At 47.3% G+C, this 72089-nt stretch overlaps 1 protein-coding gene across 2 annotated transcripts; it reads left to right on the top strand.

The window, feature by feature from the left end:
- Positions 1-1105: 1105 nt before the first annotated feature.
- Positions 1106-50594, top strand: LOC149348237 (fatty acid synthase-like). Of its 2 annotated transcripts, XM_089585772.1 has the most exons (26): positions 1106-1238; positions 2275-2601; positions 7064-7264; positions 10397-10519; positions 10861-11094; positions 12131-12432; positions 13583-13969; positions 14859-15048; positions 15486-16174; positions 16973-17189; positions 17473-17727; positions 19657-19830; positions 20421-21651; positions 23335-23489; positions 25523-25732; positions 27758-28087; positions 29563-29682; positions 32208-32563; positions 34201-34554; positions 36595-36838; positions 39666-39902; positions 41570-41806; positions 44985-45229; positions 47394-47654; positions 48965-49222; positions 50481-50594. In XM_089585772.1, exons 1-26 carry the CDS (start codon positions 1106-1108, stop codon positions 50592-50594), a joined length of 7584 nt encoding a protein of 2527 aa, XP_089441898.1. The 2 variants fall into 2 exon arrangements, with proteins under 2 accessions (XP_089441898.1, XP_089441897.1); XM_089585771.1 differs by lacking the exons at positions 1106-1238; positions 2275-2601; positions 7064-7264; ... (15 more) ...; positions 34201-34554; positions 36595-36838 and having other exon boundaries at positions 39758-39902; positions 41570-41824.
- Positions 50595-72089: the final 21495 nt, after the last annotated feature.

A 72089-nucleotide genomic window follows, 5' to 3' on the forward strand; every position in this document is an offset into this window, starting at 1 on the left:
CGTGCTCAACTCGCGCCGTCGAGTAGCGAGGCCGCAGCTACCAAGCGCGGCCTAACTCCTGCTCCTGCCGCGCGCGGCGCGCTTAGCGGTCGGTTCGGGTGTCCACCGAGATGACAGAGAATTACTGCGCCATTTTCTTTCCTCAAAAAGCGGTGTGTTCAAAGGGCAAAGCATGGCGCAGTAATTCTCTGTCATCTCAATGGACACCCGAACCACAGGAAGGGAGGAACGCCACCATCTGTTCGGCGCGATGCCTTGTCCTTTGAACGCAACGCTTTTTTGAGGAAAGGAAATCCTCTGTCATCTCGGTGGACCCCCAAACCGCACCGTACAGGAAGGGAGGAAGTGGGAGTGAAAGAAGAGGGAAGCTTCTAGACAATCATCCGTTAGCGTCAGCCACTCGTTTTGGCGACCGAGGCACGCATAAATCTCCCAGCACGTGAGGGCCCTCGTGTGGTGAGTATAATGCCATGTAAAACAAATGGGCAAAACTTTCATAAACATAAGTTTTACTAAGAGCACTACCAAGACACGCCACCAGCCAAACCAGGCGCAGCCAGGGCTATTGCTTTCGCAACTTACCGGGCTTAACCAAGCTAAGCCTCTGCAAATTTTTTTTTGCTTTCCGTCTACTTTATGGGGTCGCAGACGACGCGACAGAAGAAAACCGTTCGTTCTGCAGGAGGACATCGCAACGCATAATTTGGTAAATTGGTTTTTGAGGAAAGGAAACGGCGCAGTATCTGTCTCACATATCTAGGTGGACACCTGAACCGCGCCGTAAGGGAAGGGAGGAAGGTAGGAGTGAAAGAAGAGAGAAAGAGAGAGAGGTGTAGTAGTGGAGGTCTCCGGAATAATTTCGACCACGTGGGGATCTTTAACGTGCACTGGCAACGAACAGCACTGGGCGTCATTTGCTTTTCATCTCCATCGAATTGCGGCCGCCGCGGTCGGGTTCCAACCCGGGTACTACGGATGAGTAGACGAGCGCCTTAACTACTGAGCCACCGCGGCGGGTCAACGCGTACGCCGTTTTTGTTTTTTCGCGATGTATGACCACCTCCCGAACCTCATGCTGGATGTTCTCCGTTCCTTTCAGGTAACCATGACAGAGGAGGACTTTGTCATCACGGGCTTCTCGGCCTATTTTCCACAAGCCGACCACCTGGCAGAGTTCAAGGAAAAACTCTACGGGGGTGTGGACACGGTCACAGACGATGAGGCACGCTGGCCTCGAGGTATCAGCGGCATCTGTGCTCGTCTTGACATTACACTTTCCGTTCTTGGTGCCGTAATGCACCATCTCGATTACGACGATATAATGCGAGTAGACCCGTCACGCGACCCGGAAGACAATGGACTGTTGTTCACTTAGCACATATGCGGTCCTCAGTTGCTTTGTCATTCGTCTGCGGAGTCCAATGTCTCTGGTTAGACTCTTGGTGATGGCAGCCGTACCCTGACAAAAGTTAAGTACAGAACCCTCGTCCGCTGAGGAGCAGGTTGAATAATTTTCAGGAGACCTCCCAGCTTTCCTTATGGTCCAGAGTGTAGCTTGGGCCCCTAAAATTCCGTTATTTGTTGAATATGCTATGACTTTCCCGTCAATTTTTCTCCCTTTGTTCAGCTTTCACGGCTCTATAAATCAATAAAACGAGCCCGCATCATCGGACTTAAATTTCTGTGTAGCCGGACAGAGAGACCATTTTGCCTTCTGCCTACTCCACATTGACTGTCCTGCGTCTCAGTGAGTCTCAGTGACACAAGAGCTCAGTCGCTCACTGTAGTGACTAAAACTGAAACATAAGCTGTGACCAGAAGTGTGTTAGCTCTTTTTCATTCAGCGATTAAACTGGTCACGCAAAGCAACCAGTTGGGAGAACTGCTCAGAATTCCAGGTTGAAGTAAACCAATGAATGATTTCCAGTGGCCGTACAGAAACGAGCCTTATGCATTCCCAGAAAAGAATGACTTGACCGAGACTGCTATAGATGGGCATAGACTGCATACGGTACCGAGGGAAGCAAAACAGCTGAGTGTGAGGCGTATCTTTCCGTCCGTATTCTTCCATCACTATGTCGCGTTAAAGATTCCACCTGTAAGGAAAAACACACCAACGCATGGGCCAAAGAACTTGAACTGCGGGTCTCAAGATTACAGCAGGCGACTGCTAGGGCACGTATCTTCTGTGTGGCAGAAAACGAAGGGGCTTGTTAACGCTGCGTCACGAAATCCTAACGTTCCGCATGTTCACCTTTTCTCTCCCGATTTCAGGTCTGCTGGGCTTGCCCGAGCGTTTGGGCAAGATCCACGACCTGACCCAGTTCGACGCGCAGTTCTTCGGCGTGCACCCCAAGCAAGCGCACGTGATGGACCCCCAGCTGAGGCTGCTCCTGGAGACCTCGTACGAGGCCATCGTGGATGCCGGCTACGACCCGGCGACCTTGCGCGGTCGCAAGATCGGTGTCTTCCTCGGCTCCCCCGATTCCGAGACAGGCGATGCTTTCACAATGGACTCGGAGAAGGTCATCGGCTACTCCGTGATTGGCTGCTGTCGGTCAATGTTCTCCAACCGCATCTCCTACTCGTTCGATTTCAACGGTGAGTGGCACAAGCTGTTTCTCATTATTGGTTTCCACCCTGCGCGGTTCTCTACGGGGATGTTCTTTATGACTGGGTTTTCCCGATGTGGTTGCTCCCGATGAGGTTTCTTACGATGAGGTTCTTTACGACGGGGTTATTCGCATGTGGTTCCCCCTGATGAGGCCCCTTTCGATGAGGTTCCTCATTAAACGGTTTTTCATGGTGCGGTTCCTGGCGATGAGGATTCTCACGATGCGGTTCATCAAGGTGCGACATTCTCTTGGACTGTGGCTCCTTCGGTGAATAATTTGTCTCAAGTTTGCTCAAACGCTCAAGTTTGGACGACTTACCGAACTCGGCGTTAATTAGGGGATGCCTGTGCAGGGCCGCTTCTCCCTGCAATGCAGTTACTTGAAGAAATACTAAGTAAACATAATTCGCGATTAACTCTGGATGATGGCACCGGTGTATGAAATTATGAAGGAAACATGATTAACTGGCTAGTATCGTGATTACGTGTTGAGCACTAAGAAACTTCATTACTGGTCAATAATTTCCGAACTACGAAAGAAAATTTGCGGGGCAACAATTATGTATTCTTTTTATCCTTTTTTTGTGCTTGAGGACTGCATGCGATTACTGCATGTATTTGTAAACAGAATTGTCTCCGCAATACTTTCTTGCTATTCCTTTTATCCTGGTTTTTCTTACTACCTTTAACTTTATCCCCTTTTCCGACCGCCTCCGCGGTGGCTCGGTGGTTACGGTGCTCGTGTGTTAGCGCACAGCAAAGAACACCAGGGGGTCTAAATTTCCGGAACCCTTTACTACGGCGTCCCTCTTAGCCTGAGCCGCTTTAGGACATTAAACGCCATTGAACCGACCGACCGACCGACCGATGATGATGATGATGAAAAGCCTTTATTTAATAAAAGAGGTGAGGCTTTATTAAAGAGCCCCGCAATGGGTGGAGTCCCTATTCCGGGACCCCATTGGTCGAAGCCGCCAGCTTAGCCCTCTTGACCAAAGCCTTTTGGGCCTGAAGGTCCGAGCAGCCAAGCAGGGCCGCCTCCCATTCCTCTCTGGTAGGGTTGGGGTGGGGGGAGAGAGCTGAGTTGCGCTGGCAAGCCCAAACCATGTGGTAGGTGTCAGCCACCTCGCCACAGTGTTTGCACCTGCCAGTGAACGCGGGATCGAAATGTTTTAATACTGCCGGGCACAGCATTGTATTAGTGAATAGTGAACGAAGCAAACGCGTTCGTTTGCTTTCCCCAGTCCCTTTGCAGGGGCTGGGTACACGCGGTGCCTATCCTTATAATAAGATGTTATGTCTTTGAACGAGAGTAAAGAGCCACCTTCAGGTTTCAGGTGCTCAGGAGCCAATGGGAACGCCCGGTGAATGAGTGCTCGGGCCGCCGCGTCTGCAGCTTCGTTTCCTGCTAGGCCCTGATGGCCCGGAGTCCAAACTATGCAGCGGGGAGTAGGATCGGTGTCTCGGCTGCAGTTCCTTAGTGGAGTTATCCAGCCAGTCTCATAATTTTTACACGCCGAACGCGAATCTGTTATGATGTGTTTTGATTTGGTATCAGAAGCAGCTAGGGCGATAGCAACCTCTTCAGCTTGTGTTGTGCCTGGGGCTTGAAAGGACAGACCATCCACCTGTAGTTCTTGATGTATGACCGCGGCAGTGTACCACCCCCCGTGGGTCGGCCCGGCTACATCTACGTAGTAGACACCTTGCTTGTTGCCATAGTGGCGCGCTAAGGCTTCCGCCCTAGCCTGGCGACGACCACTATGGTCTTCCTTATCCATCTTAGTGGGGAGGGGTCGAACTCTGACGGCGCGTCTCCAGAGTTCGGGCACTCGGACCCGCTCCTGAATGTGGAAATCGTGTTGGATGCGAAGCCGGGCTAGCAAGTCCCGGCCCGACTTCGTTTGGGCTAGCCTCGTGTATTGATTTGTGAGATGGGCTTCCTTGAGCTCCTGAAAGGTGTTCACCACTCCCAATGCAAGAAGTCTCGCATTGGAGGTGGAGACAGGAAGGTCAAGTGCCCTCTTCATCATTTTACGGAGTATTACCTCAACTTTGTCTTCGTCGTGCTTCCGCAAGTGTAGATAAGGGACCGAATAGAGAATTCGGCTGATTACGAAAGCATGGGCCAGCCGAACTGCATCCTTGCTTCGCAAACCCCCTCTCTTATTGGAGACGCGACGGACCATACGGCCCACCTGGTCTCCAATTTTGCGGAGCTTGTGCAATGTTGTGTCTACTCTTCTTTGGCTATTGATGAAGAGTCCGAGTATTCGAATTTCTTTGGCCTCATGTATGGGGCCACTTGTTAAGGAGAGATGTATTTTGGTATTGTCCTTAGGTGATGCCCTAAGGTGTACAAATTCAGATTTGCTGGGTGCGTATTGGAGACCACAGTGCCCTGCGTAGCAATCCACTACGTGAGCGGCTGTTTGCAGGCATTCCTCCATGCGCCCTAAGTTTCCCTCTGTGGCCCAGATCGTGATATCATCGGCATACAGCGCATGCCGTATGCCGTCAATACCCTGCAACTGGTCCGGGAGATGGAGCATCGCCAAATTAAAGAGTAGGGGGGATAGCACCGCGCCTTGTGGTGTCCCCCGCGTACCCATTTGATACAGGCCGTATTCTGCCTCTTGGATTTTGATTAATGCTGTTCGATGGGTGAGAAAGTCTTTGATATAGTTGAAAGTGTTGCGGCCACAGTGGGTCTCACTGAGGTGTGTCAGTATGACGCTGTATGACCGTATGTCTGTATGACTGTATGACCGTATGTATGACCGCTGTATGTCAGTATGACCGACCGACCGACAGCTCTTTTTTTCCACCGCATGCGGATCTGGTGGCCAAGGGATGTGTGGCCTTTTACTCTCGTTTTCATTTCTTTTTTTCTGTAAAATACACAACTACGACCGGTCATTAACCTTGTACGATCCTTGTTCTGTAGTGTGTTTTTCAATTTAGTTTTTAATTTAGTTCTATTTTCTGGTTGGTTGTTTGTTACTTGTATAACGATGTTAAAATAACCATGTTCTACTTGATTCTTTTTCCCACCCCAGTTATGTAACCCCCCTCACATAATACTCCAGTCGGAGCCTGTGAGGTATTTGAATAAATAAAAAAATAAATACGATGGCTTAGCAATATGCAATTGAAACAATGCAACTGGTTCAGATCGTAAATGGACAGGTTTAAGTGGGAGAAGGATCTGAATTGTCGCGCTGCCAATGTCCTTGCCTTCTTTCCTCAGAGAGGGAAGCGTGCCTTAAAGGCGCAGTGAGAGCTTTTAATTAATCTTCCAATCCCTAACATAGAAATTGCCCTTATAGGCGCCGATAAATGACAGCGCGAAAGACGGGACAATAAGGAAGAGACACAAGACACGAGCGCTGTCTCTTCCTTATTGTCCCGTCTGTCGCGCAGTTATTTATCTGTGTCATGAACCAACTGGCCCGGCTAATTCCGATCCTGGATCTTATAGGCGCGTTGGTGTAGGCATGGTATAATCAAACGCGTAGTCGAAATGCTTAAAGGGACACTGAGGAGAAATTTATCGTTGGCTTGTATCGACAGAATACCAGCTCCTGATTACAAAAACGCCACTCATACTGACAACAAAGCTCTTGTAACGCAGAAAAGAGCAAGAACCAAAATACAGGTATCGCCGCCGCAGGCCGAAATCGCAAGTACAAGCGTGATGACGTCATAGGGCAAACCAGTGTTGCTAGAACCAATGGCTCTAGCAACACTAGGACACGAGAAGCCGCAAATCACTGAGGCGCAGCCAATGCCACGGCCGTGCTAATGCATGCGCAAATCTTCTTGACGTCGCCAGATGGCGCCACGTACCCGGCAGCTACGCGCGCGCCTGCAGCATCGGGACCAATCAGCGCCTGCTCACCGGCGGTAGGCGGGCTCCCGGTATTCTGCTAACGGTAACAAGGTACACGGTATGCTAAAGGTGTCTATTTGCGAGAACTTCGTTGACGACTTCGAGAACGGGATCCATCGTAACGCTGGCAAAACGCCGGTGCAAACGTAAACGAAGCGACGGTAGCGACGGCCGCAATAGTCGATAGATGCCTTCAACGTGCGGCCGGCGGTAGCTTTCTTTTCGGCTGCTGCTAGTCCGCACAGCTTGGTACCAGAAATCACGGAGTCTGCGTTACGTCATGTGCACGTCATGTTTCACGTCACTTAGTCCTGTGTCGTCATAAGAGAGTTCCAAGTTTGAATCAGAGCGGCGGGAAAAACTTTTTCAACTTCGAATCCAAATTTCTTAGAAATAAATGCACCTTTCATTGCCGGCAAAGGGCCAACAAAACCATGAAATGCCGAACTATCGGATTTTGCTTAAAAAAATATTAATAGAGCTCTCCTCACTGTCCCTTTAATGACGAGAGTTGACTTTTTTTTTACTGTGTTCATCAATTGCCTCTTCCTCGGCAGGTCCGAGCTTCACAGTCGACTCGGCGTGCTCGTCGGCGATGACAGCCCTGAACCAAGCCATGCTGGCACTTCGTTCCGGACAGTGCGAGGCAGCCATTGTAGGTGGCAGCACTGTAGCCCTCAAGCCAAATACATCCCTCAACTTCTTCCGCCTGGGCATGCTGTCACCAGACGGCAAATGCAAGAGCTTCGACGCAGGCGGTGAGTTAATAATTGGCGCTGCACGTCGTAAATCGTCGGGGAAAAAAAATCGAGGGGGCACTTTGGTGACCCAAAGTGCGGTGAGGCGAAAGCCTTTCCCGCAACGCTCTCCAGCGTCCCTACGCTAGACAAGAACTGCATATTCACTGGCAGGAAGTTGGCGTAGCATATTGGTTAGCACGCTGGGCTATGGAACCGAAGAATAGTGGTTCGATTCCTGCCACGTATAAGATTTTAGGTTTTTCTGGTTAATGACTAGTTAGTCTTGACTTGCGATTAGTATGACTTTTACTATGACTTGCAACGGACGGACAGTCATGGCCGTGAGTATGAGCCATTAAAGTATTCCGCCTTGAAACGGTCGAGTGTTTTGTGTACTATCAAAACTCACTGTCCACGTAATTTTTTTATTTATTTATTTGAAATATTGCCAGTCTCTAGTTGAGACCTTACCAGGTGGGCATTACATGTATAATACATGGTAAATACATGGTAATTAATACATGGTAAAAGGATTTGCCCCGCATGGACTAAAAGCCAGGTGAAAAATCGCAGTCTAATTCTGCCTGCCTAATAGCATAGAAGGTGTCTCCTCACTCTAAAAAAAAAGAAACCTAGGTGGCTGGCTTTAAAGTTAGCAAAGTTCTTAACATCAGCGATATTGTGTACCTAGGAAGCGTCTTGTTATGTGTTGCGCTTGGCTGTACGTGCAACAACATATGCAACGGATTCGCAAAAAGAAAGCGAGACATCCATCAAAGATGTGGCACGTTTTTGCGCCAGCCAGAACTTGTTTCGGGCCACCTATCTCCTCTGGCATAGTAACTAGCGATTGTAGTGTGACGTCCCGGTCACGGACCGCTGTGCAATCGGCTGATCCGCTATGCCTCTGCCATATGGCCTCTGCCATATATGCCTCTGCCATATGGAGCCCGCACCAAACTTATTTAATTAATGCATTAGAAGCTGTCCAAAACCGTGCCACTCGATTCATCCACTCTGCATACTCATATGACGTCAGCATTTCTTCATTGAAAGCATTATCAGGACTACCGCCCCTTTCGTTCCGTCGTCGCATTTCAAGTCTCACCCTTTATCACAAATTATTTCATTCTTCCCTCAATCGGTCACCGTATATCACAGCAGCCGCACGCATATCTCACCGCACCAGTCATCACCTACAAGTTGCCCGGCCGCCATCGCATACTGCCACCTTTTCCGCTTCATTTTTATTTCGAGCAGCAACGGACTGGAACGGCCTACCCCCTGACATCGTCAACATCGCTTCATCCTCTACTTTTCAAGAACATGTAACCGATCACCTTCAGTGCTGAATAATATTCGCTGTTTTGTTTGCTCATTTCATTAAAATCCCACCCCTTATGGTTGGTTGGTTTATGGGGTTTAACGTCCCAAAGCGACTAAGGCTATGAGAGACGCCGTAGTGGAGGGCTCCGGAAATTTCGACCACCTGGGGTTCTTTAACGTGCACTGACATCGCACAGTACACGGGCCTCTAGAATTTCTCCTCCAAAGAAATTCAGCCGCCGCGGCCGGGATCGCCCACCCCTTATGTAATACCCCCGATACAAGGGGGCCTTTAAGGTAAATAAACTGAACTGAACTGAACTGAATATAAAGGAGTACAAGGTGTATTTAGCGAGTGTTGTTATAGTGCTTGATCAAGGGGTCGTGTTATGCGTGGGGGACGACCATGTTCGTGTGTAACCCTACAAAAATTCACTGGTACACTTATGGGTACGCCGAATTTTATCAAACCGACCGAGAGATGAAGAGGAAGAGGGAAGGCAGAGATGTTAACAGAAGGCTGTTCCGGTTGGTTACCCTGCACTGTGAAAGAGAGATGAGGGGATGGAAAAGCGAAATAGAGAAAGGGCGAGGAGCACCGTTACAATTTGTTACTGAAGCCAGTTGCTCTCAGGTAGCAAAACAGAGCGGATTCCTTTGATGCCGCAGTGTCCACTCATGTGGAAGTTCTTGGCTGACGAACTCAAATGCAGTCCGAAGGGCTGCTGTTGAGTTGCACCACGAGAACTGGATGTAGCGCGACCAGTACTTGCAGTGCGCAGGCTAGAAAGCAAAACACGTTAATTAATAATGACATTAATCAAGGACGTGGGCATACCCATCATTTGCACATCTTGGCCACGGTCCGGTCGTGGCTTTGGTCTGGGTGATTCGTAGGCTTTGGACTTGTTGAGTGTGGCAACGTCCCTGTGGTGGGCGTACAAGGCTTCGGCAGTGGTGGCAAGTAATATCTGAGATAAATCCGACGTTACCGGCCGATATGTCGTCATGTGCAACACTCTCGGCAAAAAATTTGAAAATCGGAAAATTGTAAGAGAGTGTTTTGGACATATTGAATGTAATGGCGAATTCTTCTGATACACGCAGCAAAATATTTCTTTTAAAATGTTTCCATCAATCGCATGGAATAGTTGAGACTGCCATAAAAAAACAATAAGGATAGCTTTTGACGATAGCAAAAACGTTAATAGTAAAAAAAGATACAAGACTGCCGTTGGTTGATCTGCAGATATATTGATTGTTATAGCGAACTTTTGCATCATATGAAAAAAAAAACGGCTTTCATAAACGTTTTCCTGCTCAAAAATGCTTTGTTCAGAATTGTTTGGTATGAAATCCAGTGCCGTAGAAATAAGTAGCTCGCTATGAATGATTACAGAAGAACGGCGTTTCGAACTAGTTGAAGCGTGATGTCAGGGACTGAGTGACAACGCTGAAAGATAAAACTTAGAAGGAAAAACACATGCCCGTGAAACTAGCAAAGGAATGCTTTCGAAGAGCAGCCAATGAACTTCGCGCTGTCTGCTTCAGATGCGCTCGGTTGTGGCACACGTGCGTGACTCTTCCACCACCACCATCATCATCATCAACCTGACTCCGCCTACTGCAAGGCAAAAACCTCTCCCATGTCTCTCCAATTGACCCTGTCCTTTGCAAGCTGGGGCTACCGTATTCCCGGAAACTTCCTTATCTCATCCGCCCACCTAACTTTCTGGCGCCTCCTGCTACTCCCTTCCACGCCCTGTGTTATAGTGCCATATACAACCTTGTTCCTGGCATGAATGACTTGTTTCCTGGCTGCAGGAAGTGGCTACGTCCGAAGTGAAACCGTGGGTGTCTTCTTCATTCAACGAGCTTCGGAGGCGCGCCGGATCTACGCCAAGCTGATCCACGTGAAGGCCAGTGCAGATGGCCATAAAGCCGAAGGTATGTTGACTGTTGGAGTGAGCTACCCCTGGTTAAATTAGTTTATTTTTATTCTTTATTAACAGTCAAAGGGTGCGGAAGGTTTCGGCCTGTGCGAATGAATGAAAGACGTGCAGAGTTCATGAAAAAAGACCATTATGTCATGCATTCTTCCCCTTAGGACTGTCTCCAACTAATACGGTCCTGTTTGAACAATGTAGCAACAAGAAATGTTAGGTTTATTGCTCTCTGTGTATGCGTGGTTAAATTTTTGATTCGGAATTACGCGCGATGAATTCTGAAAGCGAGTCTGTGTCAAGTGACCCGCAAATAACTGCGTCCGCGATCTGTGCATGTTCCAGGCATCACATTCCCGTCAGGCAAGGCCCAGGAGCAATTGCTTCGCGAGGTGTACGCTGAGGCCAACGTGGACCCTCTCGAAGTCAGCTACGTCGAGGCACACGGCACTGGCACCAAGGCTGGTGACCCCGAAGAGCTGAGTGCCATCAGCAGTGTCTTCTGCCAGCCCGGTCGCGGCAAGCCACTCATGATTGGCTCCGTCAAGAGCAACATGGGACACTCAGAGGGCGCCTCTGGTAAGGGGCACTTCATTATGTGCGCCTTCCCACATGTTAGCTGGAAACATTGGTTATTGTTCATAATGTTCAGTTGCTTGACCTTTCCTCTAGCCGTGAATCGGCTCTTTGCAGAGAACGCACTCTGGCGGAGACAGGCTTCGTGCAAATCTTGTAATTTTAGACCTTGCATCTCTTCTACGGTACGGGGGAAGAGTTTGTTAGTATGACGAGGTTGCCATCTCTCAGCAGATTAAATGTGTTCACTTTTTTATAGCGCTAGACGCACGACCCATTTTCTCATATGCTGTGGGTGCGGCACGCAACTAGATTGCACAACGCTGCAGCAATGCATCTACGCGTCAGAAATGGCCCGAAGAAGAGTACAGAGTGTTTGCGGGTTATTGTCTCAAGGCACTCTGCTTCTAATACCCGAGAATCATAATTTCAACGTGTGTCGTGACAAAAATGCCTGGCTAAAAGGCTTTAGTGCAAAACAGTTTTTACTGTACAAGTATAACGCCGACACAAAACTAAACACTAACAACCGCACAATGTCGGATTTGTTGTTTGGCACGGACCCCTGTACCATTGACTATAAATATATAGCGACATAATTCAGTTATTATAATCCTGTTATGTGTATTAGCAAAGTGCTAATAATGCTGGAGGATGTATTCTGGTAGTGCGGGTATGTAGAATGAGTGTACATCGGAGCCTGCCACCCATAGGCTGCGACCACTGTTCCTCTGCTGGGTAAGGCCTGAAACCGGCAATTTGTTTACTTACTGTGTTCGTTATTGAATATAAGTTCAGGTTTCCTGCGGTTTTCTTTCCACTGCCGCTATAAAGGGAGACAGATTGGGTTTTTAAGTCTCCTATTTTTTTCCGTCGTTTTCTTCTGTCTTCTGTTCTAGCTGTACTGACTGGAAGGCATTGCCGTGAACGTGGCTTTGGTTTCTTTGGAGTGGCTTACTTCCAAAGCTCTACGCTCACTGTCGATTACTGAAACTTGTACCGATCGATTTCGGCACATCCTCTGTCTCACTCTTCTCAGGCGTCTGCTCGATAGCCAAGGTGATCCTGGCCATGGAGACCGGCACCATCGCCGGCAACCTGCACTTCTCGGAGGCCAACCCCAACATCCCTTCGCTGCACGACGGCACCATCGAAGTGGTGGACAAGGCGACGCCCTTTCCCGGCGGCCTGGTCGGCATCAACTCGTTCGGCTTCGGCGGCGCCAACGTGCACACCATTCTGGAGGCCAACCCCGCACCACACGTGGACAGCATTCCACGCGAGAAGCCTGAGCTGCCCAGGCTGGTTCTCATGGCCGGAAGGAACATGGACTCGCTCACTGTGGGTTTTCTCTGCTGCTCTGTGTGAAATAAGCACCTCCTCTTTTCAAATGGCAGTCAGACCAGGTGGTTTCGGTACAGTTCCTGGAATATGCTGGCTAGTATACCGATCTCGAGAGCGCCGAGGAGCAACAAAGAGCAATCACTGCCAGCGGCTGCCGCTCAGGGGCGCTGCCGACTTGGAGTGTGCTGCGCTGGGGCCTTCTTCGTGAGACACGATCACGGATTTGTTTTATTCCTTTATTTTTAGCGTGGGCCATATTTCAATACATATTAGCTTACAATACATGTGACACACTGCGGCGCACACTGTGATGGCACATTGGTACAAAGCACATCCGTTCTTTACAAGGCTGTTTTACCTTGGACATTCTTGTTATGCGACAGTTGGATGAGGTGTCACTCTCACGATACAGACGCGCGAGACAAAAGACAGGCAGCAAAGAATTATGCAATCGCGCAAGCGATGGCATCGGGCTGCACTAAGCGAAATTGTCTGGTGGCGATGCACACTCCCTGCGAGCAGCGCTCTCAATCGGCATCTGTTGGCAGTCATTGGAAACTGCGCCCCCACTTTCCCGTGGCGAACTGCCGGTGCTCGGCATACGAGCAAGCATATTATAGGCACTGTAGTTTCAGAACGTCGAGTACATTCCTGTTATTCTATTATACACTTGCTCGTCCGCTAGCCTCTTTTCCTGTTTCGCATTAGGGGTCTGGGATAAAGCATCGCTTAAATAACGACATGCTATGGGAAACACGCCGTAAAGCTGTGCTTTTTTATTCTTGAGACGGTGCTTTGTAGGGGAGCGTTCGCCAGCCATGCCAGCACCTCAGTGTGGCGTAACCACCAGTCCTCATAAGTAGCGGCACATCGCGGCGAGTGCATGAACAAAAGCACCCAGCGAAACCCTAATGCGAATCGAGCGCTGTGACTGGCATTAATAGTACCCAGGAGGTGCTGGTGTGCACGCAGAGTCATCGTGAACTTGCTTCGATCGGTTATTTTACAGCTTCCACAGCTCTGGCGTAAGTTCCTGTATTCAGGAGTAAAGCAGTCCTGTTGCGACATCAACACCTTTGTCTTTACTTAAAAAGCAGTTAGCGATGTTTGCGTCCATGCATATGCTGTCATCATGCTTCCTCTGCAGCGCACCCTGGACCGGGTAGAAGCCGAGGGACCGTACCCAGACTCGGCCTACGCCCTTCTCAACAAGGTCGGCCAGCCCAGCTTGCAGCAGTTCCCATTCCGGGGCTTCGCCATTGTCCACGTCGACGGTTCCGACAAGGAAGCCGTCAAGGTCGCAGAACAGGCCCCTTTGGAGAAGAGACCCCTCTGGTTCGTCTTCACCGGCATGGGGTGCCAGTGGAGCGGCATGGCCCGGCAGATGATGCAATTCGACGTGTTCGCTCGCTCCATCCACAAATCACACGAGCTGCTCAAGCAGTTCGGCATCGACCTGATAAACCTGGTGACCAGCGACAACAGCGACAACCAAAGCGTGGTGACACCCTTCGTCTCCATCACCGCCATTCAGGTAAGACTTTACCGTGAAGAAGAACGCATTGCCAACGCCGCTTTGGGCAGTAACGCCTGTGTAACTTTATTAATAGATGTGAGTTGGCATTTTTCCTCTAGGTTAAGGCAGCACCACATCAGCACTCCATGTCTGTCTAGTGGAACATCCCGTTTTTGAAACTTGAAATCCAACATGCAGTTCACATGCTTTTGCCCTAAATACGGAAGCCAACGTCGATACCTATGCCGCAGTGGATACCAATGGCCTCGGGGTATAGATGTCTGGGTGTCCCGATGTTCACCCGGGGAGCCGACGCCCTGCGATACTGATGCTCACAGGGGCAGTGATGTCCGTCGAGGTTCCGATGCTCCTAGGGTAGTGATGCCTCCCGGCGTAGCGATGCTTTGCGCTGTAGCGATTCCTTGCGAGCTTGCGAAGCTTGCAAGTGTAACGATGACGGCATGCATGCCACGATGACTCCGCGTGCTCCTGCCGAGCGGTAGCAGGCGTTTCGCTAAATTCTCTTTCCTTTACCGACAGTTTGTTTCGTCAATATTTTGGCTACGTGTGGCGAGGAGTAACCATCATAAAAGTTTAAAACGGATCCAGTGCTCCTCAGATGCCGTCATTTTCCTGCCGGAAGTGTCAATGATAGATGTAGATCATTCTGTGTGGTACTGTAGAAACCTTCAACACGGCAATTATTTACCTTGAGGACTATAGGCGCACGCCCAAGCAATCCTGGATCCCACTATCTACGTTGCTTATTCTAAACGTGCACATGCGAGTTCACTCTGCGTCACATAGTACAGATGCAACTTTCGCGCACTAACGGAGTGTCGAGGCTCTTACGTACGGATGTCAAAATCTGCATATCGTCCACGTTTTCCTCTCCTTCTCCTCACAGGTGGCGCTTGTAGACATGCTCCACGCTATGGGAGTCCAGCCAGACGGCATAGTAGGCCATTCGGTTGGTGAAATCGGGTGCGCCTATGCTGATGGTGGCTTCACCGCCGAGCAGGCCGTTCTGTGCTCTTATTGGCGAGGCCGCTGCGTCGAGCTGGGAAACCTGCCCAAGGGAGCTATGGCCGCCGTCGGTGAGTACTGCTTAGCGCTTTGAGTCTGAAGTTGGTATTCCCCGCTATTGGTGAATTACTGCGGGGCTGCAGCACGCCATTGTTAATCGTATTCTCGGAGGGGGCTGTGAAAATGTCCTGTTGCAGATTTTTCCCAATGTTAGGAAGAGTAATTTATCAACATTGGTTACCATAATTTTTACTACAAATTCGTCTGAAATCGTCGTACAGACCGGCCAGTTTCTGATCAGAGAGAGGTATATAACGTCGCAAATTATTTTTGGTTATATGACAAGGTTTTCCCTCGACCATTTGGCATGCAAGAATTTCTGAAGTAGATGGAAATATTGTCACTGATTTGGGAAATTCGCAAAATTGAGGCTCCTTTAATGGCATGAAAGTTGGCCTGCTCCACGACGACCTAAGTCGTCGCGTGATAGCTATAGTTCTGTTTTCAGGCCTGACGTGGGAAGAGGCGAAGAAGCGTTGCCGCGAAGGAGTGATGCCTGCGTGCCACAACGCCGAGGACTCGGTGACCGTGTCCGGCCCCGCCGATGCTGTGGCCCAGCTGGTCGCCGAGCTGAAGGCCGAGAACGTGTTTGCCCGCGAGGTTAAGTCCCTGAACGTGGCCTTCCACAGCAAGTACATGCAGAGCATCGGGCCCTCGCTCCAGGAGGCCCTTGGAAAGGTCGTTCTGCAGTCGAAGCCCCGCACCGAGCGCTGGATCAGCTCGTCGGTGCCCGAGAGTCGCTGGCACGAGCCCATTGCCAAGCGCTGCTCGGCCGAGTACCACGTCAACAACCTGCTGTCACCCGTACTATTCCGCGAGGCTCTGCAACACGTGCCCAAGGACGCCATCGTGGTCGAGATCGCACCGCACTGCCTCCTGCAGGCCATCCTGAGGCGCGCCCTGGGCTCCGGTGCCAGCTGCCTGGGTCTGATGAAGCGCGATGCGGACAACCCGACCTTCTTCCTCAGCTCTCTGGGAAAGCTGCACACTCTGGGGGTCGAGCTGGACCTGACCCCTCTGTACCCACCGGTGCCGTTCCCTGTGCCTCGTGGGACGCCCAACATCTCGCACCTGGTCAGCTGGGACCACTCGCAGCAGTGGACCGTTGTCGGGTGGACCGATTTCATGTCAGGGCAGGTGCGCAACAGCGGCTCACACGTATGCAACCTCCCGCGTGATGCGTGTAGAGGACTGAGCGATATGAGAGGGAACAGTAGTTCTAACTGAAGAAGCAAATTTATACTTCATTCCGCGCAAGGGACGCGATCTGCTCACAACGAGGGTTTTGCACTTGACGACATAAAAAACAGTTTGTTTGCTCCTCTGGAGTTTAAGTGGGAGTTTAAGCGGGAGTAGGAAGCGGTTTGCTACCTTGTACTGGGGTGGAAGAGAAGAGGGGGTTTAAAAATGAAGAGGAAAAGGGAGTTTAAGGAAATTGAAGTCCGTAAGCAAAAATCAAGGGGCAAAGTCACAGCCTGTCGTGCAAGTCTGACGTTTTCACAAAACGCAGCAATTCTTGTCCGGCCTTCATTGCCGACGATCGCCGGAGCCACTGTCCGAGAATCTTCAGCGTGGATCAAGGTGTTCCAGCGTACGGCATAGAGATTTTCTTTGGTCATGACTTAATGTTAACAGAAAAAACAACAGATAACTGGACAGCCCAGTGACATAAGATTAGCTACACAGTATGCATGCATTCTGCGCAGGGCTTGCCGTTTTTCATTAGGTCAGTGGGACAAAAAGAGACGTAATGCCTCAGAGACGCAAAACTGCGCTGGTAATGAAAGGTGCTTACAGGGCTCCTTTAGTAACTGGGAAGAGAAATGAATGCTTCCATCTCAGATAAGATGGTATTTTTACGAAATAAAATGGTATCATAACTCGCATAAGCGTCATACGCGCTAAGAACCACATGGATGGGTCTTGTGGGGGCAGGTGTCTGAAGAGATCGTGAAAGTGGACCTGGAGGCCAACGAAGACGACGCCTACCTGGCCGGGCACCAACTAGACGGCCGCGTACTCTTTCCCGCTGCCGGTTACATGGTGCTCGCCTGGAAGTCCCTGAGCAAACGAGGCGGCAAGCCGTTCTACCAGACGCCTGTGGTGTTCGAGGACGTCACCCTCCATCGGGCCACCATCCTCCCGCAGAGTGGTGAGCTGTCCGATTACTAGTTTGCGGGAGAAGCGGGGAAATTTTCACGGCTGCTTTTGGGGACTGTGTACCCGCGCTGACGATATGAAACAATCCGTCTGCCGATTTCCTTGGGTGTCATGATGCACTAACTTTCTGAACTCTCTACTCTTCTGAATTGAATGTTCTCACAAGGTGGTGCATAGAATGTTGAGGACAAAAATAAGTGGATATATACTTTGACGGCTTACTTGCCTGAAAAGAGGATCCCTGGCTACGTGCAGTGAACTGAGTCTGTTTGCAGGCCCCGTGAAGTTCCTGGTGAACATCATGCGAGCCTCGGGCGAGTTTGAAGTGTGCGAGGCTGGCACTGTGGCCGCAAGTGGTCGCATCCGCATGGCTGAACCCGGAGAGAAGCTCCTCGATAAGGAGCCTCCGGGCACGCCCACAGAGACGGTGGCCTACGAGCTCGAGACCGAAGACATCTACAAGGAGTTCAGGCTACGGGGCTACCAGTACCATGGCGCCTTCCAGGGCATCCTCAAAGCCGATCTGCATGGCGAGTGTTCTTTCTCTCTCTTTTTTTTTACTCGCTCTTCGTGTTGGGTCTTTTCTTTGTCGCGTTTTAATCGTTATCAGCGTCAGTGAAATTGGGAGGCTTTGTGTCTGAGTTTGCTGTAGGCAGATAATAAGTGCCAAACTCTTTCCTCGAGGGAGGACAGTTGTCGCCGAGCTAAAAGGTGTAACTCCTGTCTTTGAATTCAGTGCGTCACTTTTCTTTTGCACCATTTGAACAGTTCTCTTAATCTCTTCACTGAACTTATGAATGAATGAACAAGTGCTAAGAGCGTCCCTTTTAAACTGGACAGTACCGAATGCCGCTTTGGGCTTAGTGTTTTTCCATTGTTTCTTTTTGTGTGTTCAATTACCCGCCTCTCCCCTCCCGAGGGCTTCCACCCCTAACCCAAGCACTCACCTTCAACGCGCCACCCTCACCACCTAGAAGCCTCCACTCACCCAGAGCCCGCTCACCAGTGGAGTGAATGAGCGATGACAAAATAAAATTCGAAGACGCAAGGGATACACGATCAGCGTAAAAGTGAAATGAACAACATATACTGCTAACCCGTATTTGTGGCACCGCGTATTACGATCGCCTGTGCATATTCCACCATTAATTTCAACCTTAAAGAGTAAACTCGTAAATTTACCTTTCATATACAGATTTCAATGCTTTTTATTCTCTTCCGGCTGAGAATGCTAAACTTCTGTTTAATTCTCTTCTCTGTTTTTAAGCCATTAGTCCTCGAACCGTTTGCTGACGTCTAAGTCGGGTGCATTTACATTACTGTCGTCATCCCTGCATGCCAGGGGCACGGACATGGTAATTGTACCTGCATCAACGAATAGATGGATGCTGCCGCAGTCTAAAGAGATATATGATCAGTTGTTTCTTCAGATTTACTGCAGACGGCTCATGATTAATCATATATTTTTGCTGTAGCTTTGCGTTCTAAGGCTTAAAAAACGCTTTCGAACGTTTAAAAGGCTATAAACAAATTAACGCGCTTTAAAAAACGAAATCGCGATGCGACACGCCACCATACGGCACAGAACATTTTCGAGAGCCGAAGTAGAAGACGCCGCCACATCTCACATCTCAGGCGGAACTTTAAAACGGCACAACGTATTGATTTTAGAGTGTTACGTCCACTTGATACTTTTGTGCGATGAACGTTATTCGTGTCAGCTTCGTTGTATGTTCGCCAGCTCGTAATAATGAACTATTCGGTTAGGTCAGGCAGTTGCAGCTCTCGAAAGTGGTTTCATATGATCCGCCCTAGCTTGGAGCGCACGTTATCATCTTTTGGGCGCGAGGGAGGTTGCGGTGTAGTTAGTACTAAGCCATCATCGTACTAGTACTAGTTTCGAGCATCCAACTTTCTGCTACTAATGCCGAGCCACTGAGTAGCTAGTACTGATGTTGAGCCACGCTAGTGTTGGTGCTGGTACTGAGGGGGGCCACTTATTAGTGCTAGAGTCAAGCCACAGGCGGTAGTAATAGTGGAAGGCCACCCACGCGCTAGTTCTGGCACAAGTGCCGAGGCAGCCACTTGCTCGCGCTAGTGTCAAGCCGCCTGTGTACTAGTGCCAAGCAACTATGATTTTAGTGCTGCACTACTCGCTTACTTGTACTAGGGCCGAGCCACTCATGCGTTAATACTAATGGCAGGCCACCAGCTTACTAGTGCTGGTGCCAGAGCCGATCTACACGCCCACTTACTAATGCTAGTAGAGCCAAGCCACCTATATACTAGTGATAGAGCCAAGCCACCCAAATATTCATGCCGCGACACCCACGGCACAACCCACATGTAGTGGTCATGTGCGAATGTTGCCCGCTAGCGCCGCAATTGTTTCTTGTGCTTTCATATTCTTCACATCAACAATCTACGCAGCCTTCTTACACATGGCCGTTTATTCACAGAGCCATATGGAAAGCTACGTTGGGAGGGCAACTGGGTCACCTTCATCGACACTATGCTCCAGTTCAGCATCCTGGGCAACCCGGTGCGAGGTTTCAACTTACCCGTGAGGATACAGTCGTGCCGCGTCGACCCCGAGATCCAAGCGCGCGTGGCTGAGGAGGCTGGAGACGCCGGTAAGTTTCTCCTCACTTCAGTTCATTTCTGAATGCCACGTTTCTTTTCCTGTGGACGAAGCTTTAGCTTTGATGAAACAGCGCTTTTCCTACAAAAGAAAGTGGCCCCAGCTAAGCAACAGCTAACACCAATCTGACCTAGGATTAGTGCACACGAAATGTTTACAGTGTAGCTGCTAATGAAAGCGGGCTTTGCTGAAGACTGGAATCGCGTACAACAAACTTCTGAATTATCTCTAATTTTAGAAGTAACCGAAACGTCTTGATTTCTACCGTCAATTTAGAAATTAATGATACGGCCATTTTAACAACAGAAAAAGAAAAAAAATACTAGCATACAGGAAGACAGTAAAATTTGGAACTTTGAAAGCTAGAACATCTTCATCAGCCCCACAAAGACGAGCCAGGAATTGCAGTTGATTGCAGTTGAAAGAAATGAGCTCCCCAACTTTTAACTGGACTGTATTAGGGTTAATCTGGGTTATTTTATTCCTTATGCCACAATTGTTCAGCATTGGAAACTGAACAGGTGTTACGCTGCGGAGTTAAAAAAAAACCCTTTTCCATGTTTCGGCAATTCCACCCTACAGGCATTGACGTCGTATACGACCGATACCTCAACACGTGCCGAGCCGGTGGCGTCTCTATGCGAGGCCTCAAGGCCAGCACTGCGCCGCGACGTGCCGTGCAGCAGACCCCATTCCTCGAGGAATACCATTTCGTGCCGTACTTGGACGACGAGGCGGCGCGCAAGAAGCGCGAGGAGTGCGTGCGCGAGTACATTGACGTGTGCTGCAGCGTCGCCCTGCGCATCCTGGAGTCATGCGGCAAGAACAAGGCGCAGATCTCTGACGTCATGAACGGATTCCGCGATGCACCCGAGCAGGTGCTCAACCGGTACCTGGAGAACCCCGCCGAGAACCACGGCCTGCTGCGAGTGCTGGCTTCCATCCAGAAGCAGGCTAACAACCCGGTATCTTCCCTGGTGTCTACTGTCCAGTCGGCGGTGGCGGCCCACAAGGAGGACCTCGAGAGAGACTTACTCAACACAGCCCTCTTCGAAGAAGACCCGCTGCGACACATCCTCGACGTGGTCGTCGAGAACACAAGCGTCAAGAAGATTCGAGTCCTGGAGCTGGCTGGGGAAGTCAGCGACACGTTCCTGGCCCCATGGGTGTCTCAGCTGCTTCTCTTGTCCAACATCCTGCTGAAGATCGAGTACACCGTTGCCCACCCATCCCCGGACAAGCTGGCGTCTGAGAAGCTTCCAGAGGGTACCAAGACTATGGCTTGGGACCCAACTAGTGCCTCCAAGAACGGGCTGCCCGATGCCGACCTGATCGTGTTGCTTGCCGTCGGCGGTCAGGCCTCAGAGAGCCTCGAGGCCCTGGCCGGAGAACTGTCTGTGCGGTGCAGAGAACAGGGCTTTGTGCTTCTTGCTTTGCGCACGGCACTGACCTCGGCCGAGATGTTCCTGTCGACCGTCGGCAATGTTTCGCCCAGGGTGCATGCCATTGACGCCGTGGAGGCAGCGTTCTGTGCCCACGGCTTCCGCCTGGTAGGCCTGAAGTCAAACAACATCTCAACTCTGTTTCTGCTGAGGAAGACCTCGGCGGCGCCCTTCGACCTTGCGAAGAACGAAGTGATCACGGTGAAGAAGTTCGGCTTTGAGTGGGTCGAGTCCCTAAAGACTAAAGCGATTGAGTACGATAACAAGCCCGCCGGAGAGAACATCTGGCTGCTCGCTGAAGATGCTGGCGTCAGCGGCATTGTGGGCTTGACTAACTGCTTGCGTCAGGAGACTGGCGGAAACCACATCAGGTGAAGACACTACGCGGAGTTTACATAGCTCATGTCGATATGAATTGCTAGCGTGCTGCTGATCAACAATCGAACATGTGTGCCCTCATTGCCAGCCTGGTCATTACAATGAGCACAGTGAGCATAATGTTTATAATGAATGCAAAACAACAGTGTTTATTATCAATACCTCAAATGACCCAGGGATGGGGTATTACATGAAGGATGGGCTGAATGTTTCACTAATGAGAGATTGGATGGCAGCCTTGAAGTGCAGTGGATCGCAGTGGTGCACAGAGTCGATTGGCAGGCTGTTCCAGTGTCGAGCAGTTTGCACGAAGAATGAGCGAAAATGAGCTGTAGTCTGTGCTGGGGGAGGGTAGACTGCTTTGGGATGGTTGGTACGGCTTGATAAGCGATGAGCTGGCAAGATAGCTGAAACATCAAGTTGGCTGTGAACAGTGTAAACAGTGTAAAGTAAAACAGTGTAAAACAGTTAAGCAGTAAAACAGTGTAAACAGGGAACAGTGTAAAGAACAACGGAGCAAATTGGGTTACCAATTGATTTTATTTTTCTTAATTTCTGTGCATTTATATGGGCCACCCAAGGCCTTCATCGTATGGCGCTCGTTTGCCGAAAATGAGCTGGGGACATTGTGACAGGAGGGTTGTGTGGGTTGAGGGCGGAGTGAAAGAGTGCGAGTGGGAAAGACAAGAGGGGGTGGTGGTCGCTTTATGCATTGGAGCCCCTAGCGGAAGCGAGAAGAATTAACGCTCGCATCATAAATGCAGCTGTTGGAGCGAGCGAAGGAGTGTGAAAGAGAAGGCCCGCAGCAATAGCACCCGCACCAGGAGCCGAAATCGTAAAGACGCAAAAAAAAAGCTAATGTCAACAGTAAAAAATTTTAAGCATACTGAAGACGCAGAAATGCTGCTCTACAATTCATGATCGCCTGCCACATTTTTGCTTTTTATGACAGGCCGTTGTCATAACAAAACTTCTTGCAGTCTTTAAACAGAAATATTGTCCTATTGGCAGAATTTCCTTTAGTTCCGAAAGTAGTACGAGCAGTATTAAGGCGAAAGACTTTAATGCCTCATCGTTGTCGACAGAAGGTTGTCAGCAGGAGGTCGTCAGCAGAGATGTCACGCTTTTCTAGTCAGACCAGAAAAAGAGTCAGTGTACACGATGGGATTCGAACTACCAACCTTCCGTTACGCAGGCGAGCGTGCTAATGGCTACGCTACTTCCTGCCAATACATATGTAGTTCTCATTGTCTAGGACGCTGGAGAGTGTTTGCAGAAAGGCGTCGAATCAGACGGATACCTCCCAAACGCCCTACTGTGTCTCCAGCATTTAAGATTCACAAACAACTGTGTACTTAATTAACATCTTAACCACACATCAGTGACACAACCAGCAACACTGCACTTAAGGCTTTCGCCTCACCGCACTTTAGGTCACGCGAAGTGCCCCCCTGAATTTTTTACGACTTTCTGTTGTCACAAAACAGCTGGTGCAACCATGTGTGCGGAAAAGTTCGTTTCAATGTAGCAACTGAAGAAATGACGGCAAAAATTGTCGTAGTTCGTTACCATATTGTAATATTATAGTTTCTGCGATTTAAGCTAGACGGGTTCCCTTCTAGAGCTGCCAGAGGGAGAATCGGCGCTCAAGTCACACTTTCGTTTTTCCTCGACAGGTGCATGTTCAACGCCAGCATCAAGAGAGAAAACAAAGTAGCCAGCTTCCACCCAAGCGACCCAGCGTGCAAGGACATCTTGGAGAAGGACCTGGTGATGAACGTTTTCAGGGACGGACAGTGGGGATCTTACAGGCACCTGGTTACGCAGTCCTGTGAGTATAGCATGTCTTTAATCTATGTAGTTCAAAAGTATCTTCTGGCGGGCTAGTTGGTCTGAATCGTTCATATTTAAAACTGCGTGTACAAAAACAAGGACCGAGCAAGAACACAGAACACGCGCCTGGTTTGTAGAGCTTAGGAGTACCAAGCCGATATAGATATCATCAAACTACATAATCTATGTAGTTTGATGATATCTATATCGGCTTGGTACTCCTAAGCTCTACAAACCAGGCGCGTGCAGTTGGAAAAAAATTAGTGACACAGAGGCGAAGCTCTGGGTGCAGATACAGCTGAAATGCTTTTGCCTATTGTTAGTGGAGGGTAATGATGATGATGAAAACATTTTATTTGGAACTAAAATTGGTGGCCGGTATTCCTCCCGGAGTCCATTTTATCTTGCTGCCTCTTCAAGCCCTTTCGGTCAGCTCTTGCTGACTTTTCGGGTGTGAGCTGGACAGCATTTGTTCCCACCGCTCACTCGCCAGCTCTTCTTTCCTTTCTATTTCTGTATGTACTGGCAGGCCCATACCATGCGGTATAAGTCCGCCTCTATGGCAGTGTGCGTGTTGTGACTCATAGTCTTCTGGAGGGCTTGCGTAGTCTTTTTGGGCTTGAGCATGCATTTGGTTGTGTTATTCTCAATGGTATTTCCTATCCTGTCTAGTTCTTCGTCCGCTGGCGCGTATTCTCTTCTGCCTATCCTATGATGTGGGATTTCTGAGTATGTGGTCAGCAGGCTTGAGTAGTTTGCTCGTCCATGTCATGGGATGCCCGGGGTACGATTTCTAGGGCTGCTGCATGCAGATCTTCGTGTCCATACGAGCTTTGCATACCTTTAGGCTTCCTTGATGTCTTTCACAATCCTAATGGCTGCCTGCCCTATCCTGAATCTGATGTAGTTCCTGCACACTTCTTGCAAATCTGTTTTAGAGCGTCGCTCTTGAGCCCTCTTTCATGCATTGAGCAGCGACACAGAATTATAGATTTGCACAGAATTATAGATTTGCACAGCAATCTTCCAGGATTCCGGTGGGGGTTGCCGTTTATGCCTTTCCTGAATATTAGGAGCTCTGATTTGTTCGAGGAGCACGTCAGCCCGGATTCTTCGGCATATGCTTGCACTGCGTTTATTAGCTTCCTGCAGTCGGTTTTGCATTTCGTCTACGTTGCTGCTGTTCATCCATGTCATAACGTCATCGGCGTAGAGGGAATGCTTGATCCCCTCAATGGCGTGTTCTTTCTATCGGAGCCCCAGCATGGCTGTGTTAAATAGCATTAGGGATACTACTGCACCTTTTGGGGTCTCCTTGTCACCCAAGTTTGTGTGTTCTGCTTCGGTCTTCCCTACGGGCAGCTGTCCGCACTGTGCTGAGAAGTCCTCGGACATCTACCACATGGTGTGGGCCTGCCCCTCCACCCCTGCTATCCCCCCTCACCCCAACCCAACCCGGGAGGACTGGGAGGCGACCCTGCTCGGCTGCTCCGACCTGCAGGCCCAACGGGCCCTGGTCGCGCGAGCCCGGGCGGCGGCCGACGCCACTGGGGTCCCGAACTAGGGACCTCCACCTAGTACTTGCAAGGGCTGGCCCCCTCTGGGTCACCTCATGCATAACCTCCAGTAGTGTATGTGTAATAAATGTTTTCCACCACCACCTGCGTTGAGGCTGACCATGCGTTCGGCCAGGAAGCCTTCAATAAATCTGTACATCTTTTCACCGCAGGCCGTGTTCTGCCGGTTGTTTCTGTCGTTCCGACGGTTGTTAGGGTAGTGGCTATGCCTTTCGGCTGCTGAGCTCAAGGTAGTGGGATCGAATCTTTACCTTAGCGGCAGGATTTCTATAGGGGCAAAATGCAATATCACCTGTGTGCTGTGCGATACCACTGCACGTTAAACCGCAGGCGGTCAAAAGTATTCCAAAAGCCTTACGTTCCTCACAGCCCGCATGCTGGTTTCGGGTGTGAAACCCTGCTTTACTATTCCTTTCTTGTGACTGCATTATTGTTTTTTTCTGGTTTTTATTAGGCGATGCTCCGAAGACGACGACAGAGTACGCCTTCCTCAACGTACAGACTCGCGGCGATCTGTCCAGCCTGCAGTGGTACGAGTCTCCGCTTCGCTACGCGTCTCCCTCTAGTGGCGTCGACGGAGTACTGTGCAGCGTGTACTACGCTGCTCTAAACTTCCGTGACATCATGCTCGCCACAGGAAAGCTTCCACCTGATGCCCTGCCCGGTGAGCCCGCTAAACAGGCAGCTGTATGCACTCTCATGTGCACATAACCTTTACGAAAAATTCTTTAGACAATCTATAGATTATTCATAGATTGTTGTCTATTAAGTCTATAGACTGGCTGTAGAAAAATCCTAGAGAATAGTCTATAGACAATACAAGTTCTATAAAAGTCTACACAGAATCTATAAATTTAAGGCCATACACTTGTAATGGAATTTTTTTATAGATGATGTATAGAGTGTGAATAGAAAAAAAAAGGAGATATCTGTAGGAAGGCAATACAGTCTATAAGAAGTCTACTGACTCTTTACAGACCACTTGTATAAGGGAAGTGATCGATAACTTCGCGGTGGTAGTGATTATGCTCATATTCAGAAACGCTCCAGCGTCCACTTACTTCTTATCAAACGGTGACGCCCCTGTGGGCTGGGCTATGAGCTATTAGTGAAACCTTGCAATTCTTACTTCACCCCTATATTCGTATCCTGAGCGGCAATGAGGAATTCATTTGAACTTAGAAAGCGTAGTGACAGTTTGCTAACTTATCTCCACGCTTTGTACCAATAAGTGTTCAGTCACTTATTGGTGTTCAGTCACAAAAATTGCTCAGTCAAATATTTCTAAGAACAGCTTCGCGTTCTGGTTGATAGGAAGAGCAGGTGTAAGAAGGAGAAAACAAGGCAAGTAGACGACTGTAAAAGAATGGGTAATGGGCTTTAGGTTGGAAAAGATGACTTCATATATGGCTGTTGAAAGGGATGACCTTATAACAGTAAGCTACAGGCACCTTATTTGAAACTGTGTGTACTTGAAGTGGACTGTGTTTGGTGCCTGATGTGCATCACGAGATGTTTGGTGCCTGATGTGCATCACTGGAATACGCCTTATTGTCTGTTCATTTAACAATCCCTTGACGCTCGCGATGTGGCCAGCGCGTCCGCTTCCACAAAGGTTTCACGGAACGCCGACAGCTCGGCTCACACCGCACCTTTGATCATGGCGAAACTGTTGCATTCACATTCACTTTATTCCACATTTCTCCTGGTACAAAAAAAATGGGAGAGCAAGGACTAAAAGCTGCTAGTTAAGCACTTGACCAAGGCCCTTGCCCCCTTTGGTGGCAGCGTACAGCGGTTTCAAATCAGACAAAAAATTGCACACAATGTTTAAATTAGTTTCTGCAGAAGTTCTTGCACTACAGCACAAAATACGATCAAATAATATTTTATGCGCGTACACCACAAAGAATTATATCTACTCAGCACACACACCTACACATATATATAAAAATTCTATTCACTATACACAAAAATTTATACAACATGTACACACTTCACAAATGAAATCTGAAACATAGACAAATGTATTTATACAGAAATGCTTCTTTAATTACAATATGGAATACCAATCCTTAATCTATTGCTTCATACTGTTAGATTCCTAAAATATTTAACGAGTGCGGGTCTTGACGCTGTTCTTATGTCCATGTCTTTGTCTTGAAGTGTGTTTAATAATAATGGCAAGCGATGATCCAATCTACTAAAACCGTTATTTGTGCGAGAAAAGGGGACTAGCCAAATGTTTCCGTGTCTTATGTTGTAGGGAACATCGAAAGATTGTCTGAGATTGCACAGCCAGAGAAAGCATGTATTGGATTTTGTCAACGAGATTTTATATTTCATACTTAAGTTTAAATTGTATAGATGTACTGCAGGGGGTATATTATATGTTGACAAAAGCTACGCTATATGGCCATCATACAGTGAGCCTGCAATGTGTCGGATTGCTTTTTTTTTGCATTAAAAATAGCCGGTGTATGCTCGCCTTTGATGTCATTGCCCAAACAAGGCTATTCTTTATCCCTATCCAGTGAGTTATATAGCTCCCATGACATGATGCGCTTAAGGGAGGGATAAATAAATGACGCAGAAGATGTCTGTGCTTTGCTTTCCTAGGCTGACATCAATTAGCTCAAAACAGAACAGAGGAATACTTGATGACATGTCTTCTTCGTCTGATGCAAAGGCAACCTGGGCACTGCCGACTGTATCCTCGGGATTGAGTTCTCTGGCCGTGACCCCGTGGGCCGCCGAGTCATGGGATCTGTGGCCGCTCAGGGCATGGCGACGGCAGTGGCCGCCGACCCCGGCTTCCTGTGGGAGGTCCCCGAGGCATGGAGCCTCGAAGAAGCGTCCACAGTTCCCGTCGCTTACTCGACCGCCTACTACGCGCTCCTGGTACGAGGTAATATGAGGCCAGGGGAGTCACTCCTAATCCACTCCGGCAGCGGTGGCGTTGGACAAGCGGCCATCTCTATCGCCCTCTCCATGGGATGCACCGTATTCACTACCGTTGGTAAGCGCCGTGAGCAGGGCCGTTGCGCACCTTGCATGTGACCGGCGTGAGTTCCATGTCATATGTACAAAAATACATTCACTGCTAACGACACGCTGTTAGTTGTAAAAGTTGAAAACTCTGATTGCGGCACCGCCTTTAAAGGTGCACTGAAGAGGAATCTGAACTCGTCTTTTTGCCGCGGGAGCTCGATCTACACGTTCCGAGCATTCTTAGAAACTTCGACTTATTGCCCTGTGTAGCCGATTTTCCTAATTAAATCGAATTAACGTGCGGCTCCCGCCTTTATTTTTTGAATTCTCCCCGTACGGTGGGCAGAGTCGACCAACGCGTGGAGTGCCTTTTAGCCAGCTCCGTGGAGGCTTGGCTTTCGCTTTATTTTGTTTTTTAGGTTTCCGTGAATAAATAGTTTCATTCGCAGATAATATAGCAGCAAAATAAGCCCGCAGAAATAAAAATACGAGCGGACTATTTGCTTCTACGGACTACTACGTATTACTCCGCCGATGTCAGAGCGGCAAGCCACCACGGGACTGATGAAAGGCACTCCACACGTTGGTCGACTCCGCCCACCGTAAAGGGAGAATTAGAAAAAATGGTGGGAGCCGGACGTTAATTCGATTTAACTAGGGAAATCAGCCACACAGGGCAATAAATCGAAGTTTATAATAATGCTCGGAACGTGTAGATGGAGTTGCCGTGGCAAAAAGACGAGTTCAGATTCCTCTTCACTGCACCTTTAAGGGCACACTTGTCTAGTAGTTATAAAGTTCGACGAAAAACAAGTGAGTTTGTTTAAAAAGTCCTGTCGCTGATAACATTTGCGCTACTTTGCAGCTCTTGAACAGCTATTCGCGTATGGCATAACGTGACGCTCTTCACGGGAGTAGTTTTCACGTTGTCGATATGTTCACGGGGATCTTTAGTCTCCTAATAATTGACAGCTGGGTTGGATGTGCATTTCATAGCTTTGAGTGCGTAACATCGAAGTTGCTGCTTTTATTGCGAAAGCAATACTAGTTGCACTGTCAGCCCGTCGCGTAGCGAGGCTGGTAGCTACCATATTAGCATATTGGATTGGATTCGATTGGATTGTATAACCGATGCATCACCACAAGTTAACCACAAGCAACACCACCAGCTACACTACCAGCTGAACCATGGCGTAGCTACGGATATTGCTTTCGCAATTACCGGGCTTAACCAAGCTAAGCCACAGCAATTTTTTCGGTTCGAGTAGCAATCAATAACCATTAGAGGGGATTCAGTTTAGCTTTGAGTTGCATGCCCCCACTGCCTAGTTTTTATGACGCCTTAACTGCACTCGTGAGAAGCAGCGTCTAAATGCCAGTCTTTAGATGTCGATCATGAAAATAATCTTTCTTTTACTGGAGTTTGAAGCATTTTTTTTGCTGCGTGGAAGGCATTTTACCGCTGTATTATCACATTTACTCGTTAAATCTTCGTGTCATCAGGGTCGAAGGAGAAGACGGAGTTCCTCAAGCGACGGTTCCCTCAACTGGAGGACCGACACTTCGCAAACTCGCGTGACCTCTCATTCGAAGAACACGTCCTCTCGGAGACCAAGGGCCGGGGTGAGTTTGCCTCATCATTATTTACTTTTAGAGGGTTATATTGTTTCTCAGAAGGTGCCCACGTGGTCTGAGGTTTCTTGCTGCTTTAGAATAAATAAAAAAAAAACGACTAAGTTACTTTGAGCGCCGTCATCGCTCCAACTTCTCGAAGTTGCGGGTCTGTCGGGTTCATACTCAAAACTAGTTTCGTGCTATTTATCGTCCGAAAGTGAGCTGTCGTCCATTGACTGAGGCTCGGTAAAGTACAGTCTTTGTCAAAAGTTTAGAGCCCAGGGGGTTTACTTCTTAGCCTTGCAGTGGGACTCCTGAAGCATTCTGGGAAGTCCTACCCATTGAAGGAGGCAGAACCAGAAATATTCTTACCCAGAGGAAATTTGGAGCGCTGGAGATACATCACGAACCACACAGTGTAGCTCAGAAGCAAACCCCCTGGGCTCCAAACTTTTGAAAAAGGCTGTACTTCCAGTGGTGAATCATTACTGTCAGCTCGTGGAGAGTAGACTGCGCGCCCGACAACTATGAAAAGATGAGCGCAAGTGAACACCTAGAAATGAACTGAGTATATAGAAAGCGCTGCGCGATATCAGCGCTTGAGTGCGGACAATCAACAAAACGAAGCGCCCTAAAGATTAAAATCGGATCTTGTACACCTCCGGTAGAGCGCACGACGTGCGTGGAGAAACCGAAACTATGCGAGCTAGCGCTTGATTGCAAACTGCGGAATACGCTTAATAAGGCCAATTTAGTATTTCGTTCTTGTGTTTGCGACTCTCGAGAGTAGGGCTCACCTCCCTGTAAGCGCTTACCTTTAGTTTGGCCAAACATTTCGCACTCATGATCACCGCCGTACATGTACAGTACGGTCCATTGTTAAAGGGAACATGCGATCCCGTAGCCTCAGCGCTTCGCGGCGCGCTGCAACCGAGAACTTGTGGGAATTATCGGCACAAGACGCATGCGCAGTAAACATGGCGGTTGGTCTTTCCACGCATGCGTCTCATGCCGCATATTCTCGCCGCATCTAGGCAGCAGGGCTTCGTGAAGCGCGGAGGCCACGCGCTAGCATGTTCCCTTTAACAATGGACCGTACTGTACAGCAGTGACAATGATGCACTCGCCCGCGCTGCCGTACATGAACAGCAGCGACTGTCAGAGGGTTAACGATACCACGCAGGATGTAGTATGGGCACGGAGGGAGGTCTCATATAGTGGCATGCCTCAAGAGTACTGTCCTGCCGTAGACTAAAGTTGCTCGTGGCGCCACTCGTAATGCCATTGCATTCAAGGCATGTTGGCGCGTGTGATGAAAGACTATTATAATATATCGCTCCCTGTCGGTGGCTAAATTGGCCCCTTTGCACCACTTCTAACGAGGCACAAAATATTTTCTGCTGGCTGAGCAGTGCCAAGCATTCTAAAGATATTGTGTCTCAGCTGAGTTTCAGGGGCTTTAACTGGATAGCAGGGGCCTTATACAGGGTGTTTCACGTAACTTGAACCAAGGATTTAAAAAAGCGGTAAACCGCAGCCCGCTGAGACTAACGATATATTGTTCGCCATAATGTGGCGCTCCTCAGAATATCTTTTTAATTCCGCTTAATTAGTTCATTAACTAAGATGAATTATGCAAATTTTCAAATAATTATTTTAGTGCCAAGACCGTTACGTTAGGTTGTAGAGCAGGTTTATAAACAACCGATTCAGTTTATTGCAGCATCGTATCTCCTACGGGGTCCTTTCTCCCGGCATCTAAAGAAAGCCCGCCAAATATTAAAAAAAAAAAAATACCACGAGACTAAGCTCGTGCGCTACCAAATTGCATCGCTCTAAGCAGCGTTTCGAGCAAACAGAGCGTGCCCGCTGACCGTGGTGAAATGAACGGCCGCCGCTCTTAGCAGCGGCTTGATAGTGCGTCAGCACTTTCCGCAGCGGCGCGGTGTCTGTTCACTTCGCCACGGTCAGCGGGCACGCTCTGTTTGCTCGAAACGCCGCTGAGAGCGATGCAATTTGGTCGCGCACGAGCTTAGCCTCGTGGTATTTTTTCCATATTTGGCGGGCTTTCTAAATGCCGAAAAAAAAAAGACCCCGTAGGAGATACGATGCTGCATAAACTGGATCGGTTGTTTATAAACTTGCTCTACAACCTAACGTAACGGTCTTGGCACTAAAATGAATATTTGAAAATTTGCATTATTCATTTTAGTTAATTACCTAATTAAGCGCAATTAAAAATATTCTCAGGAGCGCCACATGATGGCGAACAATGTATCGTTCGTTTCAGCGGGCTGCGGTTTACCGCTTTCTTAAAATCCTTGGTTCAAGTTACGTAAAACACCCTGTATGTTGTAGCAGCTCAAGCAGTTCTGAGCCTCATAGCACCTAAAATTACCTGAACACTAAGCGGCAGCCTGAATGGTTGCGAGGAGATGCCGAGAAAGAAATTCGGCGTTTTGAAATTTGTAGTCGAAAAAAATGTTTCCTTACCCTCGGTCTCTGGGAATTCTCTCTTACATCCTCAAAAATAGGCGTGGACCTCGTGCTCAACTCTCTGGCCGAAGAGAAGCTTCAGGCTAGCGTGCGCTGCATCGCCACCCACGGCCGCTTCCTGGAGATCGGCAAGTTCGACCTGTCTAAGAACTCTCCTCTGGGAATGTCCGTGTTCCTCAAGAACGTCACCTTCCACGGCATCCTGCTGGACGCGCTGTTCGGTGACGACCCGTTCGTGGCCGCCGACAAGAAACGCGTCGTCGAATTGGTGCGCGAGGGCATCGCCTCTGGAGCCGTGCGGCCACTGGACGCCATCCGCTTCACCAGGGACCAAGCCGAAGAGGCCTTCCGCTTCATGGCCTCCGGAAAGCACATGGGCAAAGTGGTGCTCGAGGTGAATGAGGTGTTTGTGACTAAGCCGTGATTTCCTCCTCCATATCAGTTCTTGTCAAATCTTTGCACATTCTGCGTTTGTGAAACAGATTTTTGCCGTTACATTTTATTGCGAAAGCAATACTACTTGCACTTTCACGCCTTTGATGTGCCGCGGCGGTGACCACCATTGACCTTCATTTGCGAAAGCAATACTACTTGCACTTTCACGCCTTTGCCGTGCCGCGGCGGTGACCACCATTGACCTTCATTTGACCTTGATTGCATTAGATTGGATTAGATTAGATTGGACTGGATTGGATTGGACTGGATTGGATTAGATTAGATTAGATTACATTAGATTAGATTAGATTATATTGGATTGGATTGGAGTGGATTGGATTGGATTGGATTGTATAACCGATGCATCACCACAAGTATAACCACAAGCACCACCACCAGCTACACTACCAGCTGTACCATGGCGTAGGTACGGATATTGCTTTCGCAATTACAGGGCTTAACCAAGCTAAGCCACTGCGAATTTTTATTTCATGTTTCACACAGTCTGGTTTTCAGTGTGCTATAATGCGTTTAGTTCTGTCGATGCATGTGGAGGGATATGTTAGTGCTGCTTTTTAAGTGCAAACGTATTTATTGTCGTTGACGGCTCGCGTGGTGGAATAATTGCGTCTGCACTGATTAAAGCTTGACAGGTAACATTGTTACTGGTCGGCAAGCTCCTGGTGGCTTTTCGCAGCGCGGTATGGCTCTGTCCAAACTCTTACAACGAAAGCCCCTTCTGCTGGCCGCCTGCTAAGGCGCCATGCAGACAGGCCCTGCGCGAATTGATCTCGCTGCCCTCTGCGGGCGACAACAGCATGCCTGGAGGTGTCCGGTTCGACCGCGAGCCGTTGCGAAGCCATTTGATGCAATTCAGAATCATCTCTGAGTAACACTACAGGCGGGCGCCCCGCGTTAGCGGCGGAGTGGGTGAACGATCCGTTATATGATAAAACGCGGACGATACCCGGGGAATGCTCTGATACTGCCATGGGTATAAAGGCGAGCGCGGAGACAGGAGGGCGCAGCGAGCGGGCCTTTGCCGATCGTCACCCAGAGAAGCCAATCTCGTGAATCCGTAATGCTGTCAGCTTCCGGGCCGAACTCTCACATGATGCGGATGTAGACACTGAATATAATTTTGTTTTCCTTTACCTTGCATTTATCTTTATTCGCCTTGCTTGCCCCTGCATGGAGGCCAGCTGACAGGTGGCGTGTGTCGGGTGGTCTATGAGGACCCAGGCGTCAGACAAGGGGGTAGGGAGCAGCGGTGAGATGCCCCTTCAAAACAGTACTCGCAACTACGTTGCAATGACTGTGACGTTAGGGTTAGAAGAAATCCGTATGCACTCCGAAGCCTCTTCGTGACGTTTTAGTTTAAGCTATCTATTAACAGTGTCAGTTTTTAAGCTCTAATGAAGACAGACTTGGAACTTTTCTGTATTAGAAAACAAGACTGCGGGGGCAACCTTGAGCATTTTGCTCTAATCTCGTTTAGCAGCACTGCATCGTTCTTGGCCCTTTTTCTCAGACTCAGATTTCCTCACCGTGGTTTCGTAATGCGACTGCTAGCGTTATGACACTCAATGCCCGCAGGTTCGGCCAGAGGAGACTCCGCGTAAGACGACCCCCGCCCTGCCGCTCACCGTCGAGGCCGTGGCCCGCACCTGCTTCTACGAGCACAAGTCGTACGTGATCGTCGGAGGTCTGGGCGGCTTCGGCCTCGAGCTCGCCGACTGGATGGTCTCCCGCGGCTGCCGCAAGTTGCTGCTCAGCGCCCGGTCGGGAGTGCGGACGGGCTACCAGAAGCTTTGCCTGCGCCGGTGGCAGCAGGCCGGCGCCAAGGTGCTTGTGACGAAGGCTGACGCTTCTACCGAGGAGGGTGCCCGGGAGATCATCCAGGGGGCCGCTGCGATCGGACCCGTAGGCGGCATCTTCAACCTGGCCATGGTAAGTGAATCTCTATCAGTTCGTTCTTGGAAAACTGCTTCGGGTTTGTACTTGAACTTTGATTGTAGGGCACGTCTTGGGCGACTGTATGTAATAACAGGACGTTTTTTAGACATATGAGTTCGGAATAACGCTGTGAAAATGTGTGTGATCGTGGTATCAGCAGTTCTAATCGAAGTTAGTCAAACAGGTAACCAGTGGTAGGCTGGAACGAGAGTGATTCGAGATTAGATTGAGCGGATAAAACACGATGGGATATGTAGCCTGAAACGGTGCGGAAAAATGGAAAGGGATAAAAGACATTCACGGCGATTGAGTGGCCACTGCCGGCGGATGAGCACTATCTGCGGAGGTCTTTCTCCTGCAGTGCACTTAACTACGTTGGTGGTCCTTACCTGGCATACATCAACATAGGAGGCTCGATTTTAATGTGGAACCTGTCTAGGACCAACTTAATTAATTATTAATGGAGCAGTTAAGCGAAGAATTAGCTGAGGTTTTGTTCTGATAACTGAAATCTAGCTCACTTTGAGGACCCATCTAAGTAGATTGCAGTATCTTTCTCAGAGCGCTGATTGCATTAATTCTACTAATTCTGAGCACATTACTCCTGGCCATCGAGTTGAAGAAGCGGAACTTTGAGGCTAATTAGCCGAAGATCATGGTGCACAGGGTGCTTCCGTGAGTTGGCTGCTGCCTGCTGAAATATGTAGTTTGGGCCGCTTTGCTTGTTCACGCTAAATATTGGTTGATGTTCGCTCAATTTTTGCGATAAGCCGCCGCGGTGGCTGAGTGGTTATGGTGCTCGGCTGCTGGCCCGAAAGACGCGGGTTCGATCCCGGCCGCGGCGGCTAGAATTTCTTTGGAGGAGAAATTCTAGAGGCCTGTGTACTGTGCTATGTCAGTGCACGTTAAAGAACCCCAGGTGGTCGAAATTTCCGGAGCCCTTCACTACGGCGTCTCTCATAGCCTTAGTCGCTTTGGGACGTTAAACCCCATAAACCAAACCAAACCAAACCAAACCAATTTTTGCGATAAGAAAAACCACGGAGATGCTAATACTACAGCAAGAGCTCTGTTAAGTGTCCGTTTCTGGGTTTCGTGTCATGGCGGTAGTAGTATTAGTACGCCGTAGCAGTCGGCGCAGCCTGAATGGAGGCACGCGTAACTAGTTGGTGGTTATATCGAAACTACCCAGAGGATATTACTGCAGAAGGAGGAAGGCATCGCGTGAGCGCAGGTATCCGCAGCCCGGAAGTACCGAGGCAAGAGGATGGGTATGTCGAGACCATAAGAAGGCGCTATTGGTGGGTGATTGCCAAGGAGACCACTCGGAGGTGAGGTGCCCTCAAATGAGGAGGATGGCTATTGTGGAAAGAAGAGGGTATGGCGAGAGCGTAGGAAGGCGTAAAAGGAGGGTGGTTAACCATGGGAACCACCCCGAAGGTGCTTACTATGGAAGAAGGAGGGTCAGGCGGTGGTGGAGGAATCCCCAGTCAGAGGATGGTTGCAGTGGAAGGGGCAGGGTGTGGCGAGAGTGTAAGAAGGGGCGACCGGTGGGCGGCTTTCTGGGAACCACCTGTAAGATAGTTACCACGAAAGAAAGAGCAGCGTTGCAATGCGAAGAGGAGGGTATGGCGAGAGAGTAGGAAGGCGTAATAGGAAGGTGGTTACTATGGGGTAACTGCGAAAGGTGGTTTCAGAGGAAAGGGGATGGAGCGAATGGCGAGACCGAAGGAGGGCGGCGATGTCTATCTGCCGCAGCCACGCTTCACCAGTGGTGCCAACTCGTCTAGAGCGGTGAGGTGGAGGGGAAAAGTAGTCGAAAAACCAGTAGGGTGTAAAACAAAGAAGACTGCGCCATAACTATACAGATATGAAGTCGCACTCATATTCTCAACCTGAACACATCGGAAAATCTAAACACCCCAATTGGTGTCACTGAATCTCGCGCTAAACAATGGTAATCGCCCTGTTTTTTTTTGTTTTTGATACTAGGTTGGGACGATTTACACCGCATTATTTTTTTCTTCCACACAGGTTCTTCGTGATGCCTTGCTCGAGAACCAAACGCCAGAGTACTTCGAGACCGTGTGCAAACCCAAGTGTGACGGCACGCAGCACTTGGACGAGCTTTCCCGAGAGCTGTGTCCTGAGCTCGACCACTTCGTCGTCTTCTCGTCCGTGACATGTGGTCGGGGAAATGCCGGGCAGACAAACTACGGCTACGCAAACTCAGTCATGGAACGGATCTGCGAGCGACGGGTCGCTGACGGACTACCCGGTAAATAGACGGTTTGCTTACACCATATTGAAAAAATCTTGGCACTCCATAGACTAACTATAAATTGTATAAATAAACAGTAGAAGAGTAGGTGTTTTGACTTTTCGACGTACGACTTATTGAGAGAACAGTGACTTGAATTTTGTTGTTTTGTGGCTACTCATACTGTGCTGAAAATTGTATAGATAGTCTAGACACCATGTGTAGTTTTTATACTCTATAATAAAAATTTAAGAGCAGTGTACCGGCCACACAGACTAGTCCAGCATTCTTTGATAAAAATTATGAAAACTGAAATATTGTGAAATGCTCTTATGAAAATATTAACGGTAATGGTCCATTATTCCTATGCGTAGCAAAATCTTTCTTTTAAAGTTTTTCCATCGCTTGTATCCAGTAGTTAACACTGGCTAGTAAAGCCAATGTGGAACATCTTTGACGATAGCAAGAAAGTTAATAGCAAAAATATGCACGCATGGCGAGAGGAGATCTGTGGATATATTAATTGTTATAGTGAAATATTACAATGTGTGGCAAAATTGCGGTCAAAAACTATTTTCTGTTGAAAAATGCTTTTGCCGGAGTTGTTGGGCATGAGAGCCTATTTTCTCAAAGAGTCGTAACTTCGATTTCAGTGCTTTTGAAACAAATATTGCAAAACTGACGTGAGCCTCAAGCAGGTTTGCTAAATAGATCGTCTTGTCTGTACAAGGAATAAAGAGATAACAACTAGCTTTGCGCACTGATATAAGGCATGCTTGTAGTTACCTCTTTAAAGTTTATGCTGTATCGAAATTATCGATTTGCCAAAAGGCTTTGAGGCTGACGTCAGTTTTGAAATTATAGTACGAGAGTAGTTATCTCTTTTCTTCTGGCCTGGTGTGAGATTGACGAATTAGCGCGTGAATTTCATTGACATGAGCTGAAGCTTTACGCACGTACTCGGTGCGTGGCACGACATGTACTCGAGTGGCTGCATGAATGCTCTCTCAGAGAAGCTGGTGTGCTTACGCAAAATTGCCAAAGCGTTCATAACGAGAGCTTCATTACGCTATGAATGGCGTTCCTTTCAAAAATGTTGGTTTTATATGTTTTCCTCGAGCGCTACTTCCTGTGGCTACTATTTCGCTCCGGTCTGGTACTCCCTGATAACTTCAACGACCGGAGAGATAAAGTGCTGATAAGTTGTATGATCCTGTTGTGTTATTTCAGAACTGGTAGCTACTGGTGTTAGTTTGACCAGGGTGGCCTGTAAATAAGAACTGATTAAAATTCTGATTTACGATATACGGTACCAGTTTGGATATTCTCACAGTTTGGAAAACGAATCAAAATGCCTAAAGTAAGCACTTTTAAATGCTCAGCATCAATCAGTCCAGCCTTTGAACTTTTCTGTGCCTGGTGGAGCCTGGATAGCATACAACATTGTGCAAATGGGCGTGGGAGGAAAAGAAATACACTTTAAGGAAGATAACCGAATCGTATCCTCTAGAACCTCAATCCCTATTTCTGATACCGCTCCTGCCCACGTGACATTTTAAAAGTTTTTATTCCATGCACGTAAAGGCCTCTTACCTCGTTCAATTACAAATCTCGCAGTAGTCAGTCAGTTCACTCTTTGCATGAATAATCCGGTAGCTATGTTCATTTACACTCTTACAAGATATTTTTCAGCTCTAAGGCGTCGTCACCAGAGCCTTTGACCCCGTCTCGGTGGAAGTATGTGCCATTTCCTATTTCACAACAACTGCTGTTGTACTGGTGGCGCTATTTGATTGCCCGTTCAAATATATGATTACGTCTTTACGTATGCTCACAACACCTGTTTCTGAGGTTAAAGGGACAGTGAGGAGAGCTCTATTAGTATATTTTTAAAGCAAAATCCAATAGTTCGGCATTTAATGGCTTTGTTGCCACTTGGCCGGCAGCGAAAGATGCATTTATTTCTAAGAAATTTGGATTCGAAGTTGAAAAAGTTTTTCTCGCCGCTCTAATTCAAACTTGGGATTCTGTTATGACGACACAGGACTAAGTGACGTGAAACATGACGTGCACATGACGTAACGCAGACTCCGTGATTTCTGGCGGCCAGCAGAGCGGCCTAGCAGAAGCCGAAAAGAAAGCTACCGCTGGCCGTACGTTGAAGGCGTCTATCGGCTATTGCGGCCGTCGCTACCGTCGCTCCGTTTACGTTCGCACCGGCGTTTTGTCAGCGTTACGATGGATCCCGTTCTCGAAGTCGTCAACGAAGTTTTCGCAAATAGACACCTTTAGCATACCGTGTACCTTGTTACCGTTAGCGGAATACCGGGAGCCCGCCTACCGCCTGTGAGCAGGCGCTGATTAGTCCCGATCATGGAGGAAGGAAAACTATGTCCCGATGCTGCAGGCGCGCGCGTAGCTGCCAGGTACGTGGCGCCATCTGGCGATGTCAAGGAGATTTGCGCATGCATTGACTGCGCCTCAGTGATTCGTAGCTTCTCGTGTCTCAGTGTTGCTCGAACCATTGTTTCTGGCAACACTGTTTTGTCCTATGACGTCATCACGCTTGTACTTGCGAGTTTGGCCTGTGGCGGCGATGCGTGTATTTTGGTTCTTGCTCTTTTCTACGTTACAAGAGCTTTGTTGTCAGTATGAGTGGTGTTTTTGTAATCAGGAGCTGGTATTCTGTCGATACAAGCCAACTTCAATTTCTGCTCAGTGTCCCTTTAATGTCTTTATCCTGCACTTCCTCCCAGAGGTCCAAATACTGGGGGCCCTTAAACTCTGTACAATGAGAACGCTGTTGAGACATGCCAAATCGAAAGCCAGAATTTTTTCTTTCCAGGCCTAGCAATACAGTGGGGCGCCATCGGTGACGTGGGAGTGATCCACGAGACCAAAGGTACCGACGTGATGGTGGGCGGCACCCTGCCACAGCAGATCACCTCGTGCATGGCGGTGATGGACCGGTTCCTCAGCCAGAGACACCCGGTAGTCTCGAGCCTGGTTAAGGCTGATCTTTCCTACAAGCCCGATGCCAAGGACAAGCAGGACCTCGTCCAATCCGTCGCGCACATCCTCGGTGAGCGAGCTCTCTCTATTCTGACTGAACGGATGTCATATGCCTCGTGCCTTGGTCTTAACTTTTTTTGGCTGTTTCCGTCCCGAGTGGGCACGCAACCACGACTTAGAACCACCTGTTCAGTTCTTGTCTCTTCACATTCCACCACCTTGCTCAGTTCTTAAGATAACCGTGTGCGGTGAACATTTAGCCAAAAAGGGTGCTTATTGGAAAGTTAAAACTACATATTAAGACTTCTTTAATGGTGAATTGGGATCTATCCGTTAGCTAGTTACTAACTACAATCCATTCTGTTATCATCTTGCTCTGACGCCTTAACAATAATGCTAAAGCTTTGCCGATCGACTTGTCCCCCGATGGTTTGCAGAGTCTTCTTTTTAGAAAAAAAATCTTGTTACTCACTAATTCATTCAGTATCAGTGGGCATGCTACTCTTGACGTCGAATTTTATAAAGAAAGCTTCTCTTTCCATCTATGCATGACATATGTTCCTTATTTTTAAGTTCTCTATGAATCACGAGCTGTAACTGGGACCCTGGAGCACCTAAGGCACATTTTAAAACTTTCATCACCAAGGTGTTTTTGCTTCTGTTCTTCATACATGTCTCGTCTTCCCACATATCCAGGTGGATAAAATGAAGTTAAGAGCCTATGCCTTTGAAACTGGGTTGTGGCAGTTGCCGCCATGCTCGGCTTTTTTGCCTTATATTTCTTTAAGCAATTCGTGAAACATAGGGCTTTATTGATAATGTTATTTTTCTATCTATATTTATATATACAATCTTTGATCCTCAACTTGTAATCTTACGTCACCGCCCCGCTTCTAAGAAACCAATTTTCCAATCTCTTTTTGCCAACTTTCACCGCAGATTAATTCATTTTATCTTCAGGGGGAGTGACTGAGCCTTCACCGACATCCGGAGGAATGCTGCCATATTCCATTACGGGATGTTTAATTGTTTCTGCAGAATCACAACAGACTGCACTTGTGTCATCTTCTTGGATACATTTCTTTTTGTAGTATCGCACTGTAGGATACCTCGATCTACCTTAAAAGAGTATGGCCCTGCCTCTTCAGTTGTCATCATAGAACGATTCCTCTCTTATTCACCTTTTACCATTTCTACAGTCTGCTTCTATTCCATTGAGTCAATCCAATCTTTAGCTTCTGCTTTTTTTACCGGCAGTTTAAAGGCTTTATTTCTCCGTCCTTGTTTCTTGCATACTTACTGGTTAGTTACCTAGTCATTTTCAACCACTCTGATGTGAGTCAATGCTTTTTCTCTGTAAGTATTTAAATACCATTGCTGCATCCCTCCTGTTATCGTCAAATTTGCTCAGGCGTTCTTCATATACTATTTTACTCTGAGCTTTCCATGCTTCGAATGATGCCCAGCCTATGTCCCTCCGTACTGCCTCGTTTGTGGTTTTGGCCGTGGACACCTCCTGCTTGCGCTTTCTCAAAATGATCGAAATTTCCGGAGCCCTTCACTACGGCGTCCCTCATACCCTGTGTCACTTTGGGACGTTAAGCCCCCACAAACCATAAAGCAAATCAAAAGTAAGCGCTGGCACCATTATTCCTTTCCAAATACCTCTCAGCACTTCATACCTCTTGTACCCCCATAATGTCCCACGACGTTTCCCACCACCCTCTTCGCTCACAGGTGTCAAAGACCCGTCTAGCCTCAAGCCTAACATAAGCCTCGGCGAGCTGGGCATGGACTCCTTGATGAGCGTCGAGGTGAAGCAGACCATAGAACGCGACTACGACCTGACACTTTCCATGCAAGAGATCCGGCAGCTCACCATCGACCAGTTGCGCGAGATTGGCGCCGGAACCGCCTGCGAAATGGCTTGTGACACCAGCGCAGCCGCGTGTGCCACGCCACAGGAGGCAGAAGGTAAGGGCAACTGCATAGGTTTTAGAAAGCGATGAGCTTAAAAGGGTCGAATGCGTGAAACCTGCAGGTAAAGCATGCGAAGTCCTTTTGGGCTAGCATTTGAAATGGTGACGTAATCGCTGATTAAAATCGAGACGGCCTTCAAGCTTCTCTGCAGCGCACAACGCCAAGTGCGGGGACGCACGATGACGTCATCGAAGGTATGGGTACATTTCCAATGCATAAGCGCCCGCTTTGAAGGAAAAAACCCAACGCCACCGAAGGCAAAGCTCGCCGAAGGTTGTTTGGCAGCATCCAACAAGGCACGACAGGGTGTGGCTGACGGCAGCGGTAACTTGAAATCATTCCTTCCATGACGTCACGTTGAACTTCCCCGCACTCTTCTGGTGCTTTGAGGAGAAGCGGAAAACTGGATCGTCGATTACGTGATTATTTTAAATGCTAGTGCAAAAAAACTTCGCATGCTTTACCTACAGCCTAAGTAGATTTGAATCCTTGAACATCGCGAAATTCTCAAGAAGTAGTGCAGCTGCCCTTTATGCAGCTGGGCTAGTCGGTTCATTATTACAAGATAGTACTGCAAGACAGGGTGTACATTGATGGACACTGTCTGTTGGTCTACACGTGCAGTTTTAAGCGTGTTTCGTGTTGTTTACATAGTTATTTTGTGGTCATTATTGCGGCAAGGCTAACCCTTGAATTGTATCCCTGAGAAAAATGGTCTGTAGACCGTCTATAGACTTCTTATAGACTCAATTGCATTCCTATAGGTATTTTTTTTCTCTATTCATAGGCTATAGACTGTCTATGAAAAAATGTTTACAGATAGTGTACGGCCATAAATCTATAGATAGTCTGTAGACTGTCTATATACTTAGTACTGCCTCTAGGGTTGGTCTATAGAAAGTCTATGGACCTCATAGACAAAAGTCTATGGAACGTTTACAGATTGTCTAAAGAAATATTTCTAAGGGTATGAATGGGGAGAAGTTTCCTGAAGCCCAGAAGGGTGCGTTAATTGTTTTCTTGTGTGAAAGTATCACAGGCTGCTGCGCTGTCTGGTGAGATACTTGTTGCAACTAGATGCTGCGTTATTGCTGGTACCGCTGTTAGGCAGCCCCAATATTTCCATAACAGTAGCTTACACTCTTGCACGGTAAGAAAACGTTTGATCATTAATGGGAACGAGCAGTAACGATACGCAAGAGCGATTGAAGAATAAAACATCAAACAGTCCCAGCATAACACAGAATTGATCGCCAGGCACAAAATTTTCTAGAGCTCAACGAAGCCAGCAGGAACCAAACATAGGTACGCTCAGTGCTTACACTACTCTTACAAGACTACGTATGTATACCAAATATTATGAAACAAGTCGCCCTGCCTTGTATGAGTGGGGTGATTCCTTGCGAAAAGATTGCAGCTCTCTTATATGTTGCACAGGTGAGTGGCTGATTACGTTCGAATCAGCGTAAGATATAGCACAAAACTGCTAGTTGCAAATTGAGTCAGCAATAAATTGGCAGTCGAACCGTCAACCAGCCATACATGGACGCCTGTAGGGCCGTTTGTGAAGTCCGCGCCGTTCACCATAGGAACAGGCACGAGCTACCGTGGGTGCGCGGGCCACGCGCCTCGGGCCCGCTCCAAACGAAGACGCGTCTTTCGTGGCTGCAGCGTTCCTCCTTGGAGCATATCGTCAAGCAGGTTATAGCAATTAGTAGTTTTTAAGGGAAAGAAAGGCGCAGTAGGGAGAGAAAGAAAGAGAGACAGAAACTTTATTTCAAGAGGAATTCGGGGCACGCCCCAAGGTCCCCGCACGACCCCACTGCACTCAAGTGCTTATGTTCCTAAGGTCCATAACACGGGCAGCCCGGCCGGTGGCGCAGTAGCTGTCTCGCTCACTTGTCGATGGACACCTCAACCGCGCCATAAGTGAAGTGAGATGGGGTGGAAGAAAGAGGTGCCGTAAGGGAGGGCTGCGCAGTAATTTCAACCACCCAGGGATATTTAACGTTCACCCACAACGCACAGCACACGGACGCCTCTTGCGTTCCGCCTGCATCGAAACGTGGCCGCCGCGGCCGGGTTCGAAACCGGGTACAACGGTTTTTTCCGAGTGCCTTTTACGTGCGCCTGCGGGCTTGTATGTAATATGGCTGCTGTGGCCCAGTGTTGCCAGAAGAGTGAGCACAAGCGCAAATATTTGTAGGGAATTGCATGAAGTGGTGGCCTTCCCAAGCCTCTGGGCTCTTCTCTAGCAGCTGCATACGCCTGCAAGACCGTGTTTAAGCGAGTTACAAAAATAATTGTTTCCAACTTCTGAGTATTTGTTTACCATATCCCTGAAGGTGGATGTGCCAACTGCGCAGAAGTTTATTTTTTCATCTATAATAACAACGCTGCTAAGGCAGAGATGCACAGGGCAGCACTGACGTGATTGTCATGAATGGAGCGGCAGGCAGTGGCGCCCCATACACCTTCCAAATCCGTTGGCGGGAGAAGGAGATTGCGGTACTCGGAGCCGGCCCAGTAGCCGAGCTCTCTAACCACTGATCTACCGCAGCGAAGCAAGTCCCAACGCGTTCTCGCAGGGAGTAGCAAGCGCGAGAGAGGGTGCCGCAACCGGGAAAAGGTTGCACCGCTTCGCCTAACACCTCTGAAGAGCGTTCGTTCACTACGATGGTTCAGTGGCCTCGTGCGACAAAGCAGGAATGCTTCGCATTGTACTCTCCACGGTAGCTCCTGAGTAGCCTAAGTTCTATGCCTCAATTTATCTCAAAATCAATCTGCTCTTACTTTCGCATTAGGGAGTATAGCAATCGTCGGTCAATTTTTCCTTAAAAATTCGACTGGGGCATTTTGCGTATGTTCTGTAATCCACAGTGCTCCCCTTTTCTTAACTTTACCAATGTGGTGTTTTGGCTGTTGTCGATTACAGCTTAGATGTGGTATATGGAATAAAAGAACGGATGGCGTAACGCTAAATTATACCGAAGATTTCATTGGGAGAGAGACAAGCCTAGCTCGAACAAATGCGTGCCCTTTTTTGTGAACGTTTGGTCGCTTTATGGATGTGACGAGAGGAATTTATAGTAAATAGCTAAACAAAGCGGTCGATCACATCCCTACCTTGTGGCCGATAACTGCTTCATGTCTTAACTCGCTTCCTCTCCAGAGTCCGGGGATGCGTCGGAGGTGCCGCGGCTGACACTAATTGAGAAGCTCGTGCCAGACCGCGTCTTGGTTGAGATGAACGACCTAAAGGGAGCTTCTCCCCTGTTCATTGTGCATCCCATCGAGGGTCACGTGTATGGGCTGTCGGAGATGGCGTCACACTTGTCCGTGCGTGCCGTCGGAATCCAGAGGACGCCAGACATCCCCGTGCGATCCATCGAGGAGATGGCTGCCATCTACATCCAGGTACGGCGCATGGCATGCTCAAGACCAGCTTGTTGAGGTTGCCTTACGAAGCTACCGAATAGCCTGAAGCCAAAACACATACGCTCTTTCTACGTAAGCCTTATTCACGACGTCGCTCGTCTGCCTAGCTAACATCTGTATGGCTGTTTTCAAACTTTTTTACCGTATAGAAAGCGAAATGCCATACAGAGGTATCCTGTGGTGAGATCATCCCTCTCTTTTTGTCATCGTATTAGTGGGGTCTTGTGTTTGTTCAGGAAACGCGTTGTTGTATTGCAGAGTATGCAGTGTGAGCGCAATCGGCGTCTGCAAAGAATGCAGTGATGAGGTTGGTCTTTGCATCCTATTATGTTCATGTTCAGTTTCTAGCCTTCTTTTGTGCCTTATACGATCTATGAATAAGGTTCCTAGATGTATTCTCAAAGCAGGAATGTAACGCTTGTATGGCATTAGACGTCATCTAAATTATAGTCTACCTGGTAGCGCTCCTGTAGTAGTGCTCATTAAAGCTTGCAACAGGCCCTGTATTCATTCTTATCGAAAACTATCTCATCCATTGTGCCATCCCAATAAAAAAAGAAGTGCCAGGATTGGCCGCACCGCACCTCCCTCGAGTGCGTCCGATGTTAAACTCACACAAGTAACTTTGCAACAGACGGGACGTTGTTGAAAGTGCTCATTACTCGACCTGCATGATCCCGAGTCATCTGACATGACTAAAGATCATATGACCACACCTAGCGTGATCACAGATGACATAACCATTGATGGCATAATTGCATAGAGCATGTGCGCAACAGCGCCCACTTTATGGTCCTCATTGTCCAGGCCCATCGGGGTAGCGTTCTTACTGGCTAGCAGGTGAAGTTTTCTGTTACGACGTGCTAAGTGGGACGCCGCTTCTTTCTGAGGAACTAGTTCGTGCAACTAGCTCTGTGTACATGGTGATGGTGAAAACTTTATTTGGAACAAGGGAGTTTTGGACACGTCTTCATTGGGCCCCCGCACGGCCCCACTGCACTCAAACGTTCATGTCCCGGTGGCTCATGACGCTGGCAGCCCGGCATGAGGCGATGGTTTGCTTGGCCGGGTCCTCGGAGCGCGGTAGGGTCTCCAAGCCTCCCAAGTGGTAAGGTGCTCCAGGCCCCGCGGGGGAGGATCCGCCGGGCAGAGGAAAAGAATATGATCGAGAGTGGCTTTGGGGTGGGGGCAGAGGGTACAGGAAGGGTTTGTGTGGACTTGCTGATATCGCGAGCGTATATAAGGGGAGGGCAAAGTGCGTGTTTGGAGCCGCCTCCAAAGTGTCTGATCGTAATTGTCGAGAGAGGGATGGGGTGATGGGTAGAGCTGGCGCTCGGCTTTTCAGGCCTGCGTCATTTCACTGAATGAGTGCATGTGCTCCCGCGAGAACCCCTGGTCGTAGGCCACCGGTGCCCGGTTGAGAGAAGCTCGGTCCAAAGCTTGGCGGCCTCGTTTCCCGGATTCCCGGAGTGAGCAGGCATCCATATCAGCTCCACATGGCGGGGCGGGTGCGCGGCGAGGGAGTCCAGTATGCGAAATGCAGGGACGTGAACTCTCCCGCGAGCAAAATTTAGTATGGCAGTTTTAGAATCTGACAGTATACATCGAACCTCCGTGCGTGTGGCCAGGGCAATGGCGGCCTCTTCGGCCTCCTCGGAAGTGGCAGCGGGGGATATGTGAAGGGTGGCAATTGGTCGGAGGTAGGGGTTTGTGATGGCTACAACCGCGTCTTCGCCTGTGCATGCAGCATCCACCCAAACGGCAAACGGTTCCGTGCCATAGTGTTTGTGGAGCGCCCGAGCGCGAGCTTTGCGTCGGGGTTCGTGGTAGGTGGGGTGCATGTTTTTGGGGAGAGGTTTGGTAAGTAGTTCGCGGTGAATATGGCGGGGGACCTGGAGCTGTATGGGATCCGTGGCTGGTAGGCGTATACCGAGGGTGTGTAGGATGTGTCTCCCGGTGGTGGTTCTCGCGAGACGTATGTATTGTGTCTGTCGGTGGGCCTCAATAAGCTCCCCTATCGTATTGTGTGGGCCTAGTTAAAGGAGTTTTTCGGTTGAGGTGTACAACGCCCTTGGTAAGTTATAGATTGCGTCAACAGCGTCACGTATTTCCTCCTTTCCTATCCTTCTTTCTGTACTCACAGAAACTGACTGAGGTGCAACCCCAGGGCCCGTACCACTTGACGGGCTACTCGTTCGGCGCCACGGTCGCCTTCGAGATGGCGGTGCAGCTGCAGGCTGCCGGGGCCTCTGTGGCTAGCCTGACCCTCCTGGACGGCGCCCCGCGGTTCATGGCAGTGCACATTGTTCACCACCAGACTCGCTTCACCGACAGCAAAGACGAGGAGGAGTCGTCACTCTTCTGCGGCTTCCTCATGCAGTACCTCGACATCGACTTCCTCGAGGTGCGTAGATTTATCTCTGCTTCAAGCTTACGCCTGTCACTCCAATAGGACGAGTCTTGGCAGACTTGCGGCCAGAACTAAGGTCAGGGCCAAAGCTAGAGTCAAACCCTAAGGCAGAGATGCCTACCGTGTTCACTTATTTGCAGCAGAGAAAGAGAACAGTGGTTAAGGATAATACTGATAAAGGGAATGAGACAGATGTATGTTTTCGTATGTGTAAGTGGAGAGGCCGCAGAAATTAAGGAACATGAAAGTGAAGAAGAAGTGTAGTCTTCTTTTTAAGCGGAGGTGCAGCTTCATGCTAAGTGCAACCTCTCATGATTACGCTGGAAAGCGCTGATTCAGGTCATGGCCGCATGTCCATACAGCCAGATATTGAAGTTATTTTTTGAGGAGCTGCCGCGGTGGCTCAGTGGTTATGGCGCTAGGCTGCTGACCCGAAAGACGCAGGTTCGGTTGCTGCCACGGCGGTCGCAGTTCGATGGAGGAAAATTGCCAGAGGCCCGTGCACGGTGCGATGTCAGTAGTAGAAATTTCCGGAGCCCGCCACTACAGCGTCCCTCATAACCTTAGTCGCTTTGGCACGTTAAACCCCCATAAACCCATAAAATCTTACTTATTTTCGTGAATTCTGCGTCCCAAAACTTCTGCGGGTACCTGCGCATCTGGGCAGAAAATGGGAAGCCCGCCTTTATTTCGAAGATCTCAGTCTCGTGTGGAGCAGTTGAAAAATTACCAGATATTGGCAAAAAACGGAAGAATCATTCAATGTGTTAATAATGCGGCTTGACCTAAGGGTCCGGATTTCATAAGCTTTAGTTCTTCGAGCAGTTTGATATTTGGCAAGAAGTAGCCACGAAGAAGAATAATGTCTGTTTATTTTCCGTGAGGACTACTGCGGTAGCTGGAAACGTCTGCCTAGCTGCCTATGTCTTGCCACACTGAAATAAGGTTTGGTTTATGAGGTTTAACGTCTCAAAGCGACTCAGGCTATGAGAGAGGCCGTAGTGAAGGGCTCCGGAAATTTCGACCACCTGGGGTTCTTTAACGTGCACTGACATCGCACAGTAGACGGGACTCTAGAATTTCTCTTCCAAAGAAATTCAACCGTCGCGACCGGGATCGAACCCGCGTCTTTCGGGTCAGCAGCCGAGCACCATAACCACTGAGCCACCGCGGCGGGACACTGAAATAATATTGGGTCAACTGATAGGACCTAATCTAATGTGAAAAGACCTCAATAAATGCAGTTGGTAGCTGTTCGGTACCTGGCTGGTAGACCGAGATCGCTTCATTTTTTTTTCGTGCAGGTTCGGCGTCAGCTGAATCAGTACCCCAACTGGGACGCCAAGCAGGAGGTAGCTACCGACATTCTCCTCAAGGCCTACCCGAATGTACGGCCAAAACGTCAGGACGTGGCAACGGCCACGCGTATCTTCTACGAGTTCTTAAAAGTCAGTGGCAAGTACCACCCGCACGCTAAGTTCCACGGCGATGTCCTTCTCGTCAAGGCGTCCAGGCCCCGAAAGATGGCGCGACAGCTGCCGCATGACTACGGCCTGTCCGAGGTGAGGTGGCGCGCTATTCATAGTTTATGTATGGTTACATAACTTAAATTTCAAGGATACGTGTATTCTGTTTTAAATTGACTCGGCAGGCATTATCCTGCAAGGGCTTCAGGCGTTACTTGAAATAGTGGGGAGGCATCCCTGGATATCTACGTACTTTCATTATTAGGATGGTGGCGTGACAGCAGATTTCAACGTTTTTGGAGCCGTTTTATCATCATAATCATCATCACCACCACCACCATCATCATCATCATCATCATCAGCCTGACTACGCCCACTGCAGGGCAAAGGCATCTCCCATGTGTCTCCAATTAACCCTGCCATTTGCCAGTTACGGCCACCGTATCCCCGCAAACTTCTTAATCTCATCCACCCAGCTAACTTTCTGCCGTCCCCTGCTACGCTTACCTTCTCTTGGAATCCCCTCCGACCAGCGCCGGATAATTACCGACGCCTTGAAGCGGATAGCCCTCCAAGGACTGCCCTTTGCCATTAAGGACAACCCCCTAAGGGTTGCCTCGTGGCACGTAAGAGGAGGCAGGGTTTGCCCCCTCTGCATTTCTTGGCAATAAATGTTTCAACCACCACCACCACCGTTACCCTTGAGCGCCAGCAGTTATCTTGCCTTCTAATTACATGCCCTGCCCAAGACTATTTCTTCCTCTTGATTTCGACCAGGATGTCATTAACCCGAGTTTGTTCCCTCACCCACTCCGCCCACTTCCGATCTGTTAACGTTACACCCATCATTTTTCTTTCCATAGCTCACTGCGTTGTCCTTTATCATCACAATTACGCAAAATGGTAAGCTTTGATAGGATGAGGGATTTGGATAAGTGAGTTTAGTCACAGAAGGTCCACAACACCAGGAAGCAGGTGAGAACTGCAGAAAAAGGAGGTAGTAAGAGGGGATTTTTTTATTTTTTTTTGCACTGAGTCCCAGTGTGGCATCTTTAGGCGTAACGCTGCTATTAACGCGTCTGGAAGACTAGCCGTGAGACATTAATTTAAGGCACGTGAACGCATTATCACAGCAACACGGGTAACTAGGCTTTCACTCAAGAAAAAGAAAACAGTAACATAATGAGTTGGCAAGTTGCAGACATCGAGACAAGTAAACCACAATTTAGGCCAGCTTGCGAACTGAAAAGATGTTCATTTTGTAATAAACTTGAGGTGCGGTGTCATTGTTATGTCTGCTTACTCTTAACACCAGGCGCTTTGTTTTGCTCTTGCCTTCCTATCAACATTCCAGTGCTGTGAGGGCAAGGTGGAAGTCAAGGAAGTCGACGGTCTTCACGAGAACTTCATCCTCGGCGAGGGAGCGAAACAGTGCGCGGCTATCATCAATCAGCAGGTTCACCAATAAAAGAGAGGTAATCGAGTAATGAGAATATAGATTAGAAGAGGAAATGGCTCTAGGACATCAAGAGAAGTTCAAGCGACCTCCTTCGAGCTCTTCCAGGACATTCTACGCTACAGCACTTCTTATTCTCAACGGGAACAGGTGCTTGATAGTCAGGCGAGTTATTCGAACTGTATTGTGGGTGTGAACGGAAAGAGAAAGATGTCGCCGCGGAATGGCTCAGGGCCAGAAGAGAAGATACCCACTTCTGATTTTTCAGCCTTCGAACAATATCAACATGTATACAGGAGCTCATAGTTGGCAATGGTGAGAAGATACCAGCACAAATTGCACGCTGGTGCATGTCTTCGAAACTTGCAACCTTTACTCATCACGCAACCCACCATGCTAAATTTCTGCCACTACACCAGCTGCATGGGTGAAACAAGCATTATGTGTCCAAGCATTTCACACCATGATGCCTATGTTAAAGGGGTCCGTGTTCTTGCGGCATTAGGCACTGAAATGACTGCTTAATGAAGTGGTACAGATGTACGCAGAGAAAGCTAATGTATAGCCACGCTAGCAAATACATCACGTTGCATTGTACCATGGACATAAGTGTGGAGACTGATGCGACACATTGAAAACCGCTCTTTCTCCATTGTGTCATGGTACTGCGTCTCTGCTTTGTATGGTTGTCATTTCCTTCATGTATTCTAATGTACAGAGATAGCACTTCAAAGCCTCTTTTAAAAGTATTTGCCATATTCCGTGATGGACACTCTCTACTACTTATCGTGCTTGTTCATTTCCTTTTCGAAGAACGAACTCAATAAAGACATTTGTCATATAGAATCTGGCTTTGTACAAAGTGCTAGTAGAGAAAAAATTTGGGGGCGATCAATTAGGCTTATGCGGTAGAAATGCGATTGCATTGTTCTTTCACTCACCAATCTATTACAGTTCTGATTCTATTCCAGTTTTGATTCTCTTCCTCCCCTTATTTTATCCCATTTATGATTCCATTGTCTTTCACTCACACAATCTTTACACTTTCGAATATATTCCAATTCTTAATCCTTTTGAATTCGATTTAATTTTTATTCCATTTCTAATCGTAATATCTTCTTTTCATTTTTTCTCAGTCTTTCTTTGTCCGGTGTCTCCCTCCTTTTCCCTACAAGCGGAGAGACGAACGTAGAGGAGAAAAGTTGACACCTGCCAACTGAGAGAGGGAAGTCCCCTTAACACGATCTGCCACCTGCCACCTTGGTAGCTGGAAGCCTTCCACATACGCCGAAGCCGGGCAATTTCCGAGCTTCACGGCCCTCCTCGTGTTGACGCATTAAAACTAAACATTAAGTCATGCACAGTATAACACTATTCGGCGTAATATGAAAACACACAACGAACAAATGACACTGAAGATAAACACACGACGTGGCACGTCACGTCAGGAGAAACACGGAACATGTACGAGTTTTACGGCCTATAGAGGGCGCCACCAGCCATCCAATATGGCGTACAACTGGACGATCATGGACGCCCGACAGCTTCATTGCCTTCTTTTAGCAATTATTTTTTTCTGGCTCGATGCCAACTCCTGGTTCGTTTATTTTATGAGACCCATTCGACACACTGATAATGAATGCAGTATTGCGCTTGTAGACGAGAACGTAAGTGCTTGAAGAAAGTCAGTGCGAAGCGCAATGCCTGATATCCTATCACAGAATCCGGCAGCTGAGAGTCGAGCGGATAGAACCGCCTTTTCTCACCTTGATATTGTACTCAGTAGAGGTTAAAACCATGTGCTGCGCTAGCTTGCCAGCTGTTGGTGTTCTGGTGCTTCTGAGATCGGATTGCCGTCGCCCAGGCTGTGGCATGCGCGTGCATGGCGAAACTTGCGTGTCTAGAACAGTCTTGATATCACTTCATCTAGACGAGCCAGTGGCAGACAACGAAAACAAAAAGAAAAAAGTCTGGCCGCAGGAAACGCTATACGACGAGCCGTCTGCCCGTGGAAGCAGCGGCGCGGCGCGCTGTCACTGTGCCCGATCTCTGCACCCAGGGAATATTTTCTATCGCTGATAAGGCCGACAGCGCAGACCGCCCCTGAAAATTCCCGTAGCCGACAGTAAAGAGCATGCGCAAGTAGCTGACTCGCGGGTGAAAAATGCGACCATAGATGCGACCGTCACACTGGCGTTCTTCGTTTCTGCAAGCCACGGAATTTATTTTCGCCGTACAAGCGGCAGTGCTTCCAGACATGACTTTGTGCTCGTTGTCAGTGGGTTGCTGTCGTCTTCACCGTGCAGCGGAGGCTCGTAGGAGCCGTTGCACTCAGGACCGACTGACGACTGCTGAGGAGTACACCTCCGTTCCAGGTCGTCGACATCAAAGGTGAGTGCGAGGCTAAGCTTCGCGGCGAGGTTGACGTGTCCGTGAAACCTGCTTTGGGTTGTTAGAGCGAATTTAAGGGTCACTCGCGCTGCTTCCGCGAGCATTGAATAATGATGAGGAAGAAACACGCAGAGTGTAAAGGAGCGGTTTGATATGATATGATATGATATGATATGATTTATTTTCCGTCAAAGCGGTAGGGGCTCGAACAAAAGTGAAAAATAGTTCACTTGACGAGGTTCAAGCCCCTCTTCACAAGGCATACAACGGTTGCGCAACGTATTTACATATGTAGTGATTAATTTTCCGGACACACTTTACACACAGAAAAAAATAAATGTGCAAAGCCACTGCACGAACTGAAGCAAAATAACAAAATAAGAATATTGCATTTTCATGTCGGAAGATAGCATAAGCACGATACATATATAAAGAGCGGAAAAAAAATACATCATCATTATACAATTCTTAGTGAAGGTACCATCTCTATTATGACGAAAAAAAGTCTTCAACATTGACATGCTAATATTTTCTAAATTGATGTTATGACAGTGCAGATAGTTATGTAACGATGGAAGGGAATACTCTATCATTTGACGGCTAAAATTTGTACGCAAAATAGGAACCTTCCAAATTTCTGGAGACCGAGACGTCAACCTGCCTTCTCTTAATTTTAAGTTTGCTATGGATGGAATAAGAGCCTCCTCGCTATGAAGATCTTGCTTATATCTTCTGGCCAAGGTGAAATAATGAAGGCTATGTATGGAAAGTATTTGGAATTTCGTAAAAAGGCTTCTGGTGTGTGTATTTGCCTCCACACCTGCGATTAGTCGAACGGCTTTCTTTTGTAGAATTTGAATTTGATTTAAGTTTGTAAATGTAGTGTTACCCCAAACAAGAAAACAGCAGTTCACATTAGACATAAATAACGCATTAAACAAATGAAGTTTAACAGCAGGAGGTAAGAAATTTTTGAATTTAGCTAGTATACCTACGATCCTTGAAATTCGAGAAACGACGTTATTTACATGCACATCCCAGAGCATATGTTTATGAAAATATACACCTAGAGTTTTAACTGTATCGACAAGTTCTATTGCTGTGTGACCAATAGATAAATTGATACTTTTTGTAAATGTAGACTGTCTTGGGGTGAAAATTACTGCCTTTGTTTTTTTCCCATTTAGTTGTAATGAATTTAACGTGCTCCATAAACTTAAGTCCTTGAGAGTTATGTGCATGTCTTTTTCTAGGCAATCATAACTTTGACTACGAAACAACAAGGTTGCATCATCTGCATATATGATAAACTTGGCATCCGAGGTGATATTTATGATATCATTAATATAAAAATTAAATAGTAGAGGTCCTAGGATGCTTCCTTGAGGTACACCTGTCGAAACTCTTTTATAGGTCGATAAATGTTTGCCTATTGCTACACATTGGTTTCGATTTTGCAAATATGATGTCATTAATGATAATGAGATTCCCCGTATCCCATATAATTCCAATTTCTTTAATAGTGTTAGGTGATTGAGACTGTCGAATGCCTTAGAAAAGTCAATGTAGAGGCCCGCTGCAATTTTCCTATCCTCAAATGCCTCCAGGATTATTTCTTTTTGTGTTAAAAGTGCCAGTTCTGCAGATCTCCCTTTACGGAATCCAAACTGGGATGCACTGATAAGATCATATTTATTTGCAAATTTTGTTATTCTCAAGTGTATTATTTTTTCTAAGCCTTTAGAAAACACCGGCAAAATCGAAATGGGCCGGTAATTATGGAATGAATTTTTGTCACCTGATTTAAATATTGCTATTACTTTGGATATTTGCATTCTCTCCGGGAAGATACCTGTTGAGAGGGCAAGATTATAGATATGTGTAAGCTGCGGTAATATTAAGTCAAGAACATATTTGACAAGAATTATTTGAATATTGTCAATGTCAGTAGCATGGCTATTTCTGAGCGATAAGAACACTGTGCTGAGTTCGCTCTCACTTGTTGGTTCTAAGAAAAGTGTGAGTTTCTACTCACACCAATTTGAGCTTCAGGATAATAAGAACTTGAAACTAAATTACAAAAAAAGTGGTTAAATGCTTCGGCTAGATCCTTATCACGCAGTATTTCGTTGTTCACTGTTATCTCACTGAGGTTTCTGTTGGTGGGAAAACGATTTAATAATACATTTATTTTGTTCCACATTAGTTCCGGTTTCTTGCTGCTACCGATGTACTGTCATGTACTGCTGTTCATGTACTGCAGCCATTGGGTTTCTGGTCCGTGGCGGTGGTGGTGAAAACATTTATTTGAAAGAACAGCACGTATGTTTGGATCAGCCCGTAAAGGCCTGATCCTTACAAGCACTAGGTGGAGGTCCCTAGTTTGGGACTCCAATGGCGGTGGCCGCCGCCCGGGCGCCCCAGACTAAGACTTGGTGGGCCTGCAAGTTGTGGCAGCCGAGCAGGGTCGCCTCCCAGTCCTCCCGGGTTGAGTTGGGGATGGGGGGAATAGCCGGATTGGAGTGGCAGGCCCACACCATGTGATAGGTGTCGGAAGACACCGCACTACTGTGCGCGCAGCTGCCGTTAAAGGAGGGGTCAAAATGTTTCAGTGCTGCCGGGTACAGCAATGTATTGGTGAGAAGGCGGAGAAGGAGCCGCTCATCCACCTTCTTCAGACCTTTACATGGGCGCGGGTAAAGGGGATGACTATCGTGACGTAAGCGCGGTGGGCTAGGATTGAAGCTCAGCTCACTATAGGCAGGGCAGCTGTAGATATTTTGCCAGAGAGGAAACTCCATATATGCTCCGCTTTGCTCGCTGCCTCAAGGGGTTTAGATATGGGAGCCCGTTGCCGTTTTCGTCGCGAAACAAGAACCTGCTCCGAACGGCGTTGCGACCAAGCCACCATGTCGTGCTACCCAATTTCCAGGGGCGGATATGTTCTTGAGCGACATGAGGCTTGTGGCCGTAAAGGCAGCCCCGAAATTCTCACCAGCCTGGTCCAGCAACTCCGAAGAACGGACGCTTCCTACGGTCTGCTGCACATCGTGTTTCCGCTGCAGCCAAGGTCGCTAGTTCGCTATTCCTACTCTTTTTCAGCCCGGCTGCGTAGGTTTCGTTAGCATCCACTTTGCCCCCCTCCGGGTGAGTAGTATATTCAACTGCCATATGCTTGCATGTCTGTCACCTTTTTTTTCTTTGCAGATGGGCTCACTGCAGCATTCTCGTACTTTATCCAACGACACTGGTGGATTCAGCCGCAATGAAATCTAGCCCGATATGGCAGTTACGCGTCGTGCAAGCTCCTTTCGTGCATCCTCTGCCTTCCGCAACAAACACTGTATCGTCGGGTGCTTCCAATACACTGCATCGCAGCATCCAGTTGTCTGCGTTTGCGATAAGTAGTACCGCAACTTATCGAAACGAGAAGACTGGCATGGCTGCAGATGAAAGCGCTCCCCCCCCCCCCCCAAAGCTGTATGAACACAGGTGCCGCTGAAGGGGGCCGAGGATGTAGTTTATTTGAAGTCCTGGCAGTACAGCTAGTGTACAGCTTTACGCTTGAACGCCTTTGGAATGCTCACGACATCTATGGTTGCAAGATGAGGACTTGGGCGTCTTGGGGCATGTTGATGGAAACGACTGAACACTGCTAACAGACAGGATGGCAGAGAACACAGCCACTTCCGTCCCGTCTCTTATCAGCGTTGAGTCGTTTCCATCCACGATTAGCCTTAGTGAAAGTTACCTGTTTGTCTTTGCAGATATGCCGACTTAGGGTCTCACTTGAACACAGACAGCAGGGCGGCTAATTAAGAAGTCCAAGCTCGGATGTCTGGCCCCGGTCCGGCATCTAAGCACGACGCAAGATGTTCCTTTCCTGCCTCCTGTATGTTGCTGCCTAACGCCACAAGCGATGTACTATACGGCGGAAATCGCTCTTCAAACACATCGCAGGTAGCGCCCGTGAAATCCGTAGTGTCGTATTTGAAAAGCAACAAGCATCCATTCGAGTCGCCGAAAGTGATCGCTCTACGCTCAAGATAAGGGTCTGCTGATAGCGCGTGCCGTTTCCTGGTGATCGAGCTAATCAGTTACCGGAGCCGGCGTTAGAAAGCGCTGCTACATGAATTGCCACGCTGTCGCGCCTTCCATTCACTTTTGACTGCACCTGTACAGTGGCGCTATCTCGCGTCACTCGCCACGATCAAAGAGCGCATCGAGTGGAAGCGAGCGGTCAGACAGACTGCAGGCAAGAGAGGACGCGCATGCACAAGTTGACCTCTCGACACCAGGTTGCCCGGCAACAGGATGGCGATGATCCGCGTTTTCAATCCGGAGCCGTGTTGAGTTGTATTCTGTCCGCGACTGTATACATACAGCATGCACAGCCGCCACACTCAAGGTCAACATGTGGCGCGAAATCCGCTTATGCAGCATGAAACCCCGAACAAGCCCAGACCCCTCACCCCAACACTCGCAACGATTGAACGCTTACTGTACCCGGATAGTCCTACATTGTCAACGCCGTATTCCACACTCGCTTATGTCCTTGGATGCATGTTATGGATGGATGAGCGACCATGCGTGACTTATGCCTACCGTACCTCAATGGCACACCGCTACCCTGTCATAGGGTAAACGTCCGGTAACTCACCGCACACCGCGCACGTCAGCTATGCATGAAATCCGTGTTACCACAAGAGCGAATGTCAAGAGGACTTAACTTCTTGCTATAAAATAAATTTGCTGGACCTAGAGTAACGTTGGCTGGGCGCTGTCACATTGCGCGCGCAAATATTCTGCTTGGGTGTCAGTTTGTTTACTTCCCCTTTTGTGTCTACAGGTGCGCTGGCTGTGGCTTTGCCATGCTACACAGGCCAAGTGGGCATGCTTTTTTGTCTATCGGGCGTGGCCTCTTGTGACCTCGGATCTGGCGCTGCAATTACAATCTTGTGTCGTGCAAGATTTTTCAGGTCCTCACGAGTACTGTGATAGGCTAGAAGAATCTACCTGGAATGTGCACCGTTACTGCATTCAGCGCGCTCTTGCCATGAACGGCATTTCTTGTAGCAACATGTTCTACTGCCCTCATATCCCACCACGGTACCCGACTCTGAAAAAAAAAAAAATCTGTGCTTCCTAACGTGGTCTTCACAAGAATTGCCAGGAAATATTTTGCAAAGCAGTCTCGTAAGAGCTTCTCGTCGCCATTTGAGTGCCCGCTGGCGCCAGCCGGCTTGAGCGCGTTGTGGCTGATGCGACTGCCAAGCTTCTCAGTGCTTCCTGGCACTGCAGCCAAAATGCAAATCCATTCTACAATCTATTTTGGAGTCGCTGCCGCGATTTCGCAAAATCGCAAGCTTGAAAGCCTGCGGAGAAAAAATTAAATTTGTGGAACCTAAATAATTTTTAAGCAGTCATATGCAAATTTTCCCCTTGGAAGCAGTGCCAAAACTTTTTTGGCAGTTTGAATTTCGCAGCAAAAAAAACCGCATAGAATACTGGCACTGGAAGAAGTAAGACCTTGAGGTTCCAATTTTTTCTCATTATTAATCGATCTTTCTGACCGTCGCCGTACAAAATTAATACCTCTAGACTGGTATAATGTTTTTAATTAGGCTTTAAAATCAGCTAGAATTCAATTATTTTGAAAAATGTCAAACTTTAAGATAAGAAAAAAAAACTGTCGACTTTTTTTACAGCTCACCTGAAAGACCTTTATTACCTGGCAATTCTAGATGAATAATAGCTACGCTGTCAAAGCCAACGGACAAGAAATGCTTTCCTGCCTACCGCGCATTCCTAAACGCCGATTGCAATAGAGCTCGCACGGTTAAAATTAACGTTAATCAAGCGAAGAACAGAGAACCAGGCGAGTTCGTGAACCTTTAGTATCATGAACTGCGGAAAGCACCAGGACGAGGAAAGAAAGATACATACGCAGCGCTGCTATCAACTGAATTTTTATTCGGAAAGAATCGTGTTTATTCGCTCGTTTCATTCTTTCTAACTATAACCAAGGAGCTAGCATAACGGAAATGAAAGCTAACCTTAGTGTTCAGTCATTGGCTTCGCGACGAAAAATTTGCCGGCTAACCCTATTTCACAAGTTATATTACCACTCCAGCCTACACAATAATTTCTTTCATAGACCCTATTACTTATCGCGCTGCATTGATCAACCCCACAAAGCTGCCATCCCCTTATGCAAAACAGTTTCTTACGTTCATTTGTTCCCCGTACTTCTTAAGAATGGAACGATCTTCCTGATAAAATTGTATCTATTACTGACGTAAAACACTTCCGCAAAGCTTTGGCTGGTGTTGTATAAACTCTGACGATTTTGTTCTGCACTAATGTATTTTTGTCTTAGCTAACATTGTATAGAGAGGATTAATCTTTGATGTACCCGCTTCCTTTTCCTCCATTGTTTTGTTCTATATTTTGTGCCCACTCCCCTCTGCAATGCCTGCAAGGCCCTGAGGGTAAAATAAAACAAATAAAAATAAATAAATTAATAAAGGCTCCAAAACAGCGCTCAGGCGCGGAAGACGAAACTAGAAGGAAAACACAAATCGAAAGACCTCACACCTCCGCAAGAGTTTCATCAACGTATTCTATTTCTATCACGTGGAAGTAGTAAAGGAATATGTCTACTTAGGGCAGGTAGTGACAGCTGATCCAGATCATGAGAAAGAAATAACTAGAAGAATAAGAATGGGGCGGAGCGCATATGGCAGGTTATTTCAGATCATGAATGGCGGTTTACCAATATCCCTCGAGAGAAAAGTATACAACAGGTGTATCTTACCGGTACTCACCTATGGGGCAGAAACGTGGAGGCTAACAAAGAGGGTTCAGCTTAAGTTAAGGATAACGCAGCGAGCTATGGAAAGAAAAATGATAGGTGTAACGTTAATAGATCGGAAGCGGGCGGAGTGGGTGAGAGAACAGACGCGCGTTAATGATATCCTAGTTGAAATCAAGAGGAAGAAGTGGGCTTGGGCAGGGCATGTAATGCGAAGCCAAATAACCGCTGGTCCTTAAGGGTAATGGAGTGGATTCCAAGAGAAGGCAAACGTAGCAGGGGATGGCAGAAAGTTAGGTGGGCGGATGAGATTAAAAAATTTGCGGGAATATGGTGGCCGCGGCTGGCGAAGGACAGCTGTAATTGGAGAGACATGGGAGAGGCCTTTGCCCTGCAGTGACGTAATCAGGCTGATGATGATGTAATGAGACCGAGGGCTTGGCAATATTCGAGATGAACAATCTAGCGATGAGATGCGCTTCATTTATTTCTCTGCGAATCTGGTTTTTATGCTTGCGGACCGCTTCGGGGCGGCCCAACTCCAGCAGGCTCTCAGCATCTCTCCCGCAGTGGCGGCAATGGATGGCGAGATTGCATGAGGGGTCCTTTACATGTAGCAACTCCTCATGTTCTCTAGGAGGGACGTTGAGGCATCATCCAGTCCCCCCATTATAAACTTTTCCACCCGAGATTCTCAATCTGTACAGAGCTCCCATGTCGTGAGCTACGTACCTGCTGACATGTTTAACAATGGAGATTCCTTTCCTAGGCCAGGACCCGCCCAGCTTATCCCTGACCACGACACAGACTTTGCCTACCTTATGCTCCACACTGAATGCCATCTCAATGCCAAATCTGTCAAACTCGCAAATACTCTCCGCCTCGTTTAATTGGTATTAGAAATCACTCTTTTGCATGAAAAGAAAATGAGTTTCGTCTTATTTACAATATACGTTTCGAGGACACACATTTCCTCCCTACTGAGGTCAGCAAAGATTCAGTTGAATTCGTTTATCTTCAGAGCAGTTACCGACGATTACGAAGGTCCGCTGGGCTAAAAGTTGCTCTCAGCAACTTGATAAGGCCCAGGGACCCCGTCAGATATCAATCATTGACTTGTGTTTCATAAGCCATGTTGCTCGCCGTGTGTTTTTAATATTACTTCAAATTCACGTTTTCATAGCTCCCGCCTACACGTAACTTCAAGCCTTTTCTACAGCGTCAAGATTTATGCTCATGGGCGAGACTAGCAGAATACAGCAACTCGAAGGACCGAAACGAGGTAATTGACGAGCCCCTAATAGATTTTATCCTTCTGTCGGCTGTCTCGATACGAGGAGCGGCTGAGACGTTTCGGTACGATGCAGTTTAGTCTACGGTGCGTTGGTTTACGAAATCCTCGTTGAGCCGAAGCTTGCATGGATGATGCACACACCTCTGGCACGTCTATGCTATCGGCTATCTCTGTTATAGGTTGTAGTGTCTTAAAGCGTGACGTCATTATTTTGTAACTCCATTCAGTGCCGAATTGCTGAATGAGAATGAAGGACACAGCAAAACATTTGTGGCCATGTTTTAATTTTTGGTTGAAAGGGACCGCCCGCAGCGGTGTTCAACGGTTTGTATCCAAACTTCGGGTACAAGTTTCGACGTGGGCTCCCAGCTTGCCCTATAATGGAAAGCGAAATTAGCACTCCTTATATTCAATGTCGATATGAGATATGGGTTATTCGATACGGCAGAGGCGTTTCTGCTGCAGCGTACGGAGTTTTGATGATGATGTTAATGAGATTTGCTCTTGGTCGCAAACAGCACAGAAAAACACAAGCTAGCTTTTGACAACCTGTAGACCAGCGAGGTGGCTGATCAACATTATAATTGTTCCTTCTATAAAAAAGTATTCATTATACGCGTATGACCAAATTTCGTGCCCCGTGTTGCTGCAAAAAAGCAGAAGGTAATGATAATATAGCGTTTTAAAAGGTGATGAAGATTGCGATTTACTGTCAGATGGACTTCTGATCATATGACTCTCGGTTCTTGTTCCATTGACTGATTAATATGGGCATCACGTCCTCTGACCGCTCAACACACATTGCTGTGCGACCGGCTCGCGTCATTTTCATTGAATACACTCGCAATACACTCATTGAGAGATAGTGAGACTTTAATGAATAATGGAGAGGTCTGCCTGGTTATAGGCCTGGCATGCTACTCCAGATGCGGGTGAAAGAAGAGGGGGAAAGAGAGAAAGAGAAAGAAAAAAAAGGTGACATCAAACATAACACTCACGCACTCACAAACACACATGATTATCAAAGTATGTCCACTAAAACCGTGTCCCTTAGAAAAACTAAGAAAGCTTTTGTATACACTCGCAATGGACTCATTGAATACTCATTGAACCCACTCGCAATACTCATTGAATACACTCCCATTGGATACACTCGAATACACTCGCGAATACACTAAGATGCAGCATTACTACCCATGATGGGTAGGGTCATGGTCTAGTGAAAAGATTGCAGGCGGCATCACAGAGGCGCGACGTTTGATATGCGCGAAACACGCAGCCGACCAAGGGAAGTTCGACGAGGACACTGTGGCAACACTGTCATGATGTACGTTGGTATCCTGGCGGTGGCAGGCCGCCGCTGCCACTAAGACGTTCCGACACCGCGCCTGAAGGAGTGTCGTCTTCTCTGACCTGCCCGCTCTGCGATCAAGTGGCGAGACAGCAAAGCAGACGAGGGAGGAAAGTGTCGTGACGCGCCATGGAGTGATGTCTCCCATTGCAAGATGCAGCTCCAGATGCTCACTGTTTTAGTACTGAGCGAGATGGCCAAAATGTGCCACGCCATAGCACCGGAGGTAAATGCGTTCGTAATTTGTGTGGCTATGCAGCCACACAATTTTTTAAAATTCCTGGCTGGGTTTTTATGAAACACCAGGTATAACAGTATTTTTTTCATTGAAAAAATGGTCAGCTTGGGAGAGGAGTAGCGCACTTCACACATTGTTTAGTCGAGTCAAGGACCAGACATATCAATAGTTAAAATGCTTGCGGATTTAGTGCGTAAACATTGTAAACGTTTTGTAGGCGCTATGTATAAACGTAAGCAATGAATGCGCTACGGCTTTAACGGAAAGAACGTTACCTCCCGTAGCACGTTCTCGACCTCCGGGGGGAACTTCGGTTTCTGTAAATGGAAGAATATGATAGTAGAACAATATCACCTATAACTCCCTCATTAATGCTTTCCAACCAGTTGTCTTTACTTCATACCAGAGTATCATCGTGCGGGCTAGTTTTTTTTTCTGCCCAAGGGATCCCTGCGGTTGGGCCTAGGCTACGTTCAAATTCTACTCTCCTCTGCCCCTGTACGGTAGTAACCACTTCCGCTTGTACCATTTTGATTGATGTACTGGCTATCAAAGTGCTTCAGCAAACTAATAGAACTGACTACCACTGAACATTACTGGCACTGCAGTATGGGCTAGATCTGTACTTAACAAGGCGATATGCCCTTGAAATTCACTTGAACAGCTCCTTGTGCAGAGTCACTCGAGCCTTGAACAAAAAGTTGTTCAGAGTTCCAATACTCCTTACATCCCCTCGACCTTATTGTAATTCCGCTGAACAGGCGCCTTTGTCTGCGATGGTTCCCACCTCCACTAATGTTTTGTTCTTGATTTTGGCGTTGATAAATATTGCCTTTCGCCGTTGTACGATGAGCATTGACTCAAAACTTTGAACGGTAAGCGATGGTCGGTGCAAGGCGACAGTAGTGAGCCAAGGGCATCATAATAAAGGACTACACAACCATGAGGAAGAGCTACTACTGGCTTCTGCACATGGCATGCCAGGAAAGAGGAAAGCGAACACTGGGGCTACTCAGCATTTCCACCCCGCATTAGCATTCAGGCTCTATCTCGATTAACATGTGACTAACGAAGTAACAAAGATATTACGCCAGCTTTCAAGCACGTCATCGCTGTGCCAGTTATATGCTCACAGAAAAATCGCATTTCTGGAAGATGAATTTCAAGAACACGTTGCATTGGTTAAGAGTTCAGGTTTTTGCAAGCTAGAGATGGGATTAGGTTTGCAGATACTGCAGGAAATTGCTTCACCGTTAATCTTGCGGTCATGCGTAGAGCTGATGCCTTGTGTGGTTGACAATTTTGTTCATTTGTGCCTGCAATTATTTACTTGTATTCTTCGTACTTCATTATCGTTTCTGGCTTTATTCAATTCCTTTCTGGAATCATAAAGCGGAAAGTAATGCGTAGGATATTTCCCATTTTATGTTGCACGTGTTTTTTCGGTGCTAAGCATGTTAGGTTCCAAGGCAGTTTGTGCCTTAAATCATGGCCGATTTTATGCGATATTGTATTAACACGAATGCTAGGAGGTAAATTATTGAGGAAGATTGTGAATAAATTGGTCACACAGGGTGTGATTTCGGTCACGACCAACTTCTCATGGTTGAGTTCCACAAGCTGTTATCGATTAGTTAAGTATAACCTGATCCAGCTAATCATTGCTGATTCACGAAGTGTATATTTTAACTTTCGGTTTGCTTTTGGCAGTCGAAGCTTAGTTACTCTATTACGTAATTAATTTCTTTTTCCAATAAAAAGCGGAAAATAGTTTGGAAAAACACTTAGTTCAGACGACTGTAATCAGCATCAGCGATGAAGTTGCCGCATTCATGTTCCCCCAGTAAGCTAAACTTAGCATTTGAAATATGTAATACTTACCGAACCGCAAATGGTCTTGAGCAAATTTTTGACGTCCTTGTACTTCTTTAGAATAATTTCCTTGTCCTACATTTCTTGGAAGTAAAAGTTTACTCATTAAAAACAGCACGGTTTGAGATTTTTGGTACTTTCATGTCCGGCGGTGCTGCACGAAGAACCGAAACACTCATATCCTTTACCGAAAAATTTTCTTTGGAACAAGGATATGTGCCACAGTTTAATCTGTTTGGAAAAAATAATGTGATTTGCCCTGTTCCAAGTTTTAGTGCAAAAACACTGCACTCTTACTGATGATAAAAAAAACTAACTGCTAACGTGAATGGCCAAACTTTGTTATGTAAAAATGGTTTCGAGCGTTTTGATTAAAACCAACACTAAGAAGCTCCTTAATTGTATTAGTCGGCGTGGCAATAAAGAAAAGGGAATAAGCCCTTGGTGAGAGTGAAAACCGCAAACTTCCGTTCTCAAAGGCGCTTACTACTATTCATTCAAACTTCCCTCGATATGAGGAAATGTTTAATTTTGTTTCAGAGATATGGCTTAAGCGTTTACATCTTAATAAGGTCGTAAAGTTCTCCGCCCTGAAAGACACCTCTTTGTCCAAGCCTTTTTATAGCCGAGCGCTGTACTCAATCAATATCTCCATCCTGGAATAACAAGAAACTTTGGAAAAGAAAATGCAGTGGAGAACCCTTACTTGGATGCCTTGGACGAGAACAGAACGAATCACTTTCTCAAAATAAATAAAGGCTACGAAGCATTATAAATGGTCATTATCTTCTTTACAATGACCTTTAGAAATTTTGGAAATTCGCTGCCGTGGTAAGATTCCCCTAACCAGGTCTTAAACCAAAAAACTTGATAGGGTTCCACAGTTTATAGTATACGCAGAAATTTGGTTTACTATTTCGGTTTACTAACCGTTTCTTGTTGAAACGCTTCCGTTGGGGTTTAAATCACATTTCTTGGCGTCAAGATCGAACTAGCGTCTTTGTAATAACTTCATTTCTGGGGATTCCAAAAATGTGAGCATAAGTAACCTACTAGGTGGGGTTCTTCGCTGTGAAAAGGAGTCATAGCACAGGTGTGTCATCGCCAATTTCAGTCGCGCTTTTTTAGGCTTCATGGTCTGAATTCGTGTTTTGTAGGAGCTTAACATTCAAATATTTTATTTCAGCCGCCTGAAATGAGTCAACCGCTCAGACTAGAGCAACCCATCCTGTCCTGCGCAGCGCGAAGCACACTTTTAGTCTGAGCTTCTTTGTTTTCCGCTACACCCAGGAAGATATTTCGCTTCATAGCGAATTCAGAATGACGTTCTCAATTTCAATCAATCAATCAATCAATCAATCAATCAATCAATCAATCAATCAATCAATCAATCAATCAATCAATCAATCAATCAATCAATCAATCAATCAATCAATCAATCAATCAATCAATCAATCAATCAATCAATCAATCAATCAATCAATCAATCAATCAATCAATCAATCAATCAATCAATAAATCAATCAATCAATCAATCAATCAATCAATCAGCCTTTTATTTTCTCTATATTAGAGAAAGAGACAGGACTAAAAAGCTCGGAAGCTTGACAGAGGTCCTGCACCCTTTTTTCACGCTGGCATTGCAACAGACAAGTGGCAATAAATTCTGCGCTATACATTATAGCACAAAAGAAAATAACACACTTTGGAAAAAAAAGCAAAAAGCACCAACACAAAAATACCTGCACCGTCATGCCACAAACTTGTTCAGAAAAAATTTCTTAACAAGAATATTTGAATGCTGGAAAGGGTCGAACATTTCTCTGTTTAAGTTATTTAATAGCACCGGCAGCGTATACGAGATATATTGTTCTGAGTAATATGCTCTAGGTGTAGGAACTAGCCCCATTTCTTTATTTCAGGTTTATGGAATATGGGTGTTTTTTGCAAGTTCTGCCAAATTACCAACATAATTTTCAGTGTTCCGCGAAGCACTTTTGAAACTCATTAACAGTCTATGTTCATGTAAAGCTAAGACTGGCAGGATTTCATATTTTAAAAAGAGGTCACTCGTAGGGAAACAATACGGAACGCCAGCAATGCATCTCACAGATCTTTTTTGGAGAAGATGTAACTTCGGATATCCGACAATAGATACAATAACATTTCTGGGGCTGTCTCTCTGTTGCCTTACACTAAACTGGTTCCATCATGCTCGCAGCCCCTAAATGCAATCCGTATTTGGGAGGCAACTTTTGATCGTTCATCCTAGATCATCCCTTTAACTTTTTTACTTTCCATTTCGATTTTTTCAAAACATCTCCAGTAGCTAGTAAATATGTCAGCCGTCAAAATATTTAAGGCTTTGATGACTGTTCTTTAATAACTGTTACGATCCGCCGCAAGCTCCAATCTGTAATCACTGGCTTCATTTGTGGGCGCTGTGAGGAGGTGGTGAGATTTTTTTCTGAGAGCTTAACGACACAGAGTCTTCGAACAAACAACATGTAAATCATACGTGCTATTCACATACTAGCGCACAAATGTATGTATGTCTTGTATGGGAAGGTCAGGCTATGGTTTTCAAAAATAGTTGTTGCAGTGACGGCAGAGCCCTAGCATCTCTCCGTTCAAGATATTGCTGGAAAAATAAACGATCCCGTGGGGCAAGATTTTGTGACTGAAAACTAGCATTTGACTGATTAGAACTGTTTTTCACTTTTGATCACCAATTTTAGATTTTGATGGTTTGGTTTGGTTTATGGGGTTTAACGTCCCAAAGCGACTAAGGCTATGAGAGACGCCGTAGTGGAGGGCTCCGGAAATTTCGACCACCTGGGGTTCTTTAACGTGCACTGACATCGCACAGTACACGGGCCTCTAGAATTTCTCCTCCAAAGAAATTCTAGCCGCCGCGGCCGGGATCGAACCCGCGTCTTTTGGGTTAGCAGCCGAGCACCATAACCGCTGAGCCACCGCGGGGGCCTTTTAGATTTTGAGCAGAAGCTAAAACTGAAGGACTCCTCGGCATGTATTCCATGTCTGAGATTTTGAAATGCTTAACTGAAAGACAATAATAGCCAATATAATAGCTAGGCTACCGTGAAATTGCGTAGCAGTTCCACAGGATTGGTTTCATTGTTCACCTTTAGCAAAATGGAGTCATTGTGGCTTGGATTAACTCCAACGATGTGTGCTTCTAGTTTAACGCCACAGCGACTGATCTATTGTTTCATCTATTTTGGCAAGCAAAGTGTAATGACTCTTAATATTCTTAGCGTTCTAAGAACAAAAGTGAACATTTTTTTCCTTTCGTGCATTTTATGCATCCGTACATTGACAGATCACAAAATGTAAGTCCCGTAATTGCAGCAGTGCTTTTAAGCAATAATCGCGATGCTCTTGGGAGACTTTGGCAGTTTACTAGAACTAGGTCTGCTGCAATAGGGCACAGGATACTGCTGTAGCATGAATTAGAAAGGAAAGAAAGTACAAAGATGAAGAAGGCTAAGAAAAGAAAAGCCGGAATAAATGCCATGCGGGCATCTAGGCGAGGGAACTGAACTGAAGCAAAAGAAAGCGATATCCCTTTCAGGCACTTTGTACACAATTGTGTAAGCGGCAAACTTACAGCTTTTTCTGAGAAACCAGAGCACTTGACAGTGATTTCATTAATTCAGTCAAATTGAGCACTCTTCTTGTTACAAATAAGTTGCTTTCTTGTACCACGTAGAAAATGCAGTAAATGATATTTCACATAAGAGTGAGCTAGGTATCACTTTGTCCGCTGTTTTTGTGCACACAGATTTTGCCGCGAGTGCAAAAATCGATTTTTTTGCTCAATTTCGCGCGTAAGGGGAGTCTTCGAAACACAAAGCAATTCCACGATCTGTAGGGTGTTTACCTGACACACGAGAACATTTCGACGTTATTATTTCTAACAACTCTGACACTTTGTACGGAATTCTCCACATCGTTGTAAAAGCTTACCTGCTGGTCTGTCTCGTTCGAAAACTAACAAATTCCTTTTCTTTAGGCCTGAATATACTACTTAGATGAAAAAAAAACAATTTTTTTCAGTCAAAACAAAAAATGGCGCCTGAAAAGAATATAAAAGAACTAAAATTTCCAAATAATTTCCGCGATACCCTTGCCTTCAAAAGGTTAGTTTTCAGTTCTTAGTGCATTGGCTGTGATGTATTGTAGTGATGAAGCCGGAAAATAAACTTTTCCAGTCGAAAGACAAAACCATACCTTGGGAATTTTATCCAGAAGGCACTGCAGAAGTCTGGTTGTTATATCTTCTTCTAGCTCTGTTCCAAGAAGAACAGTTTTCGGTTACAATGTTCATGATTGGTTAGTGCTTCGCATAAGTGTAGTCGTGTAAAATTAAAAGGGCCTTCAGTCACCTCTTAATGAATCCTTTTCATCTACGTTTGTCCTTCGAACACACGCAGGTTTAGGTGACAGCTCTCGCCACCATATACTAAGTCCTACGTCTACACTGGCATTGGAAACTTTCTTTCATACATGCATATACAGCAATTTGCCTTTATTGCAAACTCTAAAACTCTACTGCAGCGTCCGCAGGTGTTTGGGCATACGGTGGTATGGACAATATGCGGACAACTGAGGCATGGGAGCTCTCAGCATGCTGCCCGACGTTTATATTTTTTTTTTCACAATACTGCAGACCCTCATTTGGGTCCAGGCAGGGAGGGAAGAAAAACACATAACAGTGTAGCACATATACAATCTAAAATAGCTGACAAATTGCATTGTCAAAATCAACAGCCGATATCACCTGTAGAGGGAAAATTTAAAAGCGTCAGTGTGCGCGAAGTATGGTGCTAAAGTGCGATTATGATGACGACGAGTTCTACGCGTTTCAGAAAACTGCACATAGGGGGCTGGAGAGATGCCTAGTTTTCCATTGATTAGTTGGTGAAGGAAGGATAGGCGGGCTATCTTGCGTCTGACGTGGAGAGGTTTAATATCATTTGCCGCCATTAACGAAGATGGAGAATCAGTTCTGTTGTACTAATTAAATATAAAACGTACTGCGCGCCTCTGTATTTTTCTAATTCTCTTATGTCTTTTTTTGCATGTGGGTCCTAAATAATGGCGGCATATTCGAGTTTTGGTCCTATAAGAGTATTGTAGGCTAATAGCTTGCAGTTGCTAGGTGCGTCCTTAAGTTTATGGCGAAGAAAACCAAGTTTACGTAAAGCTGAGGATTTAATGTGGTCTATATGGTCATTCCATTTTAGTTGCGAGTTTAGAACAATAACAAGATACTTATACCTTGGCACTTCCTTAACTGAAACAGCATTAATGCGATAGTTGAAGAGAAACAGATTTTTCTTTCGTGTTATCCGCAAGAGCACAGACTTTTGAGTATCGATTTCCATGCCCCATTTTTCACTACAGCACTTGCATCATATTCCGAGCTAGTTCAGCTGATTTCTCTTCTGCATTCGCGCAATCTCCTCGAACGTTGCGAAGTCCGCTCGGCTGCGGACTATTCACCACTACACTAAGCTAAATGCTCACGCTTTGCTTTTGGCTGTAACCGTTTTTAAAGCCGTGTGTTCGCCTTGCTGAGTTCACGCTTTTGAATAATTTTATGCGTACTCTCACTATACTTTACTGCTGACTTCGTTCTCAGTATTAACAGCGTGCACTTAAAAATTTAACTATACCCTTAAAGGGGCTGCGAAACACTGCTTGGGGGGATACCGGCTATACTTCAGGTGGGTTCTTTATGTCACACAGATGCTGACTTAAAAAGAATTGCAGGAATCGATGCACAGGAACGGGTGTTATTCAGTGAAGAAATTTCAAAATACAAGCAAACAAAACGCTGCCCTCAAATCGATTTTCGCGGGGCTTCCCACTCCTATTTCGCTCTCCCAATGACGGCACCTGGCGCAACCAATCAAAACAACCAACCAGAGCACGTCGCGGAAGTTTGCACTCCATGGTTGCCTGCTCTCTGTAACTCGTTCTTGCTGATACTGGCAGCGTCGTTTCCATGCCGGAGCCCCTGGTGGTGTATTTGTATTTTACTTGCTTTGCAGGGCTTTTATCTAAGACAAACAAGTTGTTTTTGTTGATCTAATATAAAACGCAGACAGGTGACAAAATGTGTCTCTATTTATTCACACAATTTGCAGTATATTTACTGTTTGTCCATTTATCAAGCTCGCGCCAGGTGATGTCATATCCGCTGCTAAAACCCGCCACTGTGTGGGGACACCATCAGAACCATGAATTTGTTTTTGGGAGGACATTAAAATATTAAAAAACTGAATATACGCGCTATTACCGACGCTAATAGCACCATTGTAACTCACTGTATGCGATCTACAGACAGAACAGTCAACTAAGATTGTGTTTCTGGGCCCCTTGAACCAACGTCTAAAGCAAGGTACACCTCTAGCCGCGGAGGTCATGCTGTGAGTTCATTTCTATCCTCTTGCCAACCACGGGGAGGTGTCGCTTCTGTTGTCGTCAGCGCTGCATTTGCTGATCCAAGTGTCCAAATGTCCCCGAGATTGGTCCTTGCGTGCTTTCACAGCCGTTCTCAGCTTTGAAATCATTCTTAGCCGCTGTGTGAACTCACCGTGTGTGGTTAAAGTGTCGCTGTCTTACAGAGCACCGCCGCTCTTTACCATCACCTTCCATATCCCTCAATCTATCTCATTACTCTTTAACAAGGCAGATTTGAGGAAGAGTGGGTTGGACAAACTTTCTGAGCGACAAAATTAGCGTTGAAACGAAGCGAAGAACATCGTGGGAGATAAAAGGAATTGGCGCCCACATTTTTCTTTTCTGCGCTTGGTTTACTTCAAGCGCTATCGTCATCCACTGCGTGTCTCTATTGCTATTGCTTGCATGATCACCACGCGGTTGGCGCAGAATATTTCGCTCCTCTCTCTGGTTACTCTCGGACTACAAGATTATCGCTGCTAAGAAGGTGCCATTAGCAAGTTAGATTAGAACCTTCGCGGGTTTCACGCTGGAGCAGAGAAGAGCACGCCTGTCTGAGAACGGTAACTTTGTTCGGCTGCATGCATATGTCAACAGGGGGCGAAGGAGGTCGAACATGTTGCCTAAGCCCGAAGAATTGCGTCTTTTATTTAAAAAATAACTATCAAAACAATACTGTTCCCCCGTAATTCTCTTTTTAGTTTCAGGAATTATTTTCCCCGTGTTAAAGCCAATAACGGGCCGTCTTTTCAGAAGTGAGCCCAAAAGTGCTCATTATTAGTGCGCCTGGCTGCAAGATTCTTTATTGCATACTAAGCGCCTTTCCTTGGCCTGTGCAGCTGTAGCAGTCTCCGCTACCATGACGTAAGACTGTTTGTTGAAGGCTACTGCCCGCATCGTGGCAATGGGCAGGGCTATATCTTCAGTACTTGTGTAAGAACCGGTCTATATTAACTCGTTTTTTCTTACGAACAACGAGAGGGAGAGAAAGTAATTTAATGAAAGGTAAGGTGGAGAGGTCGGCCGGCGGTAAGATGACCTGACCTGCTACTCCA

Source organism: Amblyomma mixtum, chromosome 4 (genome assembly GCF_055824585.1).
Source record: "Amblyomma mixtum isolate Tamu chromosome 4, ASM5582458v1, whole genome shotgun sequence".
Classification (NCBI taxonomy): domain Eukaryota; kingdom Metazoa; phylum Arthropoda; class Arachnida; order Ixodida; family Ixodidae; genus Amblyomma; species Amblyomma mixtum.

Coding starts and splice junctions, on each gene's coding strand:
- LOC149348237 (XM_089585772.1), top strand. CDS start 1,106: ATGACAGAGGAGGACTTTGTCATCACGGGCTTCTCGGCCTATTTTCCA. Junction 1,239..2,274: donor TGAGGCACGCTGGCCTCGAG/GTATCAGCGGCA, acceptor TCCCGATTTCAG/GTCTGCTGGGCTTGCCCGAG. Junction 12,433..13,582: donor GGAACATGGACTCGCTCACT/GTGGGTTTTCTC, acceptor CTTCCTCTGCAG/CGCACCCTGGACCGGGTAGA.